The 60,948-nt window shown below is 44.5% G+C and overlaps 1 protein-coding gene and 1 non-coding gene across 8 annotated transcripts; both read left to right on the forward strand.

Annotated features, from left to right (window-relative positions):
• Positions 1-19,425: 19,425 nt before the first annotated feature.
• On the forward strand, positions 19,426-19,498 carry TRNAK-CUU (transfer RNA lysine (anticodon CUU)). Its single transcript has one exon. It is a non-coding gene; the product is annotated as a tRNA-Lys (tRNA).
• Positions 19,499-19,869: 371 nt separating this feature from the next.
• On the forward strand, positions 19,870-59,749 carry MORF4L1 (mortality factor 4 like 1). Of its 7 annotated transcripts, none has more exons than XM_056571585.1 (13): positions 19,931-20,024; positions 37,141-37,187; positions 42,138-42,245; positions 42,668-42,735; positions 49,543-49,629; positions 52,060-52,140; positions 53,318-53,343; positions 53,431-53,519; positions 54,277-54,378; positions 56,004-56,092; positions 56,202-56,374; positions 57,666-57,750; positions 58,325-59,749. In XM_056571585.1, exons 6-13 carry the CDS (start codon positions 52,082-52,084, stop codon positions 58,407-58,409), a joined length of 708 nt encoding a protein of 235 aa, XP_056427560.1. In that variant the 5' UTR covers positions 19,931-20,024; positions 37,141-37,187; positions 42,138-42,245; positions 42,668-42,735; positions 49,543-49,629; positions 52,060-52,081; the 3' UTR covers positions 58,410-59,749. The 7 variants fall into 7 exon arrangements, with proteins under 7 accessions (XP_056427557.1, XP_056427558.1, XP_056427556.1 ...); XM_056571586.1 differs by lacking the exon at positions 19,931-20,024 and adding an exon at positions 24,310-24,410; XM_056571587.1 differs by lacking the exon at positions 19,931-20,024 and adding an exon at positions 24,357-24,438.
• The last annotated feature ends 1,199 nt before the right edge of the window (positions 59,750-60,948 follow it).

The following is a 60,948-nucleotide window of genomic DNA, read 5'->3' on the forward strand; positions in this document are numbered from 1 at the left end:
CATACCCAGGTAGATCAGTTGATGAAGGCCACGAGCTGGCCGAAACGCGTCCTGCGTGTCGCTACATTGTCATGCTATGCTATGCCATGCTGGAAATAAACACCCCAGGTGATTTGCATCTACTCGTGTGTGCTGGGATTTCTTCTACCTACAATACGTAGAATACCACCAGTTATAGTCACTAGTTAGTGGAATTAGATACAATAGTCTATGATAGCTGAGCTGGTCTTTTAGGGAATGACTGGAGTAACTTTTATGATTTCACAATAAAATGCATAACTCCAGATAATTGTATTATATCCAAGTAAATGTCTGTAACAGTTCCAGGCTTGGAAATAAGGTGCAATGAGTATCTATATATGTTTTATCCTTATATCGTACATTCCAGCACAGATAAATATCCAAACAGACAAGTTGTTGTACAGGGCGACATCTGCCTGATATCTCTTAGTGATAATATTGTCCGACACAGTGATAAGTGGATTGTATTCAACTCACCCTCCGGAGGATCAATAGATCTGGTGCTGCCCACTTCTCACCTCGTGGGGGCTCCGGGTGTCTGTGAGTAGATAGTTGCGCTGTGTATCTGTAGATGTTGGCGGCGCGGCCGGCTGGATTAGCGATTCCTGTATGCTCGCACTCTCAGTGTTTGTCAGCTGTAGATAGGGTGAAGACTGCTCTAGCAGCACTGGGCTAGCGTCCTTGTGGACGCCAGCGTGCGTTCGGATCACTCTGATCACAGAGGATGATGCAGGATGATGCTCAGTGATGCACTTGGATCACTCTGATGACAGAGGATGGTTCCAGGAGATTGACAACAGCTCAGTATAGGTGGATATTCGTGTTAGTGAGAAAATATCAAGCTAAAGGTGGTATTACTAGACTTAGTATACAGTGCTTGAAACTGGATGCGTTTCAGAACCAGCCATAGGTTCCTTCTTCAGCAGTAGTTAATCTACTACTTAAATAGGCACTGTCAGATACAAAAACTTTTGATATGTTGTAAAGCATGCAAAACCAATTGGTTTTGCAATTGCTTTCATTAGAAAATTTTCAGTATTTCGAACTGAAAAAGCCAGTCAACCAACTGCCCCCCCTGTCTGCTTGGACACATACTAGTCCTGCTGTGTCCATGCGTCATCACCTATGTCATGGACACACTTCCTTGATTGACAGCTGTGAGCGCAGGGCTCACAGCTGGAGGAAAAATCCTCCCACTGTCAGCTTGTGTCCCGCTGCTGTCAGTGAGGACAAGCTGGGAGTTGTAGTTTTGCTAATGCTAGGGGAGATGTGAGCAGACAGCATACTGAGGGAGGGGGCGGAAACCTGCATAGTGAGGCCACGCCCCCTCCCTTTCAGAGGAATTCAGACTAGTGAGCTAAATTAAAAGTGTAATAAGAAAATAAATAAAGGTGCTAGACACATTAAAAATTAAGATGTACATGATCAGGATTAGGTACTGAGTGATATATAAAAAAATATGTTTTGTTGGATCTGACGGGTACGCTTTAACTACTGCTGAAGAAGGAAGCTATGGCTGGTTCTGAAACGCGTCTAGTTTCTAGCAGTATATACTAAGTTTAGTAATATCACCTATAGCTTGATATTTTCTCGCTACTACAAATATCCACCTATACTGAGCTGTTGTCAATCTCCTGGAACGATCCTCTGTCATCAGAGTGATCAAAGCGCATCATTGAGCATCATCCTGCATCATCCTCTGTGATCAGAGTGATCCGAACGCACGCTCGGCATCCACGAGGATGCTAGCCCAGTGCTGCTGGCGAAGTCTTCATACTGTCTACAGCTGACAAACACTGAGAGCGCGAGCATACGGGGATCGCTAATCCTGCCGGCCGCGCCCAACATCTACAGATACACAGCGCAACTATCTACTCACAGACACCCGGAGCCCCCACGAGGTAAGAGGTGCCCAGCACCAGATCTATTGATCCTCCGGAGAGTTGAATACAATCCACTTATCGCTGTGCCGGACAATATTATCACTATATTACCAAGAGACCAATATTATCAAGAGAAATCAGGCAGATATCTCCCTGTACAATACCTTGTCTGTTTGGATATTTATCTGTGCCGGAATGTGCGATATAAGGATAAAACATATATATAGATACATAGACACTCATTGCACCTTATTTCCAACCCTGGAACTGTTACAGACATTGACTTGGATTTAATACAATTATCTGGAGTTATGCATTTTATTGTGGAATCATAAAAGTTACTCTAGTCATTACGTATAAGACCATGTCAGCTATCATAGGCTATTGTATCTAATTCCACTAACTAGTGGCTATAATTGGTGGTATTCTACTTATTGGCTGTATTTAATACCTACACAGTACAATATTCATGTGATTTTACTTGTGGCTATTTTAACCACTTAAGGACTCAGGGTTTTTCCGTTTTTGCACTTTCGTTTTTTCCTCCTTACCTTTTAAAAATCATAACCCTTGTCACGATTCGGCTGGCAGGAGGTGGATCCTCTGTGCCAGAGAGGGATTGGCGTGGACCGTGCTAGTGGACCGGTTCTAAGCTGCTACTGGTTTTCACCAGAGCCCGCCGCAAAGCGGGATGGTCTTGCAGCGGCGGTAGCAACCAGGTCGTATCCACTAGCAACGCCTCAACCTCTCTGACTGCTGAAGATAGGCGCGGTACAAGGGAGTAGACAAGAGCAAGGTCGGACGTAGCAGAAGGTCGGGGCAGGCAGCAAGGATCGTAGTCAGGGGCAACGGCAGGAGGTCTGGAACACAGGCTAGGAACACACTGGGAAACGCTTTCACTGGCACGATGGCAACAAGATCCGGCAAGGAAGGGAAGGGGAAGTGAGGTTAGATAGGGAAGTGCACAAGTGAATGAACTAATTAAGCCAACTGCGCCAATCAGCGGCGCAGTGGCCCTTTAAATCGTAGAGACCCGGCGCGCGCGCGCCCTAAGGAGCGGGGCCGCGCGCGCCGGGACAGGACCGACGGAGAGCGAGTCAGGTACGGGAGCCGGGGTGCGCATCGCGAGCGGGCGCCACCCGCATCGCGAATCGCATCCCGGCTGGGAGAGGTATCGCAGCGCACCCGGTCAGCAGGTCTGACCAGGGCGCTGCGATTGCGAGGATGTTGCGAGCGCTCCGGGGAGGAGCGGGGACCCGGAGCGCTCGGCGTAACAGTACCCCCCCCTTGGGTCTCCCCCTCTTCTTGGAGCCTGAGAACCTGAGGACCAGACTTTTGTCTAGGATGTTGTCCTCAGGTTCCCAGGATCTCTCTTCAGGACCACAGCCCTCCCAATCTACCAAAAAAAGTCTTTTTCCTCTGACCGTCTTGGAGGCCAGTATCTCCTTTACGGAGAAGATGTCAGAAGAACCGGAAACAGGAGTGGGAGAAACAAGTTTGGGAGAGAAACGGTTGATGATGAGTGGTTTAAGGAGAGAGACATGGAAGGCATTGGGAATACGAAGAGAAGGAGGAAGAAGGAGTTTGTAAGAGACAGGATTAATCTGGCACAAGACTTTGAAAGGACCAAGATAGCGTGGTCCCAGTTTGTAACTGGGGACACGAAAGCGGACATATTTAGCGGAGAGCCATACCTTGTCTCCGGGAGCAAAGATGGGGGGAGCTCTTCTTTTCGGCAAACTTTTTCATGCGAGATGAAGCCTGTAAAAGAGAATTTTGGGTCTCTTTCCATATGGTGGAAAGATCACGAGTCACTTCATCTACAGCGGGCAAACCAGAGGACAAGGGAATAGGGAGGGGGGGAAGAGGGTGACGGCCGTACACCACGAGAAATGGGGATTTAGCAGAAGATTCAGAGACTCTAAAGTTGTACGAGAATTCGGCCCAAGGTAGAAGATCTGCCCAGTCATCCTGGCAGGAGGAAACAAAATGCCGTAAATAGTCACCCAGGACCTGGTTAATTCTTTCTACTTGCCCATTGGATTGAGGATGATAAGCAGAAGAGAAGTTTAATTTAATCTTGAGTTGTTTACAGAGAGCCCTCCAGAATTTTGACACGAATTGGACACCTCTATCCGAGACAATCTGCGTGGGCAAACCGTGAAGACGAAAAATGTGTACAAAAAATTGTTTTGCCAACTGAGGCGCTGAAGGAAGACCAGGAAGAGGAATAAAATGTGCCATCTTGGAAAATCGATCAACGACCACCCAAACAACAGTGTTGCCACGGGATGGGGGTAGGTCTGTAATAAAGTCCATACCAATCAGAGACCAAGGCTGTTCGGGGACAGGCAGAGGGTGAAGGAGACCAGCAGGCTTCTGGCGAGGAGTCTTATCCCGGGCACAGACAGTACAGGCCCGCACAAAATCAACAACATCTGTTTCCAGAGTCGGCCACCAATAGAAACGAGAGATGAGTTGCAAGGACTTTTTGATGCCCGCATGGCCTGCGAGGTGGGAGGAGTGACCCCATTTGAGAATCCCGAGACGCTGGCGTGGAGAAACGAAGGTCTTCCCTGGAGGAGTTTGCCTGATGGAGGCTGGAGAAGAGGAGATCAGACAGTCAGGAGGAATGATGTGTTGCGGAGAGACCTCTACTTCCGAGGCATCCGAGGAACGAGAGAGAGCATCGGCCCTAATGTTCTTGTCGGCAGGGCGAAAATGAATTTCAAAGTTAAAACGGGCAAAGAACAGAGACCACCTGGCCTGGCGAGGATTCAGCCGTTGGGCAGACTGGAGATAGGAGAGATTCTTGTGATCGGTGAAAATGATAACTGGAAATTTTGATCCCTCCAGCAGATGCCTCCATTCCTCAAGTGCCAATTTAATGGCCAGTAGTTCTCGATCCCCGATGGAGTAGTTCCTCTCCGCCGGAGAGAAGGTCCTAGAAAAAAAACCACAAGTAACAGCATGCCCGGAAGAATTTTTTTGTAGAAGGACCGCTCCAGCTCCCACTGAGGAGGCATCAACCTCCAATAGGAAGGGTTTAGATGGGTCAGGTCTGGAGAGCACGGGAGCAGAAGAAAAGGCAGACTTGAGCCGTTTAAATGCGTCTTCCGCTTGGGGAGCCCAGGACTTAGGATTGGCATTCTTCTTGGTTAAAGCCACGATAGGAGCCACAATAGTGGAAAAATGTGGAATGAATTGTCTGTAATAATTGGCAAACCCCAAAAAACGTTGGATAGCACGGAGTCCGGAGGGGCGTGGCCAATCTAAGACGGCAGAGAGTTTATCTGGGTCCATTTGTAGTCCCTGGCCAGAGACCAAGTATCCTAGGAAAGGAAGAGATTGACATTCAAACAGACATTTCTCCATTTTGGCATAAAGTTGATTGTCTCGAAGTCTCTGAAGAACCATGCGGACATGCTGGCGATGTTCTTCTAAGTTGGCAGAAAAAATCAGAATATCGTCCAGATACACAACAACACAGGAATATAAGAGATCACGAAAAATTTCATTAACAAAGTCTTGGAAGACGGCAGGGGCGTTGCACAGGCCAAAGGGCATGACCAGATACTCAAAGTGTCCATCTCTGGTGTTAAATGCAGTTTTCCATTCGTCCCCCTCCCTGATGCGGATGAGATTATATGCACCTCTTAAGTCCAGTTTGGTAAAGATGTGGGCACCTTGAAGGCGATCAAAGAGTTCAGAGATAAGAGGTAGGGGGTAGCGGTTCTTTACCGTGATTTTATTAAGTCCGCGGTAATCAATGCAAGGACGTAGGGAGCCATCTTTTTTGGACACAAAGAAAAATCCAGCTCCGGCAGGAGAGGAGGATTTGCGGATAAACCCCTTTTTTAAATTTTCCTGGATGTATTCAGACATAGCAAGAGTCTCTGGGGCGGACAGAGGATAAATTCTGCCCCGGGGTGGAGTAGTGCCCGGGAGGAGGTCAATAGGACAGTCAAAAGGCCTGTGAGGGGGTAAAGTCTCAGCTTGCTTTTTGCAAAATACGTCAGCATAGTCCATATAAGCCTTAGGGAGACCGGTTACAGGGGGAACCACAGGGTCACGGCAGGGAGTACTGGGAACCGGTTTAAGACAGTCCTTGAAACAAGAAGTACCCCAGCTCTTGATCTCTCCTGTGGACCAATCAAGGGTTGGGGAATGGCGTTGAAGCCACGGTAGTCCAAGGAGAATTTCGGAAGTGCAATTGGAGAGGACCAAAAACTCAATTTTTTTGTGATGAGGTCCGATGCACATTAGGAGGGGTTCCGTGCGGTAACGCACGGCACAGTCCAATCTTTCATTGTTAACACAATTGATGTAGAGGGGTCTGGCGAGACTGGTCACTGGGATGTTGAACCTGTTGATGAGAGAGGCCAAAATAAAATTTCCTGCAGATCCGGAATCCAAGAAGGCCTTAGTAGAGAAGGAGAAGGTAGAGGCAGATATCCGCACAGGCACAGTAAGGCGTGGAGAAGCAGAGTTGACATCAAGAACTGTCTCACCTTTGTGCGGAGTCAGCGTACGTCTTTCCAGGCGGGGAGGACGGATAGGACAATCCTTCAGGAAGTGTTCGGTACCGGCACAGTACAGGCAAAGATTCTCCATGCGGCGTCGTGTCCTCTCTTGAGGTGTCAAGCGAGACCGGTCAACTTGCATAGCCTCCACGGCGGGAGGCACAGGAACGGATTGCAGAGGACCAGAGGAGAGAGGAGCCGGGGAGAAAAAACGCCTCGTGCGAACAAAGTCCATATCCTGGCGGAGCTCCTGACGCCTTTCGGAAAAACGCATGTCAATGCGAGTGGCAAGATGAATGAGTTCATGCAGGTTAGCAGGAATTTCTCGTGCGGCCAGAACATCTTTAATGTTGCTGGATAGGCCTTTTTTAAAGGTCGCGCAGAGGGCCTCATTATTCCAGGATAATTCGGAAGCAAGAGTACGGAATTGGATGGCGTACTCGCCAACGGAAGAATTACCCTGGACCAGGTTCAGCAGGGCAGTCTCAGCAGAAGAGGCTCGGGCAGGTTCCTCAAAGACAGTTCGAATTTCCGAGAAGAAGGAGTGTACAGAGGCAGTGACGGGGTCATTGCGGTCCCAGAGCGGTGTGGCCCATGACAGAGCTTTCCCAGACAGAAGGCTGACTACGAAAGCCACCTTAGACCTTTCAGTAGGAAACTGGTCCGACATCATCTCCAAATGCAGGGAACATTGTGAAAGAAAGCCACGGCAAAACTTAGAGTCCCCATCAAATTTATCCGGCAAGGAAAGTCGTAGGCCGGAAGCGGCCACTCGCTGCGGAGGAGGTGCAGGAGCTGGCGGAGGAGATGATTGCTGAAGCTGTGGTAGTAGCTGCTGTAGCATCACGGTCAGTTGAGACAGCTGGTGGCCTTGTTGCGCTATCTGTTGCGACTGCTGGGCGACCACCGTGGTGAGGTCGGCGACAACTGGCAGTGGAACTTCAGCGGGATCCATGGCCGGATCTACTGTCACGATTCGGCTGGCAGGAGGTGGATCCTCTGTGCCAGAGAGGGATTGGCGTGGACCGTGCTAGTGGACCGGTTCTAAGCTGCTACTGGTTTTCACCAGAGCCCGCCGCAAAGCGGGATGGTCTTGCAGCGGCGGTAGCAACCAGGTCGTATCCACTAGCAACGGCTCAACCTCTCTGACTGCTGAAGATAGGCGCGGTACAAGGGAGTAGACAAGAGCAAGGTCGGACGTAGCAGAAGGTCGGGGCAGGCAGCAAGGATCGTAGTCAGGGGCAACGGCAGGAGGTCTGGAACACAGGCTAGGAACACACTGGGAAACGCTTTCACTGGCACGATGGCAACAAGATCCGGCAAGGAAGGGAAGGGGAAGTGAGGTTAAATAGGGAAGTGCACAGGTGAATGAACTAATTAAGCCAACTGCGCCAATCAGCGGTGCAGTGGCCCTTTAAATCGTAGAGACCCGGCGCGCGCGCGCCCTAAGGAGCGGGGCCGCGCGCGCCGGGACAGGACCGACGGAGAGCGAGTCAGGTACGGGAGCCGGGGTGCGCATCGCGAGCGGACGCCACCCGCATCGCGAATCGCATCCCGGCTGGGAGAGGTATCGCAGCGCACCCGGTCAGCAGGTCTGACCGGGGCGCTGCGATTGCGAGGATGTTGCGAGCGCTCCGGGGAGGAGCGGGGACCCGGAGCGCTCGGCGTAACAACCCTTTCAATTTTCCACCTAAAAATCCATATTATGGCTTATTTTTTGCGTCGCCAATTCTACTTTGCAGTGACGGAAAAAAAAATCATTGTGCGACAAAATCGAAGAAAAAACGCCATTTTGTAACTTTTGGGGGCTTCCATTTCTACACAGTGCATATTTCAGTAAAAATGACACTTTATCATTATTCTGTAGGTCCATACGGTTAAAATGATACCCTACTTATATAGGTTTGATTTTGTCGCACTTCTGGGAAAAATCATAACTACATGCAGGAAAATTTATACGTTTAAAAATGTCATCTTCTGACCCCTATAACTTTTTTATTTTTCCACGTACAGGGCGGTATGAGGACTCTTTTTTTGCGCCGTGATCTGAAGTTTTTATCGGTATGATTTTTGTTTTGATCGGACTTTTTGATCACTTTTTATTCATGGTATAAAAAGTGACCAAAAATGCGCTTTTTTTGACTTTGGAATTTTTTTGCGCGTACGCCATTGACCGTGCAGTTTAATTAATGATATATTTTTATAGTTTGGACATTTACGCATGCGACGATACCACATATGTTTATTTATTTTTTTTTACACTGTTTTATTTTTTTTATGGGAAAAGGGGGGGTGATTCAAACTTTTATTAGGGAAGGGGTTAAATGACCTTTATTAACGCTTTTTAAAAAGAAAAATTTTTTGCAGTGTTATAGGTCCCATAGGGACCTATAACACTGCACACACTGATCTCTCATCCTGATCACAGGCGTGTATTAACACGCCTGTGATCAGTGTTATCGGCGCTTGACTGCTCCTGCCTGGATCTCAGGCACGGAGTAGTCATTCGCCGATCGGACACCGAGGAGGCAGGTAAGAGCCCTCCCGGTGTCCTGTCAGCTGTTCAGGATGCCGGCGATTTCACCGCGGCGGTCCCGAACAGCCCGACTGAGCAGCTGGGTCACTTTCACTTTCACTTTACAAGCGGCGGTCAGCTTTGACCGCCACTTCTAAAGGGTTAATACCGCACATCGCCGCGATCAGCGATGTGTGGTATTAGCCGCGGGTCCCGGCCGTTGATGAGCGCCAGGACCGACGCGATATGATGCGGGATCGCGGCGCGATCCCGCTTCATATCGCGGGAGCCGGCGCAGGACGTAAATATACGTCCTGCGTCGTTAAGGGGTGATTTCACAAGGGCCCTGTGAACCACCTATTTATGTATGTTATTTTATACATATTAAATAAATTATTATCCCAATATCTATAGACTTTTGAGTTCCAACAAATTATTATTTTACTTTCCAATAAAATTCTATTGTTTGGATATCTCCTTCATGGGCAAACTCCTTTAAACCCCAGAAGTTTAGTGGTACTTTTATGTTAAAGGCCCCATTCACACACCAGAATTGTTCCATGGACAGCAAGCCCCAGAAAAAACACGACGTCAGTTCTTTCTGCAGAGGACAGAATCTGATCAGGGTGAGATTTATTAAAACCTGTCCAGAGGAAAAGTTAACCAATTGCCCGTAGCGACCAATCAGATAGCTTCTTCTTTGATTTTTTGAAAAGGTCTCTGTAAAACTGAAAGAAGCGATCTGATTGGTTGCTATGGGCAACTCAGCAACTTTTCCTCTGGACAGGTTTAGATAAATCTCCCCCTCGTTTTCACACCAGATGTTCCTGGAAAATCAGCAGCAGAAATACGCTGCAAAATTCGCTATGAGGCTAAGTTCACATGGCAGAATTTCCATGCAGAATTCCTAAGAAGAAATCTGCATGGAAATTCTGCAGCAGCATTTCAATGAAATTCTACTGCACTGTGCACATGGCAGAAATTCAGCACCAGAAGTTTCTGGCTCAGAAATCCTGATGCTGGTGTCCACAAAAACATTTTAACAGCGCAGACGGCGCATTTCCGAGCGGTCCTGGTGGCCACTGGTTAGTCAAATGTGCAGAATGTCTGTACCTGTTTTTCATGTGGACATTCTGCATATTTTTCACCCATGTGAATCTAGCCTAAGGGTGCATTCACACACGCACCAAATCTGCTGCGGATTAGAAGTTGTAAAATTCGCAACTGTGAATCTTACACAGTATTTGGGGGGAAAAAATGGATTGTAACATATACATTTTTTTGTAATAACATTGGTGACTACGTTTTTGCATAAAGCAGAATTAACCACTTAGGGACATAGCCCTTAAAGAGTTACTCCGCTTCCCAGCGTTCGAAACATTGAGTTCCTAACGCTGTGTGCAGGCTTCAGTGTTCACGCCCGCCCCCTCGTGACATCCCGCCCCCTCCATGCAGATCTATGGGAGGGGGGTCGTGACGACCGTCGCGCCCCCTTCCCATAGACTTTCATTGAGGGGGCAGGCCGTGACATCACGATGGGGCGGGCGTGCACACGGAAGCCCGCAAACAGCGTTCAGAACTCAATGTTCCTGACGCTGGGGAGCAGAGTAACCCTTTAAGGACTCCCTTTTTTGCAATTCTGACCACTGTCTCTTTATGCATTAAAGGGGTAGTCCAGTGGTGAAAAACGTATCCCCTATCCTAAGGATAGGGGATAAGTTTGAGATCGCGGGGGTCCGACCGCTGGGGCCCCCCGCGATCTCTCTGTACAGGGGACAGGCTCTCCGGCCAGATAGCGGGTGTCGACCTCCGCACGAAGCGACGGCTGACACACCCCCTCAATACATCTCTATGGCAGAGCCGGAGATTGCCGAAGGCAGCGCTTCGGCTCTGCCATAGAGTTGTATTGAGGGGGCGTGTTGGCCGCCGCTTCGTGCGGAGGTCGACACGCCCCCTTCCCGCGGGCTGTTGGGGCTCCTTACAGGAAATCGCAGGGGGCCCCAGCGGTCGGACCCCCCGCGATCTCAAACTTATCCCCTATCCTTAGGATAGGGGATAAGTTGTTTACCACTGGGTTCACCACTGGACTACTCCTTTAATAACTCTGGGATGCTTTTACTTTTCATTCTCATTCCGAGATTGTTTTTTCGTGACATATTCTACTTTATGTTAGTGGTAAATTTTCGGCACTGCTTGCATAATTTCTTTTAACTTTTGTTTATTTGTTTTTAACTTTTTGTTCGACATATGATGCTGCTGTGTGTCGGGGCCATCGTACAAACAGCTATCTGACAGCGCTGACAACTTCAGCAACTGACAGATAGTTGTTTAATGTCCCCGTGTGCCCCGTTCTGCCTCCTGTTACTCACATGCTGTCCTGCTAACTCATACAGGCTTCCACTGTGAGCTCCGTGTAAGCCCCGCCCCCCCCCAGTGCAGCCATAGCCAATAGCCTGCAGCATCTTGCTGCAGGCATCCAATGAGCTGCTCCCCTTCCTTTCCTATAGAGCTGTAGTCGGCAGGATCGTAATGGAGGACTTTCTGTCCCCCCTGAAGGTATTTAAAGAACTGTACAGTACTGTATGCGATGTCACACATCACATACAATACATATACACACTATACACCCCATACATCAATGTTTCCCTATCAGTGTGCCTCCATCTGTTGCAAAACTATAACTCCCAGCATGCCCAGACAGTCAATGGCTGTACATGCATGCTGGGAGTTGTAGTTGTGCAACAGCTGGCGGCACCCTGGTTTGTTAAACACTCCCTATACACTCCACATACAATGGTCATCCCAGAACCAATTAGCAGTTTCCCATAGAGATATGTATTCAACATACAATGGTTCCGAGGCCCCAGAACCAATTACTATTTTTACATAGACATATGTACTCGACATATGATGGTTTCAACATATGATGGTTCTCCTGGAACCAATTAATATCATATGTTGAGGGACCACTGTATTGATTCGCATATACAATATGTCTGCTTTATGTTGGCATCATAAGGTTGGCATGTTTTTACTTTTTGAAGACATTAGAGGGCTTAGTATTGCAGCAATTTTCCAATTTTTCACACAAATTTCAAAATCTGAATTTTTCAGGGACCAGTTCAGTTTGAAGTGGATTTAAAGCGCAACTGTGATGGAAATTATACCCCCCAGACTAATAACATGATAGTATAGATGATGATACGTGTAATGCAGCTGTACTTTTGGCTGCTGTTTATCACTCTTTATCAGCCAGAAAATAGTTTTATCGTGGGGTCAGCAACAGTCAGATAGGCGTGGCTGGGGATCGTAATGCCCCACCTCCGCCACGCCTATCCCCTGTAAGTGAGCGCTAGACCACTGTGTGATTGACACACAGGCTCCCCCCCCCCGATGTCCATGATGTGCGGGCCGGCGTGACTCCACTGAGCCTATACATATAGGGGGGTATTTATCAAAGGATTTATGTGTGTTTTTTCACGTAACTTTGGCGCAATACTTTGGCGCAGTGTATTTTTGCGCCAAAGTTTGGCGCATCTTCTCCACTGTCATTTTTACAACTTTCTCAAAATCACACGGTCCTGTGTGTGATTTCAACTTTAGTCAGTAATTCATCATTTGCGCCAATCGATCTTTGGCGCAATTTTGGCACAAATCCAGTTTTTTTGGCGCAAATCACTGCCAAGAAATTTTGCACTTGGAAAACACACTTAGCAATGTCAGAAAATGTAAAGGCGTCAAAATACATTTAAAAGGGCTGCTCCATACTATCCTGCGACATAGTTGTCTCTGAGGGACCTTCACCCTCCGTTGAGCCAGCATTGGACATGGCCGCACAGGTTCAGGAAAGGTAAGCACTAAAGCAGTGGTCTCCAACCTGCGGACCTCCAGATGTTGCAAAACTACAACTCCCAGCATGCCCGGACAGCCAACGGCTGTCCGGGCATGCTGGGAATTGTAGTTTTGCAACATCTGGAGGTCCGCAGGTTGAAGACCACTGCACTAAAGTAACAAAAAAAAAAAAATACTACTCAAGTTGAAAATAAAATCCATTTCACATGGGGGCTATAAACCCCACAAAAGAAAATAACTCATGTCGCTTGCTGATATACTGCAGGAGGGACTCCGGAATGGCTGCTCTACAGGGTAAAATACACGTCCTCTGTGGCGGTAAGTTCTGTGTAAAAGGCGCTGTGAACAGCTGATTTCAACATTTGAGCCAAAATTACTAACAACTTGCACCAAATGATAAATTTGGTGCATGTCCACGAAAACCAAAGTGAAAAAAAAAGGGTAAAAAGAAACGGTCAACAGGCAAAATTGATAAATACCCCCCATAATGTGCACCTTTATGTTATATGAAATACAGTGCCCGTACTCCTCTTCTTTCTTCTCATGGTGCCGGGGATGCGCTGCTTCTGCTTTCACTACAGGCAGTGAGCTCGCTCCCGTTGTCTGCCGCCAGCTCAGTGCGCCTGCGCAATGCTAGAGGCAGGGAGCGAGCTGTTGCGCTTTAAGTTTATGTTAGAAATACCCAATAAATGACCCCATTATAAAAACGTCCCCCCTCTAAGAATTCAAAATTACATTCAGAAAGTTTGTTAACCCTTTAGGTGTTTCACAGGAATAGCAGCAAAGTGAAGGAGAAAATTCAAAATCTTCATTTTTTACACTCGCATGTTGAATTTTTACAAGGGGTAAAAGGAGTGAAATCCCCACAAAATGTATGCCAATTTCTCTCGAGTATGGAAATACCTCATATGTGGATGTAAAGTGCTCTGTGGGTGCACTAGAGGGCTCAGAAGGGAAGGAGTGACAATGGGATTTTGGAGAGTGAGTTTTGCTGAAATGGTTTTTGGGGGCATGTCGCATCTAGGAAGCCCCTATGATGCCAGAACAGCAAAATAAAAAATAAAAAAAAAACATACAATTTTGGAAAATACACTCTTCAAGGTATGTAACAAGGGGTACAGTGAGCCTTAACACCCCACAGGTGTTTGACGACTTTTCGTAAATAAAAAAAATTTCCCCCCTAAAATGCTGTTTTTTCCCCAAATTTCACATTTTTACAAGGGATAATAGGAGAAAATGCCCCCCCCCCCCCCAAAAAAAAAAATTGTTACCCCATTTCTTATGAGTATGGAAATACCCCATATGTGGACATCAAGTGCTCTGCTGGCTCACTACAATGCTCAGAAGAGAAGGAGTCACATTTGGCTTTTGGAAAGATAATTTTGCTGAAATAGTTTTTTTTTGTGAGGGGGGGGGGGGGGTCATGTCGCATTTAGGAAGCCCCTAAAGTGCCAGAATAGCAAAAAAAATAAAAATAAAAAATCCACATGGCATACTATTTTGGAAACTACACCCCTCAAGGAACGTAACAAGGGGTATAGTGAGCCTTAAATGGGCACTCTCAATAAAACAAATTTTTGCTATTGCACTCCTTATGGTAAATATACAATATTTCTAATATACTTTGTTTACAAAAATGAAGTTTTCTATGTTATATTTATTTGTGCTTAAAAAAGCTCAAGTGCACATGGACCGAAGCCCAAACACAGGAAGTGCAGCCTGGAGTGCTGAGGGGTGGGGGGTGTCCAACCAACAGCATATATGACTGTTAAGTGTGAGAGGAGCATTGATTGGATGTGGCTGGACACCCCCTCAGCACTCCAGGCTGCACTTCCTGTGTTTATAGAAAAGAGAAAAAAGAGATGCGCTCCTAGTGTGGTATGTTAAGATAGGTGAGCCCCTTAAGGAAACAATTTTTAGGCTTACCAGAGGGCGTTGTGCTGAGGGCACAACACCAACGTTGGCGTGTAGCATCGCTTAGTCGACGTGAGGTCAGCAGCTCCAGGATCCCCTCTGAGTGTACTAGATGCTCAGTGCTTGTAATGAGATTCCAGATGTGTGAACCAAAATATGGGACACATAAAATGAGGACCTGGTTCCAGAGCGCTTCTCCTCAAATTGGTAAATGGTATGTAAAGGCAGAAGAATTTCTCATAACCTGCTGCCCTAGGGTACCCTAGGGCAGCAGGTTATGAGAAATTCTTCTGCCTTCACATACCATTTACCAATTTGAGGAGAAGCGCTCTGGAACCAGGTCCTCATTTTATGTGTCCCATATTTTGGTTCACACATCTGGAATCTCGCACTTTCTGTGTTTGGCCTTCAGTCCAAAGTCTGTGTATGAGATGGTGGAAATGTGCTCTTGAGCTTTTGTAAGCACAAATAAAACATAGAAAACTTCATTTTTTGTAAACAAAGTATATTAGAAATATTTTTTATTTACCAAAAGGAGTGCAATAGCAAAAATTTGTTTTAATGAGAGTTACCATTTAACACCCCACAGGTGTTTTTTCACTAAAATGCTGTTTTTTCCCCAAATCTTACATTTTTACAAGGGATAATAGGAGATAAAGCCCCCCAAAATTTGTAACACCATTTCAATGTGAAATCAAGAACAACATATTTCATATGTTGTTCTTGATTTCTATGGTTTTTCCCTAACATATTTCCCCTTACCTTAGATTAGTAACGTCTCCACAAGTTACATCTATGTGCACCATTTCAATGTGGAAATACCCCATATGTGGATGTAAAGTGCTCTGCGGGCGAACTACAATGCTCAGAAGAGAAGGTCGAACACCATTGAGCTTTTGGAGAGCGAATTTGTTTGGAATGGAAGTCAGGGGCCATGTGAGTTTACATAGCCCCCATGGTGCCAGAACAGTGAACCCCCCCACATGTGACCCCATTTTGGAAACTACACCCCTCACAGAATTTAATAAGGGGTGCAGTGAGCATTTGCACCCCACTGGCATTTGATAGATCTTTGGAACAGTAGGCTGTTCCAAAAATCTGGCAGACACCTGTGGGGCGTAAATGCTCACTGTACCCCTTATTACATTACATGAGGGGTGTAGTTTCCGAAATGTGGTCACATGGGGGGGGGGGGGGCTCTGTTCTGGCACCATGGGGACTTCGTAAACACATGTGGCCTTCAATTCCGGACAAATTTTCTCTCCAAAAGCCCAATGGCGCTCCTTCTCTTCTGAGCATTGTAGTTTGCCCGCATAGCACTTTACATCCACATATGGGGTATGTTCTTACTCAGAAGAAATGGGGTTACAAATTTTGGGGGGCTTGTTTCCTATTTTCCCTTGTGAAAATGAAAAATTTAGGGTAATACCAGCATTTTAGTGAAAAAAACATTTTTTTTTTCATTTTCCCATCCAATTTTAATGAAAATTCATCTTCTCCTGTGGGGTTTTAAAGGGGTACTCCGCCCCTGGCATCTTATCCCCTATCCAAAGGATAGGGGATAAGATGTTAGATCGCCACGGTCCCGCTGCTGGGGACCCCGGGGATCGCCGCTGCGGCACCCTGCCATCATTACTGCACAGAGCGAGTTCGCTCTGTGCGTAATGACGGGCGATACAGGGGCCGGAGCAGCGTGACGTCATGGATCCGCCCCTTATGACATCATGGCCCGTCCCCTTAATGCAAGTCTATGGCAGGGGGCGAGACGACCGTCACGCCCCCTCCCATAGACTTTTATTGACGGGAGCGGGCCGTGACGTCACGAGGGGCGGAGCCGTGACGTAACGATGCTCCGGCCCCTGTATTGCCCTTCATTACGTGCAGAGCGATCTCGCTCTGCGCAGTAATGATAGCGGGGTGCTGCAGCGACGATTCCCGGGGTCCCCAGCAGCGGGACCCCGGCGATCTGACATCTTATCCCCTATAGTTTGGATAGGGGATAAGATGTCTAGGGGCGGAGTACCCCTTTAAGGCTCACTATTCCCCTTGTTATATTCCGTGAAGGGTGTAGTTTTCAAAATGGGGTCACATGTGGGTATTTATTTTTTTGTTTTTATGTCAGAACTGCTGTAAAACCAGCCACTACTGTGCAAATCACCAATTTAGGCCTCAAATGTACATAGTGCACTCTCACTCCTGAGCCTTGTTGTGCGTCCGCAGAGCATTTTACGCCCACATATGGGGTATTTCAGTACTCAGGAGAAATTGCGTTAGAAATTTTGGGTGTCTTTTTTTTCCTTTTACCTCTTCTGAAAATGAAAAGTATGGGGCAACACCAGCATGTTAGTGTAATATTTTTTTTATTTTTTTCACTAACAGGCTGGTGTAGCCCCCAACTTTTCCTTTTCATAGGGGTAAAATGAGAAAGAGCCCCCCAAAATTTGTAACGCAACTGCTCCCAAGTACGGAAATACCCCATATGTGGCCCTAAACTGTTTCCTTGAAATATGACAGGGCTCTGAAGTGAGAGAGCGCCACATTTGAGGCCTAAATTAGGGATTTGCATAGGGGTGGACTCAGATGCAAGCATTACAATTGCCTCCGCTACAAAAAATATTCTAAGCTAGTGATTTCCAAATAGGATGCCTACAGCTGTTGCTAAACTCCCAGCATGTCTGGACAATCAATGGCTGTCCGGCAATACTGGGAGTTGTTGTTTTGAAGCAGCTGGAGGCTCCATTTTGGAAAAACTGCTGTACAAGAAGTTTTTCATTTTTATTGGGGGGGGGGGGGGGGGGGTACGACAGTGTAAGGGTGTGTGTTTATGTAGTGTTTTACCCTTTATTTTGTGTTAATGTAGTGTAGTGTAGTGTTTTTATAGGACATTCATAGCGAGTTTCCCGCTAGGAGTTTGAGCTGTGGCGGAAAATTTGCCACAGCTCAAACTTGAAGCAGGAAACTCACTGTAAACCCGTCCGCGTGAATGTACCCTGTGCATTGGGGGGGGGGGGGGGCAAACCTACAGCTATTGCAAAACTGCAACTCCCAGCAATGACAGACGTGCATGCTGGGAGTTGTAGTTTTGCAACAGCTGGAGGCACAATGGTTGACAAACCTTGAGTGAGGCTGGGTTCACACCACGTTTTTGCGATACTGTTTTCAATCAGTTTTTCTAAAGAAAACCGTATGGCTATAAAATGGATGGAACCGTATGGGAAAAAGTTTAACTGTACACTGTTTTTAAAAGTGCATACGGTTCTGTCCTTTTTTTATAAAAAAAAAAAAAAACATAAATTTTTGAAAATGCTGTCCATTTTTAATGGGAGGGTGTTGGGTGGGGACTTTAGGATGCAAATGTGCATGTGCAAAGTAAAAACCGTATATGGTTTCCCGTATGGAACCGTATACATGTGCGTTTCCCATTGACGTCCATGTAAAAAAAAACGTATGCGGTTGCAGTATGGTTCTTATACCAGAGACAAAATTGTGGTCAACCACGGTTTTGACTCTGGGTTACAACTCCGTTCTGCAACCGCATAAGTTTTTTACTTTGCACATGCGCATTTGCATCCTAAAGTCTCCACCCAACACCCCTCCCATTAAAAATGGATATATATATTTTTTTTTATAAAAAAGGACAGAACCGTATGCACTTTTAAAAACAGTATACGTTTTAAAACCGCATACGGTTTACTTTTTCTCATACGGTTCTATCCGTTTTTTAGCCATATGTTACTTAACTCAGTATTTTCCAACCAGTGTGCCTCCAGCTGTTGCAAAACTACAACTCCCAGCATGTACTGATTGCCAAAGGGCATGCTGGGGGAGGTAGTTATGCAACAGCTGGAGGCACCCACAGCTCCCAGCTTGCCAAGACAGCCGTTTGCTGTTCGTGCATGCTGGGAGTTGTAGTTTTGCAAGATTTAGGGCCACGGTTTAGACACCATCGCACAGTGATCTCCAAACTGTGGCCCTCCAGATGTTGCAAAACTACAAATCCCAGCATGCCCAGACAGCAAACTGCTGTCTTATTTTTTTATTGCTTTAGGATACGTTCACACTTACGTAGACTTGATGCGCAGGATTTGATGCACAGGATTTTCTGCTGCAGATCTCAATATAAACTAAATGACTGAGCGCAGCTTCTAATTGGCAGTTACAAATCCTGCGCATCAAATCTGTACAGGATCCTGTATGTGTGAACGTACCCTTGGAGTACGTTCACACTGAGGAATTCAAGAGGAATTTCCTCAAGTAATTCCGCTAGCTTTTTCAGCTTGAAATTATTCAGCAATTGATTTTCCATTCACTTCTTCAATGTATTTTCTGCTTGCTGAATTCAGTTCTGCTTGAAGAAAGAACATGATCATTCTTCAACCGAATCCGCAAGCAGAATTCAATAGAAGTCAATGGTGGAAAAGATTTCTGCCCGACATCGTTTTCACGTGGAATTCAAGCGTATTTAAAAAAAAAAAAGTAAAATTAAATAGCCTCTTCCTTCATTTCACTTCATTTCCGTGTGGAAATTCCGCACAATGAATAAAATGACAGAAGGCAACAATTTCCTGACCGAAATTATTCCTCATGAATTTCTCAGTGTGAATATACTCATAGTATGTGAAAAGGAAAACGTCACACTCCCAGTTCTTGCCTTCTGTGCTGATATGATGCTGCTCTTTCAGTCTTGTATAAAGTATATGCAGGGAAAGACATCTGCGCCCGGCTAGCTCAGTCGGTAGAGCATGAGACTCTTAATCTCAGGGTCGTGGGTTCGAGCCCCACGTTGGGCGATGCAGTTTTTTTTCTGCTTTAAGTCTAATCAATCAGTTTTTCCCTTATTTCGTTTTTCTCTTCCATTATATCACTAGTACCTGTAGCTCCCTACGTGTTTTATCGAAATCTCTTCACGTTTTGCCTCACTTATGTATTTACCTCAGTAAAACATTACTCAGATGAAGCGTGAACACGGATGCGTTTCTAGACAAACGCTTATTGTCACCTCTATATGAATATGATTTAACACAAAAAAAACAAAATAGAGGGTTTTCCCTCTAGTAAACACAGTACAGCAAGGTGGAGACAGAGATGGCGGGAATACATTAGAACTACAATTCCCATTAACCCCAGCGTTGAGATACGAGGAAACTGCGCAGGCGCAGAAAGGCGGTGGTGTTGGTCGAGTGCGCTCTGCGCATGCGCGTCGGGTGCCGTGACGTGCGGGCCCGCGCGGTGTGTAGATGCGGCGGATCCGTTCCCGGGAGCCGCGGACGTTATAAATGGCGCCGAAGCAGGACCCAAAGCCTAAATTTCAAGAGGGTAAGCGTCTGGGGGTGAAGAAGGTGTGAAAAAAAAAAAAATATATATATATATATATATGGCACCCTCGGATATTAGGAGTCGGGACGCCACAGCTCACTGGTGAACGAGGGGGGCAGCGGCATTCCTGTGCAGCCACGGAAGCGCGCGCCGCGGACGGCAGGAGGGGGGGGCGGGGGTCATCTTAGGTCGCGAGCTGGCCGTCCATAGACCGGAGCGACGTGTGCGGGGCCGGTGAGTGGCGTACAGTGCTGGAGAGGAGGGCGGCGGGCTCTATTATTGTGGGTACTATGGCGGCTGGAGGGGGAGGTCATCTTATGTGTCCGTGTACATAACAATGCTAGCCCACACATACACTGCACTATTGTTACCATCTTGAGGGAGATTCATCAAGCCACAGCAGTTGCCCATAGCAACCAGATTTCAGCTTTCTTTTTAATGCTGGAATCCGGTTGCTATAAACAACTGCTCCACTGTTAGTCTATCCAAGGTTTGATGGATCTCCTATTAATTGACAGTGATCTCCAGAACGGCTGTCCAGGCATGCTGGGAGTTGTAGTTCTGTAGTAGCTATAGGGCCATAGGTTGGAGACCACAATGCACACAAGGCCATCACTAGGACTGTATAGAACAGTGGTCTCCAAACTAGTTTTGTAACAGCTGGAGGTCCACAGTCTGGAGACCATTGGTCTATAGTATGGGCTACAGCTTTAGTTCTGACCACTGTTGTAATGAGATGACACGTGGACCTCCAGCTGTTGCAAAACTACAACTCCCATCATTCATTGCCAGCCATTGGCTGTCTGGGCATTCTGGAAGTTGTAGCTTTGCACCATCTTGAGGTCCTCAGTTTGGAAACCACTGGTCTATAGTATCTAAAACAGATTAGTTCTGACCCATAGGCCGGTATGCTTATTGCACCTTTGTTTAAAAGTATCCATCTGGTTAGTGAATATTCACATTGCCGATGTGCTCTGTCCTGTTCTGGGTCAGTTTAGTTTTTTTTTTTTTTGCACTGAACAGCCCCAAAACGGGTCAGAGCACAACTGACTCCATCTGGTCCTGAGGGATCCCATTGACTTTAAAGGTGTACTCCAGTGGAAAACTTTTCTAAATCAACTGGTGCCAGAAACTTACACAGATTTGTAAATTACTTCTATTTAAAAATCATAATCCTTCCAGTACTGATCAGCTGCTTTATGCTTCACAGTAGGGATCGACCGATTATCGGTATGGCCGATATTATCGGCCGATAATCACGATTTTGGGCATTATCGGTATCGGCAATTACCTTGCCGATAATGCCACGCCCCCCCCCCCCCCCCCCCCGCCGCGCTGCACGGTATGGATTTTTGCCCAAACCGCTATACTGGTCGGGCCCCTCCCCCACCCTCCGAGTCAATAAAAAAATTAAACTTAACCGTAATGGGGGTGGTCCGGACCATCCATCCTTCCTGTAGTGTCCGGCGGCATTCCGGGTGGAGGGTGAACCGTTCCGGGCTGTACTTCTTCTCCGGGGGTCCTCTTCTCCACTCCGGGCAGGCTCCGGCCTAGTACGCTGCATAGATGCCGCTACGCCGTGACGTCAGGTGCGTCGCTGCGCACAGGCATCACTGCGTAGCGACGTCTATGCTGCGTTTCTAGGCCGGAGCCTGCCCGGAGTGGAGAAGGACAGCCTGGACCGGTTCACCCTCCACCCGGAATGCCGCCGGACACTACAGAAAGGATGGATGGCCCGGACCACCCTGACAGGTAGGGGGAGAGAAGCGGGTGGCGGCGGCGGCTTATGGCCCCGCAAAAGCCACTGCAGTGCATTGATTTAAAGCGCCCGCTTTAAATCAATGATCTGCAGCGGTTTCGCGGGGTGATAAATAGCCGATAACTTATACCGGAATATCGGTATAAGTTATCGGCTATCGGCACTAACCTCCACCGATTATCCATATCGGTCGATCCCTAAAAAGAACTTACTGTGGAAAATACAGCAGCTAAGTACTGGAAGGATTACGTTTCTTTTTTTAAATAGAAGTAATTTACAAATCTGTTACTTTCAAGCACCAGTAGACTTAGAAAAAAAAATGTTTTCTAGTGGATGGGATCCAATCGTTCACTGGAGGGAAAAAGAGTGTGCACTATTTTCTCAGCTGAATGCCTGTCGTTTTGAGAGAATTGCTGATGGAGCTCCCTTTAGTGGAGCCTGACAGCAATGTGAACCAAGGTACAAAGAGACTATGTAACCTACCCTTCCTGGTAAGTCTTGTGAGGGTAAGCTGCTGCCCTGTTATACCCTCTTACTGGGCGCTCTGATTTCACAACAGGATGCCAGCATATGTCCCTGCTACATTCCCGGAAGTAATGTAATCGGTGTAAGTTAGAAATGCTCTGCAAATGTCTTCCGGTCCACACACAGACCCCAGTGTTACCCGGCTGGAGAAAGGTCTGCCTGTATCTGGTTGATATTGGCAGCTGCTCCATTGTTCTGCATCACAAGTCTTGATAATTCAGTGTGTTTAGCCCTTTTTTTGCACAGCCTGTGGTTTCTCAGTTGAAGGCCCAGGCAGGGCATCATGGGAATTGCAGTTTTGCAACAACTGGAGAGCCACAGGATGGGGAGCACTGGTTTACCTTATGGTGCAAAATGAACGCATGTGGTGCAGTGTAAAGGTAATATTCCGTTATCAGTGTCAGTAAGCATCACATTGCACTAGTGCAGTGGTCTCAAACTGCGACCCTCCAGATGTTGCAAATTTTCAACTCCCAGAATGGCCACAGTTTGAGACCAATGTACTAGAAGATATGTAGGATTTCAACATGTCTGATCCTTTTTTTGTTTATATGCAAAGCAACAGAGGGTCCAATAATACAAATAAGAGGAATTCAAAGACCTGTTTCAGCAGTTTTCCTTTTTTATTCTTGCACTTGGTAAGCTTACAGCATGTTTAAAAACGTACGAAGCTCGGAGCCATTGCACACACACGTCCATATCCGATCCTGACTTCACACCCCCTCCCATAGACCTGCATTGAGGCGGGGTTGTGACGTCCCGATACTCTGGCCCCTTGGTTGTCACGCTACACACTCGTGGGCCTCCAGCACTGCGGAGAGCTCACAAAGGTGGATCCTGTGCGATCATATATCTTATCCCCTATCCTTTGGATAGAATATAGGATGTATTAGGGCCGGAGTACCCCTTTAAGAAACCCATACAATAATTTTCAGCCAGAAGTTGTATCCCTCTATTAACGAGAACTTTCTTTTCTGTCCAAACAAAAGGACAAGGAGAATTGAAATACAGTGCGCCTGGTTGTTATTTCCCCTCTGTCGGGGGGATTGTCCATAGGCCCCCATAATAAGACAGTTGGCAGGTCCAACCGAAATTGTTGGGTTGACTGACTTTTTTCTTCTTCTTTTTTGTTGCCTTCAGTAAAAACAGAACGTTGATGGCTTAGTTTTAGAGGTGGTCTCATGAACGGCTAGAAGCCCCCATGGCGATCTGCTGATTTGCTGAAGAGGTTATCCAGTATCTAAAAACGTATCCCCTTTCCTGTGGTTAGGCAGTGAGTCAGATGGTAAGGTAACGGTGGGAGACCGCAGGGGTCCTAGCGGTCAAATCCTCCACAATCTGACCCTTATCCCCCTATCCCCCTAGATGCTGGACAACCTCTAACACCCTTGGGCCTGCCGTGCAGCATGGCCGGGTAGACTCAGCATTATGCTGAATATACTGCAGTAGGGAATTAGTGCAGTGTAATATACCAGTCATCTAAACATAAAACCTAAAAATACACATTTAGTATCACCAAGTCTATAGCTACTAGAGCAATAAAATAAACCTTTTGTAAAGCAAAGTGTCTCTACATGTATAACAAACATGAGGCGAGTTGCATCAAACATGTTAATTTGTAACCAGGCAGGTAATGTATCCGCTCCTTGGCTTCAGGTGCAGAGTGCTGTGTAAATGATGTACAGTGAAACCTCCCTTCCACACACCTTTTGAGAAGACCCCTTATGCACACTAGTTTTTGTTATGGATTTTTAGTTGACCATTTAGTCGCTATATTCTTCGAGAATTTTTATTCTCACTTTTTATTGGGCTTCTCAAAGAGGTTTTCCTATAAATAACAATGATACATGTACATGGGTTGTCCACCTCAGTACCCCAGGGAAAATGACCTGCCAGTGTTTGAAGTTGTATGCCATTAATGTGTTTATGAATGAATAATGCTGTGTGTATAATTTAGTAAATATGTTTAGGTATGTTTTGACCTGAAAACCTGGCATGTCAGTAACTGCGAGGACTGTTGGACAGCCACATCTACAGCATAAAAGCGCCTGGAGCAACTTGTGGATTCTATTATGTGCATCTTGGAAAAGAAGGGATAATAGGTATGATGGAAACAGAATCACAGTGAAGGTATTTACAGCAGCACTACTGCTTAACATTTCAATATTGGGTTATTTGTGGAAAGGGTGACAAACGCTGAGTGTTTTAAAAATATAACATTTTGTCATTTTGCACATCACAAGATGAAACTTCTGTTGGAGCCTACAGTGCAACAAGATGTTGTAGGAGTCCATTTACTACTGTACTGGATCTGTCAATCCTCTCCTAGAAGCAGTGATTCTGCAAAGACAACCTCTGTATGTAATCAGAAGTACAGGGCTTGTACACTTCTATGGCAGTCTTATTGCGACCTCCTCGCTCTCCCACCCTCTTTGTTCCTGATTGATGTTTGGATTTGGAGGCTGAGTCCAAGACATCAATTAGAATAGCATGGGAGGGGTGGAGTGCGAGGATGGGCTAGTCAACATCCTATATCTCAGACATGCACATTCCTGGAATATGGTTGGAATTACGGGTGTCAACAATTCTGGCATATGCATGCAAAAAAATATGCACAATAGTTCAGTGTGAGCTGCAGCACATGCGCCTATTGAATACAAATGGCTTGCATTGCATGCATTTTTCACATAAAACTACATGTGACTGCTTAAGGTCTATTCACACGTACAGTATTCTATGCAGATTTGATGCACAGGATTTTCTGCTGCAGATTTCAATTTAAACTGACTGAACACAGCTTGAAATCCTGCGCATCAAATCTGCACAGAATACAGTACGTGTGGATAGACCCAGACCCTAAGGGTGTATTCACATGTACAGTATCCTGTGCATATTTGATGCATAGGATTTGAAGCTGCAGATTAACACATGTTCAGTCATTTAGTTTACATTAAACTCTGCTTCTTCAAATCCTGTGCATCAAATATATGCATGATACTGTAAATGTGAATACACCCTGATGGTCTATTCACATGTACAGTATCTTGCACAGGATTTGAAGCTGCAGATTTTATGATGAAAAGGTTAATGTAAACTAAATGACTGAATACAGCTTCAAATCCTGCATCAAATATGCACATGATGCTGTACATGTGAATAGACCCTCTGGGGGAGATATATCAAGACCTGTGCAGAGAAAAAGTTGCCCATAGCAACCAATCAGATCCCTTTTTATTTTTAACAAGGCCTTTGCAAAATGAAAGAAGCAATCTGGTTGCTATGGGCAGCTGAGCAATTTTTCCTCTGTACATGTTTTGATAACTCTCCCCTTTGGGTGTATTTTCACATATAGTATCCTGTGCATGTTATATGCAGGTTTTAATGCTGCAGATTTAGTTGTGTGCAGTCACTTGATTTGAAGCTGCAGATTTCAATGTAAACTAAATGACTGAACATAAAACTGAATCTGCAGCTTCAAAACCTGCTTATCATAGAAGCGCAAGATATTGTACGTGTGAATAGAACCTTAGGGTGTTTCACACGCTAGTAACGCAGCCTAAAGAGTTATTTACAATAGCACAGGACAAGTGCTCCGTATTGCAGTTTAGACCCCACAGTTCTAACTTTAACCCCTTAAGGACCCAGCCATTTTACACCTCAGGACCCGGCCATTTTTTGCAATTCTGACCACTGTCATTCTGATTCTGAGATTGTTTTTTCGTGACATATTCTACTTTAACATAGTGGTAAAATTTTGTGGTATCTTGCATCCTTTCTTGGTGAAAAATCCCAAAATTTTATGAAAAATTTGAAAATTTTGCATTTTTTTAACTTTGAAGCTCTCTGCTTGTAAGGAAAATGGATATTCCAAATAATTTTTTTTAATTCACATATACAATATGTCTATTTTATGTTTGCATCATAAAATTTACGTGTTTTTACTTTTGGAAGTCACCAGAGGGCTTCAACGGTCAGCAGCAATTTTCCAATTTTTCACAAAATTTCCAAACTCACAATTTTTCATGGACCAGTTCAGGTTTGAAGTGGATTTGAAGGGTCTTCATATTAGAAATACCCCACAAATGACCCCATTATAAAAACTGCACCCCCCAAAGTATTCAAAATGACATTCAGTCCGCGTTTTAACCCTTTAGGTATTTCACAGGAATAACGGCAAAGTGAAAGAGAAAATTCACAATCTCCATTTTTTACACTCGCATGTTCTTGTAGACCCAATTTTTGAATTTTTACAAGGGGGAAAAAGGAGAAAATGTATACTTACTTTGTAGCCCAATTTCTCTCGAGTAAGCACATACCTCATATGTCTATGTAAAGTGTTCGGCGGGCGCAGTAGAGGGCTCAGAAGCGAAGGAGCGACAAGGGGATTTTGGAGAGTACGTTTTTTTAAAATGGTTTTTGGGAGGCATGTTGCATTTAGGAAGCCCCTATGGTGCCAGAACAGCAAAAATCCCCCACATGGCATACCATTTTGGAAACTAGACCCCTTGAGGAATGTAACAAGGAATAAAGTGAGCCTTAATACCCCACAGGGGTTTCACGACTTTTGCATACGTAAAAAAAAAAATAAAAAAAATCACTAAAATGTGTTTCCCCCCCAAATTTCACATTTTTGCAAGGGTTAATAGCAGAAAATACCCCCCAAAATTTGTAACCACATCTCTTCTGAGTATGGAGGTACCCCATAAGTTCACCTGAAGTGCACTACGGGCGAACTACAATGCTCAGAAGAGAAGGAGTCATATTTGGCTTTTTGAGAGCAAATTTTGCTCGGGGGGCATGTCGCATTTAGGAAGCCCATATGGTGCCAGGACAGCAAAATAACCCCCACATGGCATACCATTTTGGAAACTAGACCCCTTGAGGAACGTAACAAGGCATAAAATGAGCATTTACCCCCCACTGGTGTCTGTCATATCTTTGGAACAGTGGGCTGTACAACATTTTTAATTTGCACAGCCAACTCTTCCAAAGATCTATCAGACACCTGTGGGGTGTAAATTCTCACTGCACCCCTCATTACATTCCGTGATGGGTGTAGTTTCCGAAATGGGGTCACATGTGGGTTTTTTTTTTTGCGTTTGTCAAAACCGCTGTAACAATCAGCCACCCCTGTGCAAATCACCTCAAATGTACATGGTGAACTCTCCCTTCTGGGCCTTGTTGTGCGCCCCCAGAACACTTTGCGCCCACATATGGGGTATCTCCGTACTCGGGAGAAATTGCGTTACAAATTTTGTGGGGCTTTTTTCCCCTTTACCTCTTGTCAAAATGAAAAGTATAGGGCAACACCAGCATGTTAGTGTAAAAAGTTTATTTTTTTACACTAACATGCTGGTGTAGACCCCAACTTCACCTTTTCATAAGGGGTGAAAGGAGAAAAAGACCCCCAAGATTTGTTAGTCAATTTCTCCCGAGTACGGCGATACCCCATATGTGACCCTAAACTGTTGCCTTGAAATACGACAGGGCTCCGAAGTGAGAGCGCCATGCGCATTTGAGGCCTGAATTAGGGATTTGCATAGGGGTGGACATAGGGGTATTCTACGCCAGTGATTCCCAAACAGGGTGCCTCCAGCTGTTGCTAAACTCCCAGCATGCCTGGACAGTCAACGGCTGTCTGGCAATACTGGGAGTTGTTGTTTTGCAACAGCTGGAGGCTCCATTTTGGAAAGAGTGGCGTACCAGGCGTTTTTCATTTTTATTGGGGAGGGAGGGGGGCTGTGTAGGGGTATGTGTATATGTAGTGTTTTTTACTTTTTATTTTATTTTGTGGTAGTGTAGTGTGTTTTTAGGGTACAGTCACACGGGCGGGGGGTTACAGCGAGTTTGAGCTGCCGCGCAAAATTTGCTGCATCGCTAACTTGCAGCCCGATACTCACTGTAAGCCCTGCCCATGTGAATGTACCCTGTACATTCACGGGGGGGGGGGGGGGGGGGCCTCCAGCTGTTGCAAAACTACTACTCCCAGCATGCCTGAGAATGTTTGGGAGTTGTGGTTTTGCAACAGCTGGAGGCACACGGGTTGGGAAACACTGAGTTAGGAAACAATGTTTCCCAACCAGTGTGCCTCCAGCTGTTGCAAAACCACAACTCCTAAACATTCTCAGGCATGCTGGGAGTAGTAGTTCGGCAACATCTTTAGAGCCAGATGTTGCCGAACTACAACTCCCAGCATGCTTGGAGTTGTAGTTTTGCAACATCTGGAGGACTACAGTTTGCAGACCACTAATACAGTGGTTCCCAATCTGTGCCCTTCCAGATGTTGCAAAACTAGAACTCCCAGTATGCCAAAACTGTCCAGGCATGCTGGGAGTTGTAGTTCTGCAACATCTGAAGGGCCAGATGTTACAGAACTACAACTCCCAGCATGCCTGGACAGTAAGGGCATGCTGAGAATGTGTAGTTTTGCAACATCTGGAAGGGCACAGTGGTCTCCAAACTGTGGACCTCCAGATGTTGCAAAACTGCAACTCCCAGCATGCCCAGACGCCAAGGGCTGTCTGGGCATGCTGGGAGTTGTAGTTTACAGGGTCCTATTACAGCAATGCATGTCGCTTTACGGCGATGTGCATTGCTGTAAAGGGCCCGACCGCGGCTGAAGATCTACTCACCTGTCGCCGCCGCCATCTTCGTCGTCTGGATCCGGGTCTTCAGGGACGAGGTAAGTACCGGGGCCGGTCCCCAGCACTCCCCCGTCCCCCGCCGCGTCCTCCGGTCTTCCTCCCGTCCTCTCCGGACTTTCATGGGCCAGGCAGGACGGGAGGAAGTAACCGCCCTCCCCCCTGCGATTGCCCAGGCTTGCCACCTCGCTCCTATACTCCAGCATGGTCCTAGCTGTCTGTGACAGCCGGGATCATGCGAAATTACCGGGTGGTCGGGTCCCAGAGACCCGATCAGCCCGGTATCGCCGTAGATCGCAAGGGCGATTTCCCTTGCGATTTGCGGCGATCGCCGACATGGGGGGCCTGCATGGCCCCCCTCGGCGTTTGCCCTGGATGCCTGCTGAAGGATTTCAGCAGGCATCCGGTTCCGATCTCTGCCCGGCGAGCGGCAGAGACCGGAAAACGCCAGGACGTATGCATACGTCATGGGTCCTTAAGACTCAGGGTGTGATGACGTATGCATACGTCATGGGTCCTGAAGAGGTTAAACCAGACCCAGATCTCAGACCCAGCTCAACTGGCCAGCTCCCCATGTAGCCTAAATGTTTATATAAATGGTCCTTTGAGAGCATTCTGTGTAACATTCTTCCATTAAGACCTGGTCCAGGCTTACACCACACTGCAGGTGGATAAGGTTTAATAGACTTCATCCAGATGTTGTGGAAGGAAAACTCATAGGTTTTCCTGCAGATCTTGCAATTCCTAGCATGCTCATTTTTGAGCTAATGGCTTCATCCTTTTTGAAGTGGCTTTCACCTTTTTAAATGCATTGGTAGATTCATGACAAAATCCAGGTCATCCCTTAGTTTCTTAACAGAGCCTTAACCAAACAGATGGAGCCAGTACTGTGTGCTTGACCTGCCTCAAGTGAGAGGAGCTGAAATGATCAGCAATGTCACATAAAGTGCTGAACAAGCCGATCAGTGGGTCCTTTTATCTGCAATAGGACCTGAAAGCTCCTTATTATACGGTGAACTACCGTTGTCATGGGAACCTGTTACGTCTGGGGGCCTCCAGCTGTAACACATGAGAGGAGCATGGTGGGAAAATGTGTCCTAGCAATCTACTGTATGTGCAGATCACTGCTGATGGCGATCTTATGGCCAGCAAAAATAAATAAATAATAAAATAACCAGAATGAAATAAAAAATCTAAACCCAATCTGCACCATCATGAACTATTTTGGGTAACATGAATGCATATAATGCATCCATAGAACAGTTTCATAGCGAACACAATTGGGTCTTATTTACACATTACAGATTTGGTCAATATTTTAAAGGGAAAGTCACTGATGTGGAATGTAATGGAAAGATTTGTGACTTTATTTGTATTATTATTTTGGCTACAAATTTAATTTAGTGTGACTATGACCTTCTGTGCCACCAGTCTTTGTGTTGGGGGGTGGGTGGGGGTTTTTGGAGACACAGTGTTTGAGATTATGATTGTGTTTGGTTTATTTTATGACACATAAATTTGCCTTGTTATACCAGAATTAAATGTCAGAGGGGAGAATTTCACGGGGTGTGTGCAAATTAAGCTATGTTTTCCCACCATTTTTGCTTACTCCGTGTGCTTCCCAGAAATTAAACACAAAGGGGCATGTTCTTTACAGATAAATGGTTTAACAGCCTAGGTGCTGGAGTAAGATGGCAAAAAAATTATCAGAATTTCAATTTTTATATTGTCATTTGATAAATCTACTCCCGCTTAAACTCTCTAGAATAAATGTATCATCCCACAGAGTTTTGTTTAAAATGAGCAAAACATTTGCAAAATACTTGTGCAAAGTGGTTTGCGCATAAATTTGCCACAAATAATAAATTAGATAAATACAATTATACATTTTTCAGAGTCTGTCTCTTAACATGGTTATGTGAGGGTATTCTTCATTTTTATTTTACCAGATGACAATGAATTCAGCAAATCTGCATATGTGTGTAGCTCTGCCATTATTTTGGTTTTGGAAGGCCTCATTACATGTGGAAGATTATTTCCACTTTATATGTAGTGGCGACTCTATATATCACTTTTCAATGGAATTTTTGATGATCTTAGAGGTTTTACTGTGTATGGACTCCTGAGCAGAGGCTATATATTACATGGCATCAATACAAGATGGGCTATGTCCCCTGTCGAGATTTTCTCCGTTACTGCCTCCTAAACAGATCATGCTACTAACTGATTCAAACTGATGCAAAGGGATACTATTTAGTGGCATCTGTTTGCATCAGTTAGTATCAGCCATCAACAGACTCCTGCAGCCAGGGCTACTACTCCCATCATGGAACAAAGTCCTTTTCATGATGCGAGTAGTAGTTGCTTGGCTGGGAGGCTGGATTAGTGCTTGTACTACTACCCCCATCATGGAACAGTGTGTTCCATGTTGGGGGTAGTAGTACAGGGGCTGAGGGACTAATCGTACCGGATCTCACTTCTGAGACCCTGTAATGGACTGAGTGTATTTCTACTTTCATTTTAAAATTTCCCGCTGGGAGCCCTGAATGGCCAGCACCAAAGGGCAATTCAGAGCTCCCGGCAGGGGTTTTTAAATTCATTAGTGAGGATTGTAATGGTGAACCACACTGGAGGCGGGGGAAGCATTACGCAGTGTTCCCTGGCTTCCCTGACATGCTGCGGGACCATATGTATAGAAGCTCTGCGGGGGGGGGGGTGCAGTATAGATAGCTAGCGCAGCGGGGGGCCAGACATGCAGTGCTATGTCTAGCAAACCCCTCCCCACCCCCCGATGCGCTAGCTATGTATATAGTACCCCCCCTGCACTAGCTATATATTTCCCCCTGCAGTGCTTGTCTACATATGTCCCTCACAGCGCTATCCGCAGCGCATCATGCTGCTGGCCGGGGAAGGCAGCACTGTCAGATGCGCAGCTGATAGCATACTTTTCACAGATAGCGCTGCGAGGGACGTGTATAGAAGCAGTGCAGGGGGACAGATATATAGTGATTTATACACTGCTCAAAAAAAATAAAGGGAACACTAAGATAACACCACCTAGATCTGAATGAATGAACTAATCGTATGAAATACTTTCGTCTTTACATAGTTGAATGTGCTGACAAGAAAATCACACAAATTATCAATGGAATTCAAATTTATCAACCCATGGAGGTCTGGATATGGAGTCACACTCAAAATCAAAGTGGAAAACCACACTACAGGCTGATCCAACTTTGATGTAATGTCCTTAAAACAAGTCAAAATGAGGCTCAGTAGTGTGTGTGGCCTCCACATGCCTGTATGACCTCCCTACAACACCTGGGCATGCTCCTGATGAGGTGGCGGATGGTCTCCTGAGGGATGTCCTCCCAGACCTGGACTAAAGCATCAGCCAACTCCTGGACAGTCTGTGGTTGTTGGATGGAGCGAGACATGATGTCCCAGATGTGCTCAATCGGATTCAGGTCTGGGGAACGGCGAGCCAGTCTATAGCATCAATGCCTTCCTCTTGCAGGAACTGCTGACATACTCCAGCCACATGAGGTCTAGCATTATCTTGCATTAGGAGGAACCCAAGGCCAACCGCACCAGCATAGTCTCACAAGGGGTCTGAGGATTGCAAGCACTTGGAGGGCAGTGCAGCCCCCCTCAAAGAAATGCCACCCACACCATTACTAACCCATCGCCAGACCAGTAATGATGGAGGATGTTGCAGGCAGCAGAACGTTCTCCACGTGTGCTCAGTGTGAACCTGCTTTCATCTGTGAAGAGTCAAATGCCAAACTTCCTGCACGGTGTTGGGCTGTAAGCACAACCCCCATCTGTGGACATCAGGCCCTCATACCACCCTCATGCGGTCTTTTTCTGACCATTGAGTGGACACATGCACTTTTGTGGCCTGCTGGAGGTCATTTTGCAGGGCTCTGGCAGTGCTCCTCCTGGTACAAAGGCGGTCCTGCTGCTGGGTTGTTGCCCTCCTATGGCCTCCTCCACATCTGCTGATGTACTGGCTTTTTTTTTTCCTGGTAGCGCCTCCATGCTCTGGACACTACGCTGACAGACACAGCAATCCTTCTTGCCACAGCTCGCATTGATGTGCCATCCTGGATGAGCTGCACTTCCTGAGCCACTTGTGTGGGTTGTAGACTCCGTCTCATGCTACCACCAGAGTCAAAGCACCGCCAGCATTCAAAAGTGAACAAACATCAGCCAAGAAGCATAGGAACTGAGAAGTGGTCTGTGGTCACCACCTGCAGAACCACTCCTTTATTGGGGTGTCTTTCTGATTGCCTATAATTTCCACCTATTCTCTGTTCCATTTGCACACCAGCATGTGAAATTGATTTTCAATCAGTGTTTCTTCCTGAGTGGACAGTGTGATTTCACAGAAGTGTGATTGACTTGGAGTTACATTGTGTTGTTTAAGTGTTCCCTTTATTTTTTTTGAGCAGTGTATGTCTCCTGCAACGCTTCTATACACCTGTCCCTCGAAGCGCCATCTGTGAAAAGTATACGATCAGCAGCACATCTGAGGGCCGGGAAGCGGGTATCATTGTGATGCCTTCCCCGGCCAGCAGCCTGATGCTCTGCTGATGGCTTACTTCTCAAATAGTGCTGTGAGGGACATATACAGTCATGGCCGTAAATGTTGGCACCCCTGAAATTTTCCCTTGTGTGTATTGGAACTAAACCAAAAAAGGGAGGGGAAAAAAGCAAATTGGACCCATCACACCAACTCCCAAAATGGGCTGGATAAAATTATTGGCATCCTTTCAAAATTGTGGATGAACAAGATTGTTTCAAGCATGTGATGCTCCTTTAAACTCACCTGGGGCAAGTAACAGGTGTGGACAATATAAACATCACACCTGAAAGCAGATAAGTTCACTTAGTCTTTGTATTGTGTGCTATACCAAACACGGACAACAGAAAGAGAACTGTCCGAGGACTTGAGAACCAAAATTTTGGAAAAATATCAACAATCTCAAGGTTACAAGTCCATCTCCAGAAATCTAGATTTGCCTTTGTCCACAGAGCACAACATTATCAAGAAGTTTGCAACCCATGGCACTGTAGCTAATCTCCCTGGGTGTGGACGGAAGAGAAAAATTGATGAAAGGTGTCAACGTAGGATAGTCCGGATGATGGATAAGCAGCCCCAAACAAGTTCCAAAGATAGTCCACGCTACCACTGATGCTCCCTGAGTCTGCATGACAGCTTGAATATCGTTCGACATTTAAATGAAATGAAACACTATGGCAGGAGACCCAGGAGGGGACCCCACTGCTGACACAGAGACATAAAAAAGCAAGACTACACTTTGCCAAAATAAACTTGAGTAAGCCAAAATCCTTCATCCTTTTATATATCTTTCTGGAGCCAGTTGATATATAAACCCCTTTTAAGGCAGTGGTATTCTAATTCATTCTACACATTTCCTTCAGCTAGCTCAAGAGTAGCTAGACTCTTTAAAGGGGTACTCTGCTGAAAAACATCTTATCCCCTATCCAAAGGAGAGGGGAAAGATGTCTGATTGCGGGGGCCCCGCCCAGGGCTGTGGAGTCGGTAGATAAATACTCCGACTCCGGAGTTTTTTGTACTTCCAACTCCGACTCCTCTTTATTAATATGCAAATGCATTTTATACATTCCTTGAAGGAAAGAAAGCCACCATACAGGTCATTACCACAGCACTACTGGCTGGGAAGCCAACAGTCTACTGTATTGAACAGTTTGTATGCTGATCTGCTGCTCAAGGTAGGGCAGTGGGAGGATCCAGGAAGAGGCATTTATTATAAAACATGATTTCCCTAGTAGAATCCCATAGTCATGTTTAAAGTTTAGAGGCGTACCCCGTCCCTAGACATCTTATTCCCTATTCAAACGATAGGGGTTAAGATGTCAGATCACCGGGGTCCCGCTTAATGCAAGTCTATGGCAGGGGGCTTGGTGACCGCCACGCCCACTCCCATAGACTTGTATTGAGGGGGCTGGCTGTGACATCACGAGGGGCGGAGCAGTGACGTAACGATGCTCCGGCCCCTGTATCGCCCATCATTACGCTCAGAGCAAATTCGCTCTGTGCAGTAATGAGAGCGCGGTGCCGCAGCGGCAATCCCGGAGGTCCCCAGCAGCGGGACCCCGGCGATCTGACATCTTTTCCCCTATCCTATGGATAGGGGATAAGATGTCTAGGGGCGGAGTACCCTTTTTTAAGCTAACAATCGAGTTTAAAAGTTTTTATAGCCTTAGCTGAATGGCAGCAGTTTTTCCAATGGTTTACAGCTTCAGTCTTGCACTATTGACCCTCCATTCCCTTCACTTAAGAAAGTGTCTCTAGTCCTGCAAAAAACATATTTACTTAATCCCTTATCAGTGAGAGGCTGGGTTACCCATGGGTTCCCTGTAACAGCAGAACACAACACTATGGAAAGTAGAAGTATTGCCGCTCCTAATTGTGCGTTGCGTGCCATATAGTAAAGCACATGAAAAGCATGCTTCTTCAGTCACTTAACGTGTCCGTTTTGCGGTTACTTGAGGCACTACATGCATTGATCTTTATTCTTACAGTAGAGAAGTCATTAATTATAACTTTTTGTGAATTGGGACATTTAAACTTGCTATTTTTTATTCCAATCTAAATTTAGTAGGAGTCTGAGTCGGTGCATTGTTTGCCAACTCCAGGTACCCAAAATTTTGTCCGACTCAGACTCCTCGACTCCGACTCCACAGCCCTGGTCCCGCCACTGGAGACCCCCGTGATCTCCGGGCCACCAGCTGTGGCATCCGGAACACCGAAGCTTGGAGCTTCCGCGTTTGTCACAACACATCCCCTCTATTCATATCTATGGGAGGCAGCGTGATGGCTAGCATGCCTCCTCCCATAGACATGAATGTAGGGGGCATGGCGACTGTAGTCGCCAATAATCCGGAACGGAGCGGAGTTCGTTCGGTGCACAGATGGCTGGTGCCGCGCCTGAGATCATGGTGGTTCCCAGCGGCGTAACCCACGTGATCAGACATCTTATCTAGAGATGAGCGAACTTACAGTAAATTTGATTCGTCACAAACTTCTCGGCTCGGCAGTTGATGACTTATCCTGCATAAATTAGTTCAGCTTTCAGATGCTCTGGTGGGCTGGAAAAGGTGGATACAGTCCTAGGAGACTCTTTCCTCGGACTGTAGCCACCTTTTCCAGCCCACCGGAGCACCTGAAGGCTGAACTAATTTATGCAGGATAAATTATCAACTGCCGAGCCGAGAAGTTCGTGACGAATCAAATTTACTGTAAGTTCGCTCATCTCTAATCTTATCCCCTATCCTTTGGATAGGGGATAAGATGTTTTTTCGGCAGAGTACCCCCTTGAGTATTCTACTTGTTGTATTAGGCCAACTACCTGTGGACTAGGGAAGTTACATGTGGGTTCATAAAGAGAATGCTGAAATTCCAGTGTCCTGGCATAAGACTTACAAACAAGTAACTAGCTGCTTATTGCACTTTTCTCCACTACTAAACGTTCCCATGCTATGTACCAGAGTCCCTATGTGACTTGCTAAGTATTTCACTAGAAATGGGTATGGACAGCCAAACTAAGACATCATTTTAATCTAATGTCCCCACTGTAAGATCTACTAGTAGTCTGTGTACTATTCTGCCACCACTGGCTTAGATTCTGTTTGCTGCTCCTCTGTGGCCTTTTATATTTGGATTATTTGCCTTTTTATATATCTTTTTATAAAAGTATGACCGGGTTCACACTCCAAATGTGGCCAGTGCAGACTGAATCAGTTGGTGCTAGGACCGTGCAGACATTGCATTCTTGGACTGCAATGTCTGTGCAGTGAATGTTGCCAGAAGAATGAAAGTTTATTCTTTTTGCGTTGGAATTTCAGTGGTGGAACTTCTGCCGATGACATTCCATAGTGTGCACTGTGCAGTGGAATGCCATTGAAAGCAATAGGAGTCTGCTGCAGTGAAATGTGAAACTGGTCTATCTCTATGACAGCAGAAAATATACATGCAGCCAGATTCAGGCTATTATATTGAATGTGCTTAAAATTTAGTGAAAGTGTTTGGTTATAACCACTAGTTATAGACCCTACCTTCACCTACTAAAGTTCTCAATGATATGCTGGCACATGTGTGAGGTTTCTTTTGTTCCTGACTTTGCTCATGTTCATGTTGCAGGTGAACGTGTCTTGTGCTTTCATGGGCCTCTCCTTTATGAAGCTAAGGTATGTCACTTGTGCTGTTGTGTGTTTTTATTTTTTATTTCTTGGTTATACATTTGAAATCTTTGTTCTATGTCCCAAAATTCCTGGGTATTTTGTTGCTGCAGTTGCCTAACTTTCTACGATATAGTCACACAGACCCAGATTTACGAATCTGTCTGAGCACAAATTGTTTTTTCCATAGCAAACAATCGCAGCACGGATTTAATTTTACCAGGGTTTATTAGGATAGAAGACCTCAGCTTTGATTGGTTGCCTTGGGAAAACATAGTTTATCCTCAGAAAGAGAAAAAAGCTGGGCCATACTCTGTAATTTGTTTAGAATCTTTGGCCCTCAGTATTAAGACTGTCCTTACAGAGCAACCAATCATAGTCCATTTTTCCTCCTATATACTAAAATACAATGGTTGCGCTAAATAGCCCTGATGAGTTGTTATGCTTGAGGCCCATAAGATCCCTCCTCGGTGTTACAAACTGTAATGCACAGAAATAAATCCTACTCACTGGCGATGGGGTAAAGCTGAGGCATCAAACTTGGGGAGAGACATAAGAACACTTCTAGGAGCCATGAGAAAATCAAGACTTCTGTCTGAATAGATCAGTGTTTCCCAACCAGGGTGCCTCCAGCTGTTGCTAAACAGCTGGGGGCACCCTGGTTGGAAAACACTGGATAAGATTATAGGTGCAATACATGGACCAACAGTTAGAGCTGTATGTACACTGCTCAAAAAAACTAAGGGAACACTAAGATAACACATCCTAGATCTGAATGAATGAACTAATCGTATGAAATACTTTCGTCTTTACATAATTTTTGTGTGATTTTGTTGTCAGCACATTCAACTATCAATGGAAATCAAATTTATCAACCCATGGATGTCTGATTTTGGAGTGTGACTCCATATCCAAAGTGGAAAACCACACTACAGGCTGATCCAATTTTGATGTAATGTCCTTTTTAAAACAAGTCAAAATTAGGCTCAGTAGTGTGTGTGTGGCCTCCACGTGCCTGTATGACCTCCCTACAACACCTGGGCATACTCCTGATGAGGTGGTGGATGGTCTCCTTAGGGATGTCCTCCCAGACCTGGACTTAAGCATCCGCCAACTCCTGGACAGTCTGTGGTGCAACGTGGTGTTGGTGGATGGAGCGAGACATGATGTCCCAGATGTGCACGGGTCTCGCTGAAGACCCATTCACACTGATAATAATGTTCACATCGTGGAATTCTACTTGCGGAGTTCCGCAGTGTCAACATACCCTTGGGAGGAACCCAGGGCCAACTGCACCAGCATATGGTCTCACAAGGGGTCTGAGGATCTCATCTTGGTACTTAATGACAGTCAGGCTACTCCTGGAGGGCTGTGTGGCCCCCAAAGAAATGCCACCCCACACCATTACTGACCCACCGCCAAACCGGTCATGCTGAAGGATGTTGCAGGCAGCAGAATGTTCTCCACGGCGTCTCCAGGCTCTGTCACATGTACTCAGTGTGAACCTGCTTTCATCTGTGAAGAACACAAATGGCAAATGCCAAACGTCCTGCACGGTGTTGGGCTGTAAGCACAACCCCCACCTGTGGATGTCGGGCCCTCTTACCATCCTCATGAAGTCTGTTTCTGACTGTTTGAATGGACACATGCATATTTGTGGCCTGCTGGAGGTTATTTTACAGGGCTCTGGCAGTGCTCCTCCTTGCACAAAGGCAGAGGTAGCAGTCCTGCTGCTGGGTTGTTGCCCTCCTACAGCCTCCTTCACGTCTCCTGATGTACTGGCCTGTCTCCTGGTAGTGCCTCCATTCTCTGGACACTACGCTGACACAGTAAACCTTCTTACCACAGCTCGCATTGATGTGCAATCTTGGATGAGCTGCACTACCTGAGCCACTTGTGTGGGTTGTAGACTGTATCTCATGCTACCACTAGAGTGAAAGCACCGCCAGCATTCAAAAGTGACCAAAACATCAGCCTGGAAGGGTACTGAGAAGTGGTCTGTGGTAACCACCTGCAGAACCACTCCTTTAGTGGGGGGGTGTCGTCTTGCTAAATGCCTATAATTTCCACCTGTTGTCTGTCCCATTTGCACAACAGCATGTGAAATTGATTGTCAATCAGTGTTGCTTCCAGAGTGGACAGTATGATTTCACAGAAGTGTGATTGACTTGGAGTTACATTGTGTTTAACCTCTTAAGGACCCATGACGTACCGTTACGTCATCATTCCCCTCCCGTTCTAGAACGCGGGGCCATGGTGTGTTCGTCATTGCGCGTCGGGCCTGGCCTGTAACAACGGCCGGGATTCGTGGCTAGTAGCGCGCGGCACTGCGATCAGTGCTGCACGCTATTAACCCTTTAGACACAGCGTTCAAAGTTGAATGCCGCATCTAAAGTGAAAGTAAAACAATGCCAGTTAGCTCAGGGAGCTGTTCGGGATCGCCGTGGCAAAATTATTGCATCCCGAACAGCTTACAGGACAGCCGGAGGATCCCTACCTGCCTCCATGCTGTCCGATCGCCGAATGACTGCTCAGTGCCTGAGATCCAGGCATGAGCAGTCAAGTGGCAGAATCATAGATCAATGGTTTCCTATGAGAAACCACTGATCAATGTAAAAGATCAGTGTGTGCAGTGTTATAGCCCCCTATGGGAGCTATAACATTCCAAAAAAAAGTGAATAAAGATCATTTAACACCTCCCCTAATAAAAGTTTGAATCACCCCCCTTTTCCCATAAAAAAAAAAGGTAAATAAAAATAAACAAATGTGGTATCGCCGCGTGCGGAAATGTCTGAATTATAAAAATATATCGTTAATTAAACCGCACGATCAATGGCGTACGCACCAATAAATTCCAAAGTACAAAATGGTGCATTTTTGGTCACTTTTTATATCATGAAAAAATGAATAAAAAGCGATCAATAAGTCCTATCAATGCAAAAAGGGTACCGCTAAAAACTTCAGATCATGACTCAAAAAATTAGCCCTCACACCGCCCCATACGCAGAAGAATAAAAAAGTTATAGGGGTCAGAAGATGACACTTTTAAACTTATAAATTTTCCTGCATGTAGTTAGGACTCTTTCCAGAAGTAAGACAAAATCAAACCTATATAAGTAGGGTATCATTTTAATCGTATGGACCTACAGAATAAAGTTGTCATTTTTACCGAAAATGTGTAGAAACGGAAGCCCCCAAAAGTTACAAAATGGCGTGTGTTTTTTTTTTTTTTTTTTTTTTTCAATTTTGTCTCACAATATTTTTTTTTTTCTTTTCGCCGTAGCTTTTGGGGTAAAATGACTGATGTCATTATAAAGTAGAAATGGTGGCGCAAAAAATAAGCCATGATATGGATTTTTAAGTGCAAAATTGAGTTATGATTTTTTTAAAGGTAAGGAGGAAAAAACGAAAATGCAAAAAAAAACGGAAAAACCCCTGGTCCTTAAGGGGTTAAGTGTTCCCTTTGTTTTTTTGAGGAGTGCATAATCTAAAAGCACCTTCTATATTTCTGATTTCTCGATTACCTGATGTTATGTGCAGATTTGCCAATCTCAATGCACAATGGATGTGACACATGATGAATTTGTGGTGGTTTCGCTGCAGGTAAATCCATGGACTAAAACCCCACAGTGAATGAAAGCTCCCTGACATTACATCAGTTATTTGCTGCCTCTACATATGGACAGCAATCTGGCTCCTCATCCAAACAGAGTTAGCGGTTTTCCTTGGGTGTCAGCAGCCTGATCTTTGCATGGGTTTACATGAGGCTGTCTGTAATGAGACCAGATGTTCAATAGAATGATCCTGAGATTTTGAACTTACTTGCTTGTATTTAAAAATGATCTGTCTCCTTTTAATAGAACTGTCCCCCCAATAAATTTTATTTAGCTATAGTAAAAGTTGTACAGTGGTCCCTCAAGTTACAATATTAATCGGTTCCAGGACGACCATTGTATGTTGAGACCAGAACTCTATGGAAACCTGGTAATTGGTTCTGAAGCCCCAAAATGTCATCCAAAAAATAGGGGAAAAAAAGTGAGGATTAAAGAGAAATAAGTAGATAACTAATATAGATAAAGCAAATCCTTACATATAAAAGTAAGAAGGAGCTGCTGGGAGCTGTAAACCATTGTTTCCCAACCAGGGTGCCTCCAGCTGTTGCAAAACTACAACTCCCAGCATGCCCGGACAGCCAACGGCTGTCCGGGCATACTGGGAGTTGTAGTTTTGCAACAGCTGGAGGGACCCTGGTTGGGAAACAATGGTTTATGTAGAGGACAGGAGCTTCTTCAGGGTCCTGTACAGTACACACAGTGTCCCAAATGGAGCCACCATTACTTGGTGTCCAAAAGGAGCAGCTAACCCTGGCACAGGTAAGGAGTAGTACAGAACTTGTAGTTCCTCCCTGTACTGTAGGGGGCGCTACCAGACACCAGTCAGTATATACACTTCAGTAATAGAGGTGATTTACCAGGGAATGCCCATTCTAATTGGTCAGTTCCTCCAGATCTGGACGGTCTGTATATTGTATGTTGAGTCTGGTTTCAAGTTACAATGGTCCAGAAAAGACCATTGTGTGTTGAAACGATTGTATGTTGAGGCCATTGTAAGTTGAGGGATCACTGTATTTGTAAAGCAGGAGGCCAGCTCTTAGTATAGTCCATTAACCACAACTACATCTCTTTTGATGCGGACAGTGGACTGCTGCCACCTTCTGCCTTGTCTACGGTTTAAAGGAATATATAAAGCTTTCCTAACTTTGGTGGGTCAAGAGCTAAAAGAAATGCCACTTTTGCACATGATTGAATTGGAGCCAATACACTTTCAGCCCAGTGGGACATTGCCCCAATGGGATCATGTATGCATTCCTGCTTTCTTTGTTTTTTAAAACTTTGTAAACACTATAAAAGTGATGTCTTGTCTTCATAGTATTTTTTTCTTTGCTCTTGGTATATACAGCTCGGTACTGGCTTCTTTCAGGGATAATCATAGAAGGCCCCAGTCAGCAAAAGTTGAGATAGCAGAACTGATATAAGTCAGTATTTACTACCCATTTATCTTTCTCAGGTATGAATAGTCGTCTCTTACATGATGATTTAAGTATTCATTTTGTCTTCAGTTCCCATTTTTGCAGGGTTGGTGGAAAAAATGTAACGGGAGTTTAGTATGCTCTAAAAGGTCAGCTACCAAGATCCCAGGAACTTACTCCCTGCTTTATAGTGACTTACTAAATGGGACCACCACCGATAGATCATTTATAGTGCATCCTATGGATGTGCCCTAAATGTCTTTTGCTGTAAACATAAGAGGGTATTCAGACAGTGTTTTTGCCTTTTTTGTTAAATTTTTCTGCTTTTTATAGCTTTGAGTCTTCTGATTGTTTCCAATGTTTTATATAAAATTGCCACATTAATGACCCATTATGTTAAATTATATTGAAATATTGTAATCTATAAATCTTGAATGTAATATTTGGTTTCTTTCTAAAGTGTGTGAAAGTTGCCATTAAGGACAAGCAAGTGAAGTACTTCATTCACTACAGTGGGTGGAATAAGAAGTAAGTTAAATGTGTGATAGATATTTTTGCTTTTTTATTTTCTATCTTCTATAAAACGTTTTATGTATTTATGGTGTGTGTACTTTGATTATAGAAGAAAAGGGGAAGTGCCTAAAACATAATTATTTATTGACATACATTAAAATCCACCAAAAGTTAGTGTTCCCTATTCAGGTGAAAATAAATTTCTTAAAATACGAATCGCACATATAGGATATCCTTCCCAAGGAATAAGCAGCAAAATGCTGTCATATTACTACTGTGATCATTGTCTTTATACAGTGGGGCAAAAATATTGTCAGACACCAATTGTGCAATTTCTCCCACTTAAAAAGATAAGGCCTGTAGTTTTCATCATAGGTATACCTCAACTATGAGAGATAGAATGAGAAAAAAAATCAATTACATCACATTTGTCTGATTTTTAAAGAATTTATTAGCAAATTATGGTGGAAAATAAGTATTTGGTCACCTACAAACAAGCAAGATTTCTGGCTCTCACAGACCTGTAACTTCAAGAGTCTCCTCTGTCCTCCACTCATTACCTGTATTAATGGCTCCTGTTTGAACTTGTTATCAGTATAAAATACACCTGTCCACAACCTCACAGTCACACTCCAAACTCCACTATGGCCAAGACCAAAGAGCTGTCGAAGGACACCAGAAACAAAATTGTAGACCTGCACCAGGCTGAGAAGACTGAATATGCAATAGGCAAACAGCTTGGTGTGAAGAAATCAACTGTGGGAGCAATTATTAGAAAATGGAAGGCCTACAAGATCACTGATAATCTCCCTCGATCTGGGGCTCCACACAAGATCTCACCCCATGGTGTCAAAATGATCACAGGAACGGTAAACAAAAATCCCAGAACCACACGGGGGGACCTAGTGAATGACCTGCAGAGAACTGGGACCAAAGTAACAAAGGCTACTATCAGTAACACACTATGCCACCAGGGACTCAAATCATGTGGTGGCAGACGTGTCACCCTGCTTAACCCCTTTAAGGACTCAGCCCATTTGGACCTTAAGGACTAAGACAATTTTATTTTTACGTTTTCGTTTTTTCCTCTTCCCCTTCAAAAAATCATAACTCTTTTATATTTTCATCCACAGGGCTTGTTTTTTGTGCGACCAGTTGTCCGTTGTAATGCCACCACTCACTTTACCATAAAATGTATGGTGCAACCAAAAAAATACTGTGTGTGGGGAAATTAAAAAGAAAACCGCAATTTTGCAAATTTTGGAAGGTTTTGTTTTCACGTCGTACAATTTACGGTAAAAATGACATGTGTTCTTTATTCTTTGGGTCAATATGATTAAAATGATACCCATGATTACACACTTTTCTATTACTGTTGCGCTTAAAAAAAATCGCAAACTTTTTAACCAAATTAGTACGTTTAAAATCCCCCTATTTTGAAGACCTATAACTAGCGGTATGAGGACTCATTTTTTGCGCCGTGATCTGTACTTTTTATTAATACCATATTTGCTTATACAAAACTTTTATTACATAATTACATTTTTTTTATTTTAATTTTTTTTTTGGAATAAAATGTTATAAAAAGCAGCTATTTTGGACTTTTTTTTTTTTTTACGTTCACGCAGTTTACCGTACGGGATCATTTACATTTTATTTTAATAGTTCGGATATTTACGCACGTGGCAATACCAAATATGTATATAAAATAATTATTTTTACACTTTGGGGGTAAAATAGGGAAAATGGGTCCATTTACGTTTTTATTGGGGGAGGGGTTTTTTCACTTTTTTTTTTTTTTTTTTAGCTTTATTTTTTACTTTTTTTACTTTTATTTTTACTCTTATAGTCCCCATAGGGGACTATTTATAGCAACCATTCGATTGCTAATGCTGTTCAGTGCTATGTATAGGACACAGCACTGATCAGCATTATCTGTCATCTTCTGCTCTGGTCTGCGGGAAGGCAGATCAGAGCAGAAGACTCCCGGTAGGCAGTGGAGGCAGGTGAGGGGACCTCCATCTGCCGTGCAGGATGATCGGATCGCCACGGTAGCGCTGCGGGCGATCCGATCATCCTGTTAAGTTACTGTGATGCTGCAGATGCCGTGATCTGTATTGATCACGGCATCTGAGGGGTTGATGGCGGACATTCGCGGGATCGCGGGTGTCCGCCATTACCAGCGGGTCCCTGGCTGCGCTCCACAGCCGGGACCTGCCGCGCATGATGCCGGCATCGCTCCGATGCCCGTGGTTATGCTCAGGACATAAATGTACGTCCTGGTACGTTAAGTACCACACCACCAGGACGTACATTTACGTCCTGCGTCGTTAAGGGGTTAAAGGGGTACTCCGGTGTAAAAAAAAATTTTTTTATGAACTGGTGCCAAACTTAAACAGATTTGTAAATTACCGTATTTATCGGCGTATAACACGCACTTTTTAGGCTAAAATTTTAAGCCTAAAGTCTATGTGCGTGTTATACGCCGATACACCCCCAGGAAAGGCAGGGGGAGAGAGGCCGTTGCTGCCCGCTTCTCTCCTCCTGCCTTCCCTGGGGTCTAGAGCCCTGCTGCCGGCCCTTCTCTCCCCCTGGCTATCGGCGCCGCTGCCCGTTCTGTCCCCCTGACTATTGGTGACGTCATGCGCCGTGCAGCGCATAGCAACGACGCAGGGGACGCACTCCGGAGGCCTGCAACAGCGCGGACCCGACCCCAGCAACAGGTAATTATGCCACCGGGGATGGGGGGGAGGCAACGAGGCAGCGGCGCCGGCAATGGGTGCCGCTGACCCTTCTCTCCCCCTGGCTGTCAGCGCCGCTTCTCTCCCCCTGGCTATCTGTGCCGGCAATGGGGCGCCGGCACCGATAGTCAGGGGGACAGGACAGGCAGCGGCGCCGATAGCCAGGGAGAGAGAAGGGCCGGCAGCAGGGCTCTAGACCCCAGGAAAGGCAGGGGGAGAGAAGCGGGCAGCGACGGCCTCTCTCCCCCTGCCTTTCCTGGGGGTGTATCGGGGTATACACACACACACGCGCGCACACACACCCTCATTTTACCATGGATATTTGGGTAAACTTTTTTTACCCAAATATCCTTGGTAAAATGAGGGTGCGTGTTATAGGCCGGTGCGTGGTATACCCCGAAAAATACGGTATTTCATGATGGACTGCTTGGCCTATTCATGTTGCATATACAGACTGATCACAGTAGTAATTTGACAGCATTTTGATGCTTATTCCTTGGGAAGTATATACTATATGTACGATACGTATTTTAAGAAATTTCTTTTCACCTGGATAGGGAACTTTTTTTTTTTTTTTTTTTTTTCTTTTGCAGGATTTTAATGTGTATGAATAGTTGTTTTAGTCACTTCCCCTTTTTCTTTTATAATTTTGTGTGCTGGGAAGAAATACAATCAAGGTCGGCATATAGCTTTTATGAAAATATGTTTAAGTTGTGTGTACATTGTGCTTGATAAAATTTGAAGTTTGGCTTAGTCAAGGTTTTGGTGTTAAGTGATGGAGCCATGATTCATCTGGTCTGTAACCAATCCTGACTTAACCACATGACTTTTATAATAGATTCTTATCAGGTCTATGATTTTCCGATGTCTGCTTTATTTCATGTTTCTTACCCTGTTCTAGCTGTCAAACAGGGCATTCTTAATCCTTCCAGTACTTATAAGCGGCTGTATACTATAGAGGAAATTCTTTTTTTGTGGGATTTCTTTTTTCACTACCACAGTGCTCTCTGCTGACACCTCTGTCCATTTTAGGAACTGTCCAGAGCAGCATATGTTTGCTATGGGGATTTTCTCCTGCTCTGGACAGTTCCTAAGATGGACCGAGGTGTCAGATGAGAGCACTGTGGTCATGACCGAAAAGAAATCCAAAAAGAAAAGAACTTCCTCCGTAGTATACAGCCGCTAATAAGTACTGGAAGGATTAAGATATTTTTTTTATTTTTATTTTTTTATAGAAGTAATTTACAAATCTGTTTAAAAAAAAACTTATCGAAGCTGATCACTTGTTTGCCCATCAGCTATCTTTCTACTTTGCCCCTATGACTACGAATTCTTGGCCAGGTGTTAAACTTCGTGTGACCCTACCCTAAAAGAACATGAAGTCAGCACTCCAAGCCACAGTCTTGGTGCTACATGTAGGCCGCAGACTAGCAGAGTCTGATTGCTAGGCCATACCCCGAACAACTGAGGCTACACACTCTAACTAATGAAGAATCAATTATGAAAATTGGCAACTATTTCCATTATCGATTTTAATTGACAACTTTGGTTAATTCATTGCAGCCCTATTTCAAACAGTTGACGAATTTCCAATTGTTAACCCGTTGGTCAGCTGAAAACAAACTGAAAAATGTAATCCAAACAATCATTTAACAATCTTAAACTGTGTACAGACACATTTTACTTTACAAATACAGGAATAATGCTAAGATAAAAGAATTGCAATGTATCAGTCAGACAAGTAATCCCCTTCTATAAATTACATTGGAACCACAGAAAACAAATCCTATAGATTATTTTTTTTTTTTTTTTTTTTTTTGACTTGGTGACTAAAATAGATGGCAGAGGGGCAGTAGACATCACAAATCTAGATTTTAGTAAGGCTTTTGACACTGTCCCACATAGAAGACTTATCAATAAACTACAGTCTTTGAGCTTGGATTCCCATATTGTTGAGTGGATTAGGCAGTGGCTGAGTGACAGACAACAGAGGGTTGTAGTCAATGGAGAATATTCAGAGCAAGGTCTTGTCACCAGTGGGGACCTCAGGGATCTGTACTGGGACCAATTTTGTTTAATATCTTCATTAGTGATATTGCAAAAGGTCTCGATGGTAAGGTATGTCTTTTTGCTGATGACACAAAGTTATGTAACAGGGTTGATGTTCCTGGAGGGATCCGCCAAATGGAAAAGGATTTAGGCAAACTAGAAGAATGGTCAGAACTCTGGCAACTGAAATTTAATGTGGATAAGTGCAAAATAATGCACCTGGGGCATAAAAACCCTCAGGCAGAATATAGATCATTTGATACAGTCCTGACCTCAGTATCTGAGGAGAGGGATTTCAGAGTAATTATTTCAGAAGACTTAAAGGTAGGAAGACAATGTAATAGAGCAGCAGGAAATGCTAGCAGAATGCTTGGATGTATAGGGAGAGGTATAAGCAGTAGAAAGAGAGAAGTGCTCATGCCGCTGTACAGAACACTGGTGAGACCTCCCTTGGAGTATTGTGTGCAGTACTGGAGGATATATCTCCAGAAGGATATAGATACTCTAGTGAGAGTTCAGAGAAGATACTAAACTAGTACATGGATTGCAGGATAAAACTTACCAGGAAAGGTTAAAAGGACCTTAAAGGACAAGTCTCACAGTAAACAATTGTTCAGCTTTTAGTGCAGAAGGTAAAGTTATATAGGTTTGTAAATCACTTCCATTACCAATGCTGCTTAGAAACCATCTTTATCTGCATTCTTCTGTCTGACAGGAAATTCAGCTGTTCCAGGTTTTCATGACTTTCGACCCCCTATTCAGGCTGTTATCAGCAGCATCCCGGGGGCGTGACGTGACAATTACCCAGAAAACCCCTGTGCTGCAGAGAGCTGCCTGAGCTCGGCCTTAGCCCCTCCCATCTGATGAATATTCACACTGTCCTCCCTCTGTTCTGCAGTGATTGGCTGAGCAGCACTGCCTATATGCCGGCTGATTCAGATCATAGTTCTCTCCCCTCTCCTTGCTAATGTTTTTACACTGATAACGGAGGAGAGGGGGGAGGGGAGGGAGCTGCCAGCGTAGGGCTGTCACACTGAGAATGGAGGGGAGGGAGAGTAGAATTGTCACACTGAGCACTGGGGAGAGAGGAGTGCAGGGCAGAGAAGGGGGGAGGTGATTGTGCCACTGTAAAGCTGTTTCTTTGAGAGGAGGAGGGGGAGGGAGTGATTTTACAGTGTAAAACTGCAGCTTCAACTCCAGGGTCCCTCTCTCTGAGCACTGAGATTACATTTTGTTTCCTCGTGGCCACCCTGCTGTATAGGGCTATGATTGGAGCTCAGTGTTATGTGGGAGGGAGCTAGCAGAGCTGTGGGAGTGGCTAACATAAGTTAGGGGTGGTAACAAGTTCTCTGCTCAGGCAACTGAGAGCAGGAAATGTGAGCAGTGCATGCAGGGAAATGTAGTCTTTGAGATCACAGGCATAGCCACCATAACCAGGAAGTAACTGGAATTTATGAGCTGAATAGCCAGTGAATGGGGGGCGGAAAAAAAATCACAAACATGTCAGAGAGGTGGTAGGTGAATATACTATGGAATGGCTAGGTATTTTTTTTTTCTTTGCTGCATGGGATATCTTCTTTAACATGTATAGCTTGGAAGAAAGAAGAGACAGAGGGGATATGATAGAGACTTTTATATACATAAAGGGAAACATCACGGTAATGGAGGAGAGGAGAGGAGGTATAAAAGAAAAACTACCACAAGAGGACATCGTTTTAAATTAGAGGGGCAAAGGTTTATGCAGTAATATCAGGAAGTATTACTTTACTGAGAGAGTAGTGGATGCATGGAATAGCCTTCCTGCTGAAGTGGTAGCAGCAAATACAGTGAAGGAGTTTAAGTATGCATGGGATAGGCATAAGGCTATCCTTCATATAAGATAGGGCCAGGGACTATTAATAGGATTCAGATTATTGGGCAGACTAGATGGGACAAATGATTCTTATCTGCCGACACATTCTAGGTTTCTATGTTGATCAAGCTACAAATACACAATGGTGATGGTCCTTTTTTCTTCTTCTTTTTTTTGCAGCTGGGATGAGTGGGTGCCAGAGAGCAGAGTACTTAAATACGTGGACACTAATCTGCAAAAACAAAAAGAACTTCAGAAAGCCAATCAGTAAGTGGATCTGTCTATATACTGAACTACTTATGGTCTTACTCTTCCCTTTGTTGTGAAGATGCTTTTCTCAAAAGTAGTATGGCACAATTTGTGCAAGGGGTTATAAATTGAAAAACTCACAGAATTTACTCTGTAGCTGTACCTTACAGATTTCCTTTTCCTTCAAGTCTTCATGCATTCTGAACATACTCATAATACGAAGAGCTCCCTGCTCAGCCTTGTCTGCATCCTCCTACATTGGTTCCAGAGAGCAGGGTAAATTGTCTAAAATAGGAGAGCTTCCCGTATTCTGTACAGAATGCATACTGGAAAGGGGAAAAGGAAGGCAGCAAGGTCCAGTATTAACCACTAGCTGCAGAGCAGGAAGTCACTTTGTTTTGGCAGTTTTTGTAAAGCTTGATGACATTTAGCAGACTGTGATATTTTATGGCCATTTATGTTGAGTATCTGGCCCCTAATAAAAAGTAAATAAAAAAATGACCCTTGTGGAACAGCTGCTCCACGGATTCAGGTGCCTCACCCCAATCCCCCTTTCCTATTCTGTTCTCTAGCTCGAAGTCCCAAGCTGAGTGCCTATATAGTCAAGGAGCGTTACCACTGCTTATTTCTCAACTGAGCAATGGTGACCACCCACTTGGCTGCCTAGACCCTCCTAGAATATCATGCGCTAAAACTAATGCCATGGATTAGCTACTGCCTACTGCAAAGCCACAACTCCTAGCATGCCTGAACAGCATGGTGGGAGTTGTAGTTTTGTAACAGCTGGAGGCACCATGGTGTTGGGAAACACTGGCCTAGAATAAGTGCCTGATTCAGTGGAGCATGGGCTGCCTATTGATTTGAGTTTTTCCCTGGGAATAATTCAGAAATGAGGTTCATGGTTTTTATACTGGAATAAAAAAAACAGCGGCTGATCCTCCAGCCTGTAAACAGTAAATAAATGTGCATATCTCTTCTATATTTATCTTCTAGAACAGTGGTTCACAACCTTGGGGTATGCATACCCTTAGAGGGACTTTTGCAGTTCATGCGACCACAGCCACTAGTCACTGCTTCTAGATGTGGTAGAGAGAGGAGCAGAATGACCTGTGGAGATGATATGGAGTAAAGAGCATATAAATTTAAAATAAAAGCAACTACCGTATATACTCGAGTATAAGCCGACCCGAGTATAAGCCGAGGCCCCTAATTTCAACCCAAAATCCCAGGAAAAGTTATTGACTAGAGTATAAGCCTAGGGTGGGAAATACATCATCCCCCCCTGTCATCATCCAGACCCCCGTCATTAACATCCTCATCATCATCACCGCCTGTCATCATCCAGACCCTCATCATCATCACCTGTCATCATCCCACACCCCCCCTTCATCATCCCCTTGTCATCATCCCCACCCCCTTCATCATCCCCTTGTCATCATCCGCCCTCAGTGGTCTTCAACCTGCGGACCTCCAGAGGTTTCAAAACTACAACTCCCAGCAAGCCCGGGCAGCTATCAGCTGTCCGGGCTTGCTGGGAATTGTAGTTTTGAAACCTCCGGAGGTCCGCAGGTTGAAGACCACTGCGGCCTTCCACATCATCCAGCCCCCTCTCACCCCCTTTAGTTCTGTACAGTACTCGCCTCCGCTCGGCGCTGGTCCGGTCCTGCAGGGCTGTCCGGAGAGGAGGTGGTCCGGTGGGATAGTGGTTCCGGGCTGCTATCTTCACTGGGGGCGCCTCTTCTCCGCGCTTCGGGCCCAGAATAGAGGCGTTGCCTTGACGATGACTCAGAAGTACATTGGTAATGAACGTACCTCTGCGTCGTCGTCGTCAAGGCAACGTGACTATTCTAGGGCCGGGCCCGAAGCGATTAGAAGAGGCCTCCCCGGTGAAGATAGCAGCCCGGAACCAATATCCCACCGGACGACCTCCTCTCCGGACAGCCCTGCAGCACCGGACCAGCGCCGAGCGGAGGCGAGTACTGTACAGAACTAAAGGGGGTGAGAGGGGGCTGGATGATGTCGAAAGCCACAGTGGTCTTCAACCTGCGGACCTCCGGAGGTTTCAAAACTACAACTCCCAGCAAGCCCGGACAGCCGATGGCTGCCCGGGCTTGCTGGGAGTTGTAGTTTTGAAACCTCTGGAGGTCCACAGGTTGAAGACCACTGCGGGTGGAGAGTTCACTCGAGTATAAGCAGAGGGGGGTGTTTTCAGCACGAAAAATCGTGCTGAAAAACTCGGCTTATACTCGAGTATATACGGTATATTAATTACTAACATGTCGCTAATATAGGGGTGTAACAATTGGAAATGGGCTAACAAGGGCTATGCGGCCAAAAAAAAGGGTTGGGAACCACTACTCTAGAATATGATTTGTGAGGCTTTTCTAAATAATAACCATAGATGTTCTTGAATTAAATGTTACTACTAACATGTCGTCCTGTCTTCAGGGATCAGTATGTAGAGGGGAAGATGAGAGCAGCCGCTCCAGGAAAGAAGACTGCTGCACTTCAACAGAAGAATGTAGAAGTGTAAGTTCCTTTATACGTCCCTGCTGTAGACTTCATGAAATGCAAAGTTTCATTTATTATTTAATTATCTTGGTTTGTAGAAGTAAAATAATGTTTACATCCTGGTGCCTTGGTATTTAACACACCGGGATGTACATGAAGCAACCGCAACTAATACTATATTTCACATGGAAATATTTATCAGCCAATGTTTACAATTTTATTTTATTTTCCACATTTAAAAAAAATTCTCCATAGCTGAGATAAAAAAGGGGTATTCCGGTGGAAATAATAAATATCTTTATTTATTTTTTTTTATTTTATTTTTTTTTAAATCAACTGGTGTCAGAAAGACTTGTAAATTACTTTTATTAAAAAATCTTTACCCTTACAGTTCTTTTTAGCAGCTGTATATGCTACAGAGAAAATTCTTTTCTTTTTTAATTTCTTCTTGGTCTTGTCCACAGTGCTCTCTGCTGACACCTGATGCCCGTATCAGGAACTGTCCAGAGCAGGAGAAAATCCCCATAGCAAACCTATGTTGCTCCGGACAGTTCCTGACACGGACAGGGGTGTCAGCAGAGAGCACTGTGGACAAGACAAAAAAAAAATTCAAAAATAAAATTTCCTCTGTAGCATACAGCTGCTAAAAAGTACTGGAAGGGTAAAGATTTTTTTAATAAGTAATTTACAAATCTGTGTAACTTTCTGGAACCAGTTGATTGAAAAATGTAAATAAAACATTCCACCGTAAAGTGTGTCTCACAAGGAAGAAAAGGTTAGTGACTTCTGCTCAGTAGGAAGTCCTGTAATTCTTTCCAGTCCGACACAGTGATCACTGCTGGCACCTCTGTCCGGAATTTGGGTTTGCTCTTTCTCTGTACAGTTCTTGATACAGATAGTGATACTGATCTGTACCGACAAATGGAAACAGAGCACTGTCAGATTGGAAAGAACTACAAGACTTCCTGCAGAGCATACAGAAGCTATGTACTGGAGGGCTTGAGTTGTTTTAAATAGAAGTTGCTAATTTGCCTACCTGTCAACCACTATGTATCCCTCTGGAAAACATCTATAAAGTCTTTCACATGGCAAATTTTGTCAAACAAATCTGCCATGTGAGTAGTTGTTTGTCGACATATTTCTATTCTAATGTATTGATGAATTTAAAAAAATAGATTTATATTTGTCTTTATAGGAAAACAAAGAAGAACAAGCAAAAAGGTAATTATTTAACTTTGCTTCTTGTTTCTGTGCACCTACTCTCTTCCTCTGTCAGTCATCTTTTAACTTATTGTGTTTTGTGTACAGCCACTGGGAGTGGTGAGGGTAGTAGCACCAGTGATGCTCCTCAACCACCACGAAAAAAACGGGCTCGAGTGGATCCAACGGTAGAGAGTGTAAGTGTGTTTTTATTTTTCCCTTCATAGCGCTAAGAATATTTAGTGAGGCCCCTAGTTGTAGGCACAGAATAGGGTTGTTTTTCATAGAAATATGCTTTGTATTATGATGGGAAACTGAAGTTTTTAATTTAATCATCTGTGAACGTTTTAGGGGTACTCCAGGGAATTACATATTTATTTAAACAATAAAACAAAACTCCAAAGCCACCACACTTCCTGCATATGTTCTTTGTAAACTATCCTGCCTCATATGTATGGCTTCTGTGGCCTCTATTGTTGTTTCTGGCTGCTTGATATTCTATGCCATCCTTTTCTCCCCTTGCCTACATCTCCCAGCAATCATTGCAGCTCTGCACTGCCAGACCCCACCCTTCTGTAGTGGATTCAGCCTGATTGAGACTGCACTCACCTACCAGTTCATCACTAAAGAGCGCATGACTCTTCAGTGCCGGGATGAAACCACATGGTCTGTGTGTCTCAGGAAGGTGGGGGCTGCTTTCAGAAAGGGATTTGGACAGAGACAGAGTTGATGGCTGGATGATGGAATTCCCTCACTTTATACATGTGACAATTGAAGAGTGGAAACTGCTCTATATAGCCTATGAATGATATTTAGACTATAAAATAGGTTGAAGAGGAAAAGGATAGGTTATGGCTTTAGTTCACTGGAGTACCACTTTAAGTTTTAGTAATACACTACTCATGATGATGATGTAAAGACTGACAACTTTAAAATTCTTATGGCTATTCACAGGAAGAAACTTTTATGAATAGAGTTGAAGTTAAAGTAAAGATTCCCGAAGAGTTAAAACCATGGCTTGTTGATGACTGGGATCTTATAACAAGACAAAAACAGGTAGGCACCTTATTTTTCATTTCATACTCTACTTATGTGTGGGTTATGGTTATTTTCTATGTAGTTGTACTCTGCAAGGTGAGAAGGGTTAAAAAAGCCATGCCATTCTAAAGGTTTTGTTATGGCCATGAGCCTTTTAATAAGCTTCCTGTTCTGTGGAGACCACTTTTTTGTTATCTCATAATCTTAGTTAAAATCTCTCCTGCAGCGCCTCCTATCATCTGGTGCACGGAGCGAGCATAACTCCAGAGATTGCGGGGATTCCCAGTGGTGGGACACCTGCAGTCAGACATCTCATCCCCTATCCTTTTGATAGGGAATAAGATGTCTAGGGGCAGAGTACCCCTTTAACCTGTTGGGGACAGAGGGCATACCTGTACGCCATCCGCCCACTCCTTTTCTATAATCATAGCGGGTTGGGTGCCGCACGCTATTAACCCTTTAGACAAGTTGAACGCCGCATCTAAAATGAAAGTAAACTGCTCCCGGCTAGCTCAGTGGGCTGTTCGGGATGCATCGGCGAAATCGTGGCATCTTAAACAGCTGTAGGACAGCAGGAGGGTCCCCTACCTTCCTCTTCGCTGTCCGATCGCCGAATGACTGTTCAGTGCCTGAGATCCAGGATGAGCAGTCAAGCGGTAGAATTATTGATCAATGGTTTCCTATGAGAAACCAGTGATCAATGATAAAGATCAGTGTGTGCAGTGTTATAGGTCCCTATGGGAGCTATAACACTGCAAAAAAAAAGTGAATAAAGATCATTTAACCCCTTCCCTAATAAAAGTTTGAATCACCCCCCTTTTCCAATAAAAAAGTGTAAATAAAAATAAACATGTGATATCGCCGCATGCGGAAATGTCTGAATTATAAAAATATATAGTTAAACTGCACGGTCAATGGCGTATGCGCAAAAAAAATTCCGAAGTCCAAAATAGCGTATTTTTGGTCACTTTTTATACATGACCATTTTTTAAAAAGCGATTGAAAAGTCCGATCAATACAAAAAACTTCAGATCATGAAAAAAAAATTAGCCCCCGTAAATGGAAAGATAAAGTTATAGGCGTGAGAAGATGACAATTTTAAACGTATAAATTTTCCTGCATGTAGTGATGTAGGTTTGATTTTGTGGTACTTCTGGAAAAAATTATAAATAGGGTATCATGTTAATCGTATGGACCTACAGAATAAAAATAAGGTGTAATTTTTACCGAAAAATGTACTGTGTAGAAACGGAAGCCCCCAAAAGTAACACATTTTTTTTTTCTTCAATTTTGTCGCACAATGATTTTTTTTTTTTCATTTTGCTGTAGATTTTTGGTTAAAATGACTGATTGTTATTACAAAGTAGAATTGGTGGCGCAAAAAATAAGCCATCATATGGATTTTTAGGTGCAAAATTGAAAGGGATATGATTTTTAAAAGGTAAGGAGAAAAAAAATCAGTGCAAAAACTGAAAAACCCTCCATCCCCAAGGGGTTAAGGCCAAAATGGGCCGTGTCCTTAATGGGTTAAAGTCCGTAATAACGCTTTTGAGTTTGTGCAAATAGGAAATGTCTGTCCCTTTTTGTTAGATTAGTGTCTTGTAATGCCTACAATTTATTTGCAATATTTTTTTATATTCTAGCTTTTTAACCTTCCTGCCAAAAAGAATGTGGAGACTATTTTGGAAGAATATGCCGTCTACAAAAAATCCAGAGGGAACACTGACAATAAGTAAGTTTTTTTGAAGGCTGGGCTAGTGAGCTATAAGGGGTTAACTCTTTTTTTTTTTTTTTTTTTTTGTTCAACCTTTTCACTCGTCTGACTGGATCATGTTTTGCAGGGAATATGCAGTAAATGAAGTGGTAGCCGGCATTAAGGAATACTTTAATGTTATGCTGGGCACACAGCTTCTATACAAATTTGAACGTCCTCAATATGCAGACATCTTAGCGGACCACCCTGATGCCCCTATGTCCCAAGTGTATGGTGCACCCCACTTGTTGCGTCTGTTTGGTAAGTTTTTAAATGTAACCTATTTGCTTTCTATGGTAGAGATTTAGCAAGGACATTTTTCAAAATAAAAGCAATCTGATTAGTTGTTATGGATATCTGCGCCAGTCTTCCTCTACACAGGTCTTGTGGCCTTTTAAGCTAGGTTATCTGCAGTATGCATGTATCTCAGAAGCAAGTTGCTGCAGCACACTTGTCGTGAAGAAATAGTAACCGTTTATTTCAATCCAAACGTGTACAGGATGCAACGTTTCAGCTGCCCATGCAGCCTTTTTCAAGCATAAGTAAAAGTGACCCACTCAGTGGTATATAAACATGTGCAAATCATTTCACAATCAAGATTACAATTATACAAAAGTGATAAAATATAATCCAAAAATAATTCACCAATCATTTATTAAAAATAAAAATATATTTGAGGAACCCTTCCTTTTTCTTTTTTTGTGTTTTGGGGGGGGTAGGGGGAAAGGAAGAGAGGGATGGGGAGAGACGGATGAGTGTCCGGGTGACCACCACCAGTACACCAAGGAACTGTTAGCAAATTTACATTACAAAGGTATTGTTATTGGTTTAGCAGTGGAAGTTTCAAGGCTAGAAAGTAGAAGCCAAGCCTATCCCACCCTGTAGAAGATTAAAGGATACCTCTGGGATGTAGTGTTCGCGCGGGGGGGTCCGACCGCTGGGGCCCCCTGCGATCTCCTGAACGGAGCCCCAGCTTCCTGCATGAAACGAGCATTTTCAACCACCTCCGAAAGTGGTGGCCGACATGCATGGCCCCCTCCATACAGTTCCGGAGTGCTGCTTTCGGTAATCTCTGGCTCTGCCATAGAACTGTATGGTGGGGGCATGTTGGCCGCAGCTTCGTGCTGTGGTCTAAAATGCTTGTTTCATGCAGGGAGCCGGGGCTCCGTTTGGGATATCACGGGGGGGCCCTAATGGTCGGACCCCCCTGCGATTTAACACTTATCCCCTATCCTTAGGATAGGGGATAAGTTGTACATCCCAGAGTTTTCCTTTGCACAGGTTTTGATAACTCTCCCCCTTAAAGGATAAGTTGCCTGGTTGCCTATAGCAGCCAATGGGATCCCTTCTTTCATTTTTAACAAGGCCTCTGCAAAATGAAAGAAGCGAACTGATTGGTTGCTTTGAGCAACTGGGCAACTTTTCCTCTGGACAGGTTTTGATAAATCTCCCCCTAAGCACATATACAATTAGAAAGTGTTTTGTAGAGGACAGTATAAACACACGTCACCATTACTTAATGTTAATGTACAATCTATACATTAAATTTCAGTCCGCATTGGAGCCATGTTATCCTACACCCCCTTGGATGAGAAAAGCCTGGCTTTGCTTCTGAACTATTTACATGACTTTCTAAAGTGAGTACTGCTTTTTCCTTGTAAATGTATTTAATGAAACTACATAAACCCTGACAAACTGTAACAGGATTTAAACATTTTTTTTTAATTTTTTTTGCTATTAGAGATTTTGGCATGTGACAAAATAGAATTTCATGTTTTGAATCCATATTGATATTGACATGGGGGTTCTTTTTGTTAGGAATCCTTAGCATATAGGCAGTGGAAGCACTGCTGTGTAGACACAATCTGGCACACCTTCTGTGCTGTAGTGGAAAACTTCATTTAGAGCAGGGACTCCTGTCGGTAAACTCGCTAATGATGTACATCCTGATGCACAGGGACTTTCATCAGGATGTTCATTTACGTCCTATACACAGCTGCTGATAGCGGCCAGGGCCTGCCAAACATGAAGCAAGCGCCGGAACGGTGCTCGCTTCATGTATGGCAGGCCCTGGCCGCTATCAGCAGCCATGGACCTGCTGGTAATGGCGGGTTCCTGAGAGCTGTATTTTGCTTTTCAGTTTTACACGTAAATACATTAACACTTTGCATTCAATTCACATGGCTTAACTTGCTCCATTTTGCTTTCTAGATATTTGGCAAAAAATTCCTCAACACTCTTCAGTGCCAGCGACTATGAGGTTGCACCACCTGAATACCACAGAAAGGCTGTATAGTTTAAACATTGACCTATTCCTCAAGTGTCCAAGGCTTCCTGACCAGATCATTCTTGTGTTGCATTGTGCAAGTGACTGATGAATGAGAATAATGCAAGTCTGGTGATCTTATGGATTTTCAGAGGAGACTGAATACCAATGTCTTACCCCTTAGCCTATAGACTTGGGGTAACTGTATGGCAATGACTGTTGAAGACATCTTAGCATCAGCCATTGGTGTCTCACATTCTAGACTGGCGAATGAATATAGAAAGGGGCCCAGTTTCCTAATGCTGCGTGCAGTTGACCTGTTTGTCTTGTCTTTATGCACTCTCCTGCTCGACCGCTCCCATCCATAACTGGCAAAACCTGCCAGCTGTACAGAAAATGTATGGATGGGAAAAGAAGTCTTCTGTCCCAGGTTTTTTTTTCCCCCTCTGGCATATAAAGTGTTCCATGACTGATGGCATTTCACATCCTTTACTGTCCTAGTGTCTTCATCGTTTAAGTCAGCTATGAAGATTAAATCTACCAACATGTACTATATTTTATAGCACTTCAGTTGATAAACTTTTTGTATAACTGCCATCTGTATAATCAAAGATTCTTCTGGATACATGAATTAACTCTGTTCTTGGCAACATTCTACCGAATCTTAAGAAATCCTCAATATCCCCAAAGGGCACTGGCTGCTAAGAGAGAAAAGCAATTTAATTAGAAGACTTGTTGGCTCATGCCATCCTCCTCCTAAGGTGTATTACTGGAATCAGTACATCTGTCATCTTTCTGCATAAGAGCAACAATATTTTTGCTTGTCCTTTTATCAGCTGTTAGAACTGTATGATACTTGTTTTCTATAGGTTTGTGCAGCTTACATCAAGGTTGTATTCCCTACATGTGGTTGCATGTCGCCTTCTTGCCTCTAGAACGGCAGGAAATGAACCAGACATTACCCTGTTGGTAATGATACTTAGTTCGATAAGGTCAGTATTACTGACTCCAAGGTGTTTGTTCTAACTCTTCTAGTGGCTTAAGCGTTCATTATTGAAAATGGATGGTGTGGGGGGGAGATGGATAGTCACCCTAAAAAATCCAGTCTTGGTGCAGCTGCTGCCTGACAGCATTGATGGAGCATTCAGCCAAGAACTTATTCTTTCATGTGTGCTTATCATTCCATGGGGTGTGATTCACTCTGCCCATCGACACAAATGCCAGCAAGAGATTTTACATTTTATTTTTTATTTGCTGAGCGTGATGTGTTCAGTGGTAATGATCAATTTTTCTTTATGCATGATTGTTTTATGTATTGCTTCAAAAGGTGTACAAAAGAGGTTCTATAAAATAAAGGTGCTGTTATAATATATGCTGTGTGCAAGTCTTATAAAAAATTTCCAAGAAAATGTGATTGCAGCCTAGCATACCTCCGCTGCCTACAGCTGACCCTAGGTTCAATAATATTTTGGCACAATTACTTTTTCTTTTTTGTATGTTGTTAGTACTAGAGATGAGCGAATTTACAGTAAATTTGATTCATCACGAACTTCTCGGCTCAGCAGTTGATGACTTTTCCTGCATAAATTAGTTCAGCTTTCAGGTGCTCCGGTGGGCTGGAAAAGGTGGATACAGTCCTAGGAGACTTTCCTAGGAATGTATCCACCTTTTCCAGCCCACCGGAGCACATGAAGACTGAACTAATTTACGCAGGATAGGTCATCAACTGCCGAGCCGAGAAGTTCGTGATGAATCGAATTTACTGTAAGCTTGCTCATCTCTAGTTAGTACGTAGAAGTAGCAGGAGAACCAGAACACTGAATGGGACCAGGTAAGTATAGTCAACAGTGTTGCCTGCACTACCTGTCTGTACCGACAGGCTAGCGCAGGTAAAACTAATGAGTGATTTCCTTTTAAGAAACTGAGTATTCAATTATTTTTGGGATTAAGCATTGTGGTTTGCATGCAAAATTTCAGATAACTTCAGATATCCTCATCATTATTGCTGTAAAGGTTACATTTTCACAATTGATTTCATTAATAGGAGCAGCTACCAAAACGGATTATAAATACAAAGGGAATTAGTGTTTCTAAATGTGACATGTGATGTGATGAGTAATTAATGGAAAGCACGTTAAAGGTGCGCTGCCCTGACTTTCGGAGCTCCGCTCACAGCATCCGGAAGTTCATTACTACGAACGCTGTGTGCGGGCTTCCGTGTTCGTGGCCTCCGGGCTTGACATCTCGCCCTGCCCCTCAACAAAAGTCCATGGGAAGGGGGCACGACCACGGTAGAGGTAGAGGGGGGGCGGCCGCGAACACGGAAGCCCGCACACAGCGTTCGGAGTAATGAACTTCCGGACGCTGTGAGCGGAGCTCCGAAATTCAGGGCAGCGCACAACCCCATTAACCGGTTGCCGATAAAAGACGAGCCGATTCGTCCTGAGACTGCAAGCGGTGTATGACGCGGGCTTCTGACCAGGGCTGTGAAGTCGGTAGATAAATGTTTCCACTCCGCAGTTTTTTGTACTTCCGACTCCTCTGTATTAATATGGGAATGTATTTATAA

Source organism: Hyla sarda, chromosome 4 (assembly GCF_029499605.1).
Source record: "Hyla sarda isolate aHylSar1 chromosome 4, aHylSar1.hap1, whole genome shotgun sequence".
Lineage (NCBI taxonomy): Eukaryota > Metazoa > Chordata > Amphibia > Anura > Hylidae > Hyla > Hyla sarda.

Excerpts from the sequence above, each read along its gene's own strand:
- MORF4L1 (XM_056571581.1), top strand. The coding sequence starts at position 24,304 with ATGTCAGTAACTGCGAGGACTGTTGGACAGCCACATCTACAGCATAAA. Across the intron at positions 54,379-56,003 it reads TTATAACAAGACAAAAACAG|CTTTTTAACCTTCCTGCCAA; the intron begins GTAGGCACCTTA and ends TTTATATTCTAG. Across the intron at positions 56,093-56,201 it reads AGAGGGAACACTGACAATAA|GGAATATGCAGTAAATGAAG; the intron begins GTAAGTTTTTTT and ends CATGTTTTGCAG.